Source organism: Vombatus ursinus, unplaced genomic scaffold (genome assembly GCF_900497805.2).
Source record: "Vombatus ursinus unplaced genomic scaffold, bare-nosed wombat genome assembly UNPS02010394.1, whole genome shotgun sequence".
Lineage (NCBI taxonomy): Eukaryota > Metazoa > Chordata > Mammalia > Diprotodontia > Vombatidae > Vombatus > Vombatus ursinus.
Window position 1 is genome coordinate 7,932,892 of NW_020950172.1, and position 58,224 is coordinate 7,991,115.

The 58,224-nt window shown below is 49.5% G+C and overlaps 2 protein-coding genes across 3 annotated transcripts in view; both read right to left on the reverse strand.

The window, feature by feature from the left end:
- PARVB (parvin beta) overlaps positions 1-8,291 on the reverse strand; it is an 86,089-nt gene extending 77,798 nt beyond the window's left edge. Inside the window, exon 1 of one of the 2 annotated variants that reach the window (XM_027854341.1) lies at positions 8,201-8,291. The gene's annotated coding sequence lies outside the window, so the exon portion shown is untranslated. The remainder of the gene's footprint in view (positions 1-8,200) is intronic. The other variant, XM_027854339.1, reaches the window with a different exon arrangement.
- Positions 8,292-35,003: 26,712 nt separating this feature from the next.
- Positions 35,004-57,997, reverse strand: SAMM50 (SAMM50 sorting and assembly machinery component). Its single transcript, XM_027854363.1, has 15 exons — positions 57,896-57,997; positions 52,437-52,547; positions 51,912-52,013; positions 51,372-51,459; positions 49,257-49,363; positions 47,186-47,316; positions 47,002-47,089; positions 45,161-45,289; positions 44,570-44,641; positions 43,981-44,067; positions 43,136-43,206; positions 41,559-41,626; positions 40,077-40,223; positions 39,108-39,249; positions 35,004-35,213 (listed from the first exon to the last, which is right to left on the reverse strand). Exons 1-15 carry the CDS (start codon positions 57,914-57,916, stop codon positions 35,168-35,170), a joined length of 1,410 nt encoding a protein of 469 aa, XP_027710164.1. The 5' UTR covers positions 57,917-57,997; the 3' UTR covers positions 35,004-35,167.
- Between the last annotated feature and the right edge of the window lie 227 nt (positions 57,998-58,224).

Below are 58,224 nucleotides of genomic sequence, written 5' to 3' on the forward strand. Positions count from 1 at the left end.
GAGAGAGAGAGAGAGAGAGAGAGAGAGAGAGAGAGAGAGAGAGAGAGAGAGAAGTAATTTATCCAAGCAAAGCAGTGCCACTGGACATGGACCATGGGCTAGCTGAGAGGAGCAGAGTGTCGTGACAACAACCCTACAAGGCCCGATAGACACTGCATGCTCCCTCTGGGCACTATGGGATGTCATACAAACACTATAGGTGTGTCCACTCCTCTCACTGACCGTGTACGTGCTTGTAGAAGGGTGCAGCTCAGGTCTATGGGATATGTTCTACTACTACTTTTCCTACGGTACTTTCATTGAATAACTTTGCTTTAGGGGAAGGGGGAGGAGAAACACCCTTCTGGCACTTCAGAAATTTCCTTGGTGATCATTATTCTTTGATAATACATTCCCAACAAAAAGGCACGACTTAGCTACCTGTGAAACAGGAAAGAAAAGAAAAACATGCCCCTCTCCCCTCCAAAAAAAATCTTTGATTTTTACTTAAAATGTTTAATCCAATTTCTGAAATATCAAGGTCCTCACCCCACCCCACCCCCACTGGCTGTCCACAGGATCAGCACAGTGCTGATAGGAGGGAAGCTGGACAGACCCCGGAATTCTATCCGAAGAAAGCACTGTCCAACCCTGACTTCAGATAACACACAGAAAAGGGACACGTGAGAGGCCCAGAAGGAGCCACCCTGTCAACTAGGGACCCAACACACTGGCTGATTTTACTTGGTTCTCCATGTTTGTGAGAAAGGAGGATATATATTGGGGGGAGGGGAAAGGCTAGTGAATAGTGACATAGAAAAAAGCATTAATAAAACATTTTTTAATGTACAAAAGAAAAAAGTATAGGAAGTAGAAATAGAGCGATTCCGTTTTACTGAGTCATTTTCAGTCATGTCATGACCCTATTTGGAGTTTTCATGCCAGAAATACTGGAGTGGTTTGCCATGTTCTTCTCCAGCTCATTTTACAGATGGGGAAACTGAGGCAAACAGGGTGAAGTGACTTGCCCAGGGTCACATGGCTAGGAAGTGTCTGGATTTGAACTCAACAAGATGAGTCTTCCTGACTCCAAGCCCATAGTTCTATGCACTATGATGCCACCTAGATGCCCACAACTGTGGGCAGTTCTGTTACTACGTGGTTAAACTGTATATAAATGTCTTTTAAAAAGTGTACATATAAGAGGTTCATAGTTTCTCCCACAATCCTCATTCCAGTTCTGCTTTGTATCCTGAATGTGAGTTTGATGATTACATTTGCAACTTAATAATTGTTTTTTAAAAGCAGTCTGCTCCAGGAGATCTGGCCCCTGAACCTCCAGGCTCCATCATGAACTCATGACCCTCCCTTCCCCTGGGTTCCACTGGGGCCATAGCTCATTTCCTCCACAGAAGTGAGCCATACCACCCCTAACGGTGAACAATAGTGGGGAGGGGGAAGGGAAAAGAGAGTTGTTTGGAGAAGCTTAGTCTACACTCACCAGAGAGCTTTAATCTCCAACTAGATCTTCAACCAGAGATTAAGAGGATTCCAAAGAAGAAAGTCAATACCTGGAGTCCCAGCCCCCTCCTAGGCTGGTGACGGCTTCCTGTCCTCTGGCCCAGCAGCCCTTCTCCCAGCTAGCCCCAAGCTGTGGGAGCTCTTCAGAGGTCCCTGTGGGACCTGATACATCAGGCCCAGAGCACTTGATACTTGGGGTTGTCACACTTCAAAGAATGAAGGAGTAAAAAAGCATTTATTAAGTGCTTACTGTGTGCCAAGCAGTGGCCACAGCTGTGGGAATGAATGAATGAACAGGGATCTATTAAGTGCTCACTTTGTGCCAAGCACGTTGGGGCAAGCTGGAGAATCACATACAAAAATGGGAGAGTCAGATAGTGCCTTCTCTCAGGGCCCTTCCATTCTAAGAGAAGGAGAGACACAGAGAGGCACTGGAGCCAGAGAAGGGGGTTCCGTTTGGGAAGTCACAGAGCCCACCTCTTACAGGGAGCCTTCCTCATCCCCTCTTAACTCGGGGGCCTTCCCTTGGTTAATCATCTCCTATTTACCATGTAGAGAGTTTGCTTTGTACATATTTGTCTGTAGGGGGCCATCTCCAGTGGTCCTGATCTATATCTTGCCAGCAGACCCAGATGGCTCCAGAGGAGAAAGTAAGCCTTGTGACTCTGCACCGCCCTCACTTAAATCCAATTCACTTGCAAATTCACTTGCAAGCCTTGGTATCACCTTCCTGAGGTCATGGTCCTCTTCAAGAACAAGGGCAAACAACAATTTGTTTGTAGTCTACTCGATAGACTGTAAGCCCCTTGAGGGAAGGGACTTTCTTTTGCCTCTTTTTGTATCCCTAGTGCTTAGCACAGTGCCTGGCACACAGTAGGTGCTTAATCAATGTTGACTGATTGGTTGACTAGTGAGAGACAACAATGAGCCCTTTCCAGAAGCAACAGTGGTGGGGATTTGAACACAGATTCTAGAGCAAAAAGCAGAAGGAAGGGTCTTACCTGCACAGGGGTCCAAAATGTTTTTCCCCAGCAGCCAGTCTATTTGAGAGGGGGCTTAGCTTAGTGAAGAGAGCACTCACTCGCTAGCCCTAGAGGTGGAACGCGATATAACTCATGTCTTTGACACTATGTGTGACCCTGGGCAAGTCATTTCATCTCTTGGAGTCTGTATTTTTCCATCTGTAAAATGGGAATAATAATATGTACACTACCCACCTCCTAGTACAGCAAAGAGTTGTCTACACCTGAAAGTGCTACAGGAAGGTGAGTTATAATGAAGGAGGCCAGGGGACAAAGTGGATAGAGCTCTGGACTAGGAGTCAGGAGGATTTGGGATGGACTTCTACCTCCAAGATTGAGTGACTATTGACAAGTCTCTTAACCTCTTTGAGGCTCAGTTTCCCCATCTGTATCTGGTAGTAAGGGCTACTAGGTGGTATAGTAGATAGAGCACACTGAGCCTGGAGTCAGGAAGACCTGAGTTCAAATCCAGCATCAGACACTTACTAGCTGTGTGACCTTGGCCAAGTCACTTAACCCTGTTTGCCTCAGTTTCCTCATCTGTAAAATAAGCTGGAAAAGGAAATGGCAAACTACTCCAGTATCTCTGCCAAGAAAACCCCAAATGGGTTCACAAAGAGCTGCATAGCACTGAAATGACTGAACAACAAAATGGGGTTAATAATATCCCACACAACTGTTGTGAGAATTAAATGAGATAAGCTATGTGAAGCACTTTGCAAACTTTGCGGTGCTATCTCTCTGCACATATGTGTACATATATAATGCATAATAAATATACATACACACATAAATCAATTTAAATCAGATCTGTAATTTCATGGATGTGGACAGTTCCTGGGGAAGAAATTCCTACCAAGGAGAATCAACACAACTCATAATCTTAGGAAGTAGCCTCAGGTACTGGAGGGTTAAATGGTCCCACAGACAGCCCAAACTGGATTGGAACCCAACTCACAAAAGGCAGTGTAGCATAGTGGGAAAATCACTAGCTTTGGAGTCAGAGCACCCAGCTGTGCTAATTCTACCCCATGTGACCTTGGGTTAGTCACACTGCTCTCAGCCTCAGTTTCCCTAGCTGTACATGAAGGGGTTGGACTAGATGGCCCCTGAGGACCCTTCCAACTCTATTCAATAAACCCGTCATCTTGACTCTGAGAGCATCCTCTACGCCCTGTGAAAGTGTCTCCCACTATATAAATAAACGTCAGATACAAACAGACACACGAAAGCCCGTGCGAGTAATTTGATCTGTGGTAAACATTGTCCCTCGGCTTTTAATGCAGAAGAGAACAGGAGGTTCAAAAGGAGACGCAGAAAAGCAGGACAGCTTCGAAACTAACATGTTGAATGTATCATGGTCTTTAAAAAGAAATGCAAGCTATCTATACTGGATACAAGATTTCATGAACCTTCCTCCTGTTCTCATACGTGTGTGTATATATAAATAAAATTTCATGTTTGATATTTATCAAGTACAGAAGAAAAAATAATACGCATATATATGTGTATGTGTATGTGTATGTGTACATATACATACATACACAAATATATATGTATAGATAGATTATAATCATGTACCTGAGTTTGTTTAGGCATTTTCTGGTCAGTTTTATTAGAGATTTTTCACATACACATATATGTATGTTTGTATGTATACGTATGTGTGTATGTGAATATATGTGTGTATATAATATTTCTGAAACAATATGTAATATTATATATTATGTTTATAAAATAAATAATATAAAAATGATACATTTCTAAAATAATATCTAATTTGTTTATAAAATATGTAATATATAAATATATGTTATATATTTATTTGTAAATTTATAAATATATATTTATACACACACACATCTTTATGAAAAGTCTCTGAGGGAGGCAGCTAGGTAGCGCAGAAGACAGAGCACCAGCCCTGGAGTCAGGAGGACCTGAGTTCAAATGCAGCCTTAGACATTTGACCCTTATACGTGCTGTGTGACCCTAGGCAAGTCACTTGACCCCAAATGCCTCAGAAAAAAAAAAGAAAGAAAGAAAGGAAAAGAAAAGAAAGAAATGTCTCTGAGAAACAGAGTCCATATCCGTTGAGTGGAAAATGGTTAAAAAGCTCAGGTACATGATTATAATGAGATCCTACTGGGCTGTAAGAAACGACAAACATGAAGAATTCAGAGAATCATGGAAAGACTTCCACGTACTAACACGATGTCAGGTCGGAGGACAATAACATTCACAATGACAACGTCAATATCAGCTGAAAGGACCACAAAACAATTTAAACCAAATGCTGTGAAATTACAATGACCACCCTTGGCCCCAAAGAAGACGCACACCAGGCACCTCCCCCCTGCTTTGCTGAAATGCAGGACCACGAGTGGGAGGCACTGAAGACATCTGGGTCTTTCAATATTTTGGTTAGCTTTGCTGAAAACCTTTTTTCCTCTTTTTTATTCTTTATTATAAGGGATGGCTCTATTGAGAGAGGTAGGTGGTGTGAAAATTTTAAAAAATACAATTTTATTAAAAGGAAAATATTTCCAGGGCTTCGAAGAGCTATGTTATATGTACTTTGAATATTCCTTTCCATTTTTCCCAATGGTCACATTTTGTCACAGTTCCCTTTTCTAAAATGAGGATGCCACATGATGGAAAAATGTTTCAGTTAGTCATGGTGTGATTCACAATTACACGGCCCTTTCTGTTCACCATTCAGCAACAAAGCCATTATATCTCCTTTCTTGTGACTTCCAAAATTACTGCTCAAGGAAACCAACATCAGTCTTGGCTAAAATCCTTCCTCAACATCCCATTTCAGTGAAAGATTTATTGCTAAGATGTGTGGACCAACGCTGGCTTCTTAATTACTTCTGGATAACTGCAGTCCCCTATTCTGTCTCTCACTTCGGCCACCCTCCGTTCCCATCCCCCACTCCCTCTTCTAAGCATCTTCTCCACATGTGGTGCTCCCAAAGATAACCGCTCTCTCCTAGAGTTCCCACTAACTCCCTAACAAGGAGAATGGAACTGTTGTGAGCAGGGCTGAATGACTTGCACCGATGGAAAATCTTCTCTCGTTAACTCTTCCCCTAGACAAAAAAATCTTCTTGCTTCCAATGACAAAGACATGCTACTTCTAACACACAAGGAGGTCGGGACCGGGGCTTCCTCCGCTGGGTGCTAAGGCAAGAGACCTTGTGAAAGACCGTCACACCCACCTGGGCAGAGCCTGTCAACCGGGAGCATCACTTACTAGGCAGGTGCCCCAGGGAAGTCGAATCTAGAAGGAAAGGAGCCACATGTGGGCAAACACAGAGCAGATTTTTGCTTTGTGGCAAAGGGGATAACCTCAACTGAAACTGGCCAAAAAAACATAATATGTAGGTAACGGAATATTATCACCCCCTAAAAATAATGGAAGGCACAACTTAAGAGAATAATAATAGTGATGACAGACAGACATAGACAGACAGACAGATAGCACTTATGCAATGCTTTGAGATTCGCCGAGTACTTTACGTATATTAATTCATTCGATCCTCGGAGGTCAATACTATTTTTATCCCCATTTTACAGATGAGGATAGTGAGGCATAGAGAGAGAGGTCCAGTATCCTGCCCAGGATCACATTGCTGGAAGGGTCTGAAGCAGAATCAGAATTCAGGTCTTCCTGACCCAGGTGCTGCATTCTATCCCCTGCACCATCGAGATGCCTAGACATCGGAAGACGTATATGAACTGATGCTGAGCCAAGCAAACGGAGCCAGAGGAATAATTTACACAAGGACCACAACAATAGGAAGGAAAACACTCTGAAATGAAGCTTCAGAATGCTGACTGATGTCATGAGAGATCACAATTTCAGACACGAAGCTACACGAAACTTTACTCCTCCGTGATCCAGCCCAGTGGTCCATTTGTGATTCCTCCAACACACCACTCCACATCCATTTCCCACCTCCACGCCTTTGCCCTGGCAGTGTCCCACGCCTCGAATGTTCTCCCTCCTCCCCTCAGCCTCCTGGCTTCCTTCAAGTCTCAGTTCAAATCCCACCTCTGGCTCTCAGCTGCTAATGTCTCTCTTTTCTGATTATCTTCTATTTATTCTGTATATATTTTTTTATGTATCTAATTACTTACATGTTGTCTCCCCCATTAGAATGTATGTATCTTGAGGGCAGGGACTTGTTTTTGTTGGTGTAGTTTTGTGTTTTCTCTCTCTCTCTTTTTTTTTTTTTGCCTTTTTGTATCTTCAGTACTTAGCACAGTACCTGGCACACAGTCAGGAGCTTAATAAATGCTCGTTCCTCTCCTTCTGTGCCTGATTATTTACAGCAGGTAAAGGGGTTTTTTTCATGATTCTTTCGGCCTCTGTATGCTAACAAAGGGTAGCCCGAAGGAATTCCTCTGAGGCATAATCCGGAATGGAAGGATGATTGATGTGTAGACCAAAAGGAGAGCTCCGATCGGCGCTCCTTCCCCCAAAAGAAGTGGGCATGGGTACAGAAGAGCAAGGTCAAGCCCAGCACTTCTGCCCCCTGGGTAACAGTCAGGGTTAGGATTAAGAGGTATGTGGGGGGTCGTTTACTTGTTCAATATAAGGTACTGAATACCCAGGTGCCCATAGTGACTAAGAGCCCTTGGCTTCGAGGAGATTGCTTATCCAAGAGAGACACACAAATAATCAATTGACCAAAAAGCCCGAATTTCGGACTGGACCCCCACTGCTTTCACCTCTCACCACCCCATGCAGGCTCCGAAGGCCACAAGTCATTCGGGGTCTTGGTTGGTATAGACAGCAGCTCAGGAGAGAGGGGAAAGGGACTCGAGGCACCCACCAGGCCAGGAACACCTGGGCTTTCACCCTTGCCTCGGCTCTAGCTCCAGCTCAAGGCCTCACCCAGAAAGACTTGACTGTCCTCATCAGAAAAATGGGGATAGACAGCCGGAATGGGGATGGCCACCGGAAACTGTCACCACTAAATGAGAGGATGGAGGTGAGTAAGTAAGGGTCAGGGATCATAGTGGGTTTTGGTTTGTTTTTTTCTAAGCCCTCCATATCCTCAGGTAAATGAACAGGGTCTTTACACACAGTAGGTGCTTAATAATTGTCTCTTACATCAATATTGAAAGGCAGTGCCTTACCTGAGGGCCTGGATGTGAACTCTCAAGTCTAGGGCAGGATCTGGGCTACCCCAAGGTTCCTCATTATCTAACTCAGTGGGTGTCCAGCAAACAGTGGGGGGGGAACATAAGAACCGTGCCCCAGGCCCCCCCCCACTAGTTTGTGAAATGCTTTTCTCAAGGAGTTGGGGAGTGAGGGGAAGCAGGGTGAGGGAAGGGGAGCTAAGGAGGGGCGAGCAAGTGGAGGGAAAGAGAAAAGGGTATGGAGAGCAAAGAAATAAAGGGGAGATGCGAGAGGTGGGGTTTAGGAAGAGGAAGGGGCAGAGGAAACAGGACGGAAGGAATGAAGGACGGTGGAAGAGAGGAAGAACAGACGGGGGAGGGGGAGGAGGGAGGGGGAGGAAAGGATTGAGGAGGGGGGAAGGGGGGAGGGAAGACAGAGAGGAGGGAAGAGGGAGCAGGGGTCTCGCGCCCCTCCCTGGGTCCCGCGCGGGGAGGGTGTGGGGGTAGCCAAGCTCAAGAGCGGGAGGGACCCTCCTTCGCTCACTCACCCTCCTTGGCTCTCTTCTTCCGGCCCAGCGTGCCTCCGAGCTTGCCCAGGAAGGACTCGTCCTTCTTGGCCCGGGGCGGCCGCAGCGGAGGCCCCGGGGAGCGGAGCGGGGCGGCGGGCAGCGCGGACATGGGGCCGGCGGGGGCGGCGGAGGCACCGGCGGGAGAATGTGCGCGCGGCTGCCGGGGAGCAGGAGCGCGTGTGCGAGCAACCGAAGTGGAGTGGGGGGCGGTGTGAGAGCGTGAGCTCGGTCCGGCCCGCGCCCCGCCCCCATCTCCGGGTCCGCCCCGAGCCCCGCCCCGGCCCCCGGCCCCGCCCCCGGCCTGGCCAGCCCGGAGCCCCAGCTGACCTTGACCTTGGCCACGGGGCGCCGACCCCGCCCCCACCGAGGCCAGCAGCTGGTATGGGCGTGGTCACCAAGCGCACACTGGCGGCTGGACTCTAGAACCCCGCTCTGCACCCACGCTCTCACTTTATAGAGGCCCAGATCAAGCGAGCGAGCATTTATTGCGTGCCTACTGTGTACCATGCCCTGGATCGGGGAGGGGCAAAATGTGCAAGGGGTCCAAAGACAGTCCCCACCCTCCCGGAGTCTAGAGTTGGTCCTCTAGAGAACGTTCTGTGCGCCTAGACATCAGCGCAAACTATTAACAAAAATGGAGGCCAAAGTCCAAGGTCACCAAGATAACTGGGTCCAACGACTACTGATGCCGGAGATGGAATCGTTCAGAAGCGGCCTCCGTGGCTTTCACAGCCAGGCTGATGGGGCCAGACAAGGAACCCACGGAGCTCGAGTCTGGCTGACCCGCGCCGTCCAGGGTGCTTTCGCGGCCCAGAGGGCAGTCGGCACGGACAGGCCCGGACCGGTTCTCCCTGGGTGCCTGCTCCGGATCAGAGGAAGGCGCCAACAGGGGCCCGACTGCCTGCAAACTCTGCCAGCCCGCCCAGCTGCCCCTGTGAAGGCCAGCCTGGAGGTGAGATTCAACCAAGTGGCCAGGGTTCCCTCGACAGTGTATAGAGGTGCCCCTGGACTCCGAGACCCTCACCAACACGCCTGCCTCCACGTTCTGGATGAAAACTAATTATAGCGATCCGGTGGCACCGCAGCCTGAGTCTCCAAGGAGACTCCCAGCCTCCCATCTGTTCCTCGAGGGTTTGACCCAAGCATCCCAGGAGTTCTCCCCAGGGCCAAGTACTGAGCAAGAGAAGTGGGTCATCCCAACTCAGAAATGACCAGCACACACACACACACACACACACACACACACACACACACACACACGTCTGGACCGAAGGAAAAGCCTGCGCAGGCAGGTGGCTGTCAGAACAGAGTTCTGTGATCCAGAAATCAGTCAGGCGAGGTTCTGGCCCATCAGGTGGCCCTGCAGGCTGGAAGGCAGGACTTCCCCAAACACTTGAGGCCTAGGTGAACCACAGGGCAGACCACAAGAGGAAGGTAAAAATCTGAAAGGCAGTGGGGTTAAACCACCAGCAACCCTAACAGCCACCGCCAGAAAGGGTCAATTTAGTCTTTTGTAAAAATGGATTAATTCTTTAATTTTTTTTTATTTCAAAAACTTAATAAACAGCCAAATGCACAAAATTTTTAAAACTGATCACATATAAAATCCCTAAGGAAGGGGGTCCTGTGGTTTTATCTGAGTAGGGAGTTCCCAAAATAAGAAATTCCCTCCACCAGTACACATCATCAGCTGTCGCTAAATTTATGGTCTTAGAACAGGGTGGGGGCTGAGCCTTCGGCCTCGAGGCCACACGTGGCCTTCTAGGTCCTCAAGTTCGGCCTTCTGACTGAATCCAAACTTCACAGAACAAATCCCCTTCATAAAAGGATTTGTTCTGTAAAACTTGGACTCAGTTTGAAGGCTGCACCCAAGGACCTAGAGGGCCAGATGTGGCCTTGAGGAAGTTGCCTGGAGCTCTGAGAGGTTCAGCATCCTGGGCTCGTGGGTCACATTGCTAAAGCACCAAGGGTCATGGGCAGAATTTGAACACAAGTCCTTGAGTCTTAAATTGCCTAGAGTACTACAAAGAGGTGGAGAGACTTTCTAAGCCCACAGAGCCAGGATCTGCCAGGGGTGGTCCTGACCAAGGATACCTATCTTTCCATTGCATTCTTCTGCCTTTGTCTCATGAAGCCATAAACTGAATTCTGTACAATCTGTTTTTTAAAAAGGCATGGATTGCAAAGGCTGTCCCCACATGTAGCCTGGGGGGGGAGAGGGGCGGTACTTGAAGAGGCAAAACAGACATCTCTAGCCTCTGCTCCCCCAACTCTCCTTCAGAAGAGATATTCTTTGTGCCAATGGGGAAGCAGGAGATTGAGGGGCTAGAATTCTGGCCCCTTTGCTCTCCTTAGAGGAAGTCATAGTGAGCTACCATTATACCCATCTGCCAGTGAGGCTGAGGCCTCATCAGATCAGAGACTTAGAGTTCAAAGAGGCCCCTCTTTTAAGAGACAAGCAAACTGCCTCCGCTGAGATTCTGTGGTTTTGTGGAGACAAGCATCTATGAAGCTCTTACTTTGTGCCAGTCACTAGGCTAAGCACTGGGGATACACAGAAAGCCAAAAACACGGTCCCTGCCCTCACTCTGTAATAGGGAGAACAATATACAAACAACTATGTACAAACAAGACCTAAATGATAACTGTGAGGCAAGCTCAGATGGAGGAGCCTCAGCTGCCACATCTGTAAAATGGGGATAATAACAGTACCCACCTCCCAGAGTTGTTGTGAGGATCAAACAAGATCATATTTGTAAAAGTGCCTGGCACATAGTAGGTGCTATATAAAGGCTAGTTATTATTATTATTACTGAAGGCACCGGGGTGGGGGCAGGGGAGGGCAGGAAGGGCACACAAATAACTATAATACAAAATAGGTCTCACAAGAGGGTTATGGACAAATATATTTTTTAATATGATGATAATTTTTATTTATTTTTTTGTTTTCAACATTTACTTCCACAAGATTTTGAGTTCCAAATTTTCACCCCATCTCACCCCTCCCCCACCCCAAGATGGCATGCATTCTGAATACCCCTTCCTCTAGTCTGCCTTCCCTTCTATCTCTCCTACCCCCTTATCCCCTTCCCCTTCAATTTTCCTGTAGGGCAGGATGGATTTCTGTACCCCATTTCCTGTATTTCTTATTTCCCAGTTGCATGTGAAAACATTTTTTTTAAACACGTGTTTTTAAAACTTTGGGTTCCAAATTTTCTCCCTTCCTCCCTCCCCACCCACCTTCATTGATAAGCAAGCAACTCAATATAGGCTATACATGTGCAGTTATGCAAAACACTTCCATAGTAGACAGGCTGTGAAAAACTAACTGTATTTCCCTTAATCCTATCCTGCCCCCCCCATTTATTCTATTCTTTCTTTTGACTGTGACCCTCCTCAGAAGTACTTGCTTCTGATTACCCCCTTTCCCAATCTGCCCTCCTCTCTATCATCCCCCTACTCTCTTTTCCCCTTCCCCCACTATTTTACTGTAGGGTAAGACAGATTTCCATACCCAATTGAGTGTATATGTTATTCCCTCCTTAAGTCAAATTCTATGACAATAAGATTCACTCATTCCCTCTCGCCTTCCCGTTACCCCTCCACTGTAAAAGTCTTTTCTTCTCTGTTTTTTTTTGTGAGATAATTTACCCCATTCTACCTCTCCCTTTCTCCTTCTCATATAATCCTCTCTCACCCCTTAATTTTATTCTCCAGATATGACCCCTTCATCTTCAACTCACCCTGTGCCCTCTATCTATCTATCTATATCTATATATAGGTACATAAAATTTTTTCCCCTCCAACTACCCTAATACTGACAAAGGTCTCATGAGTTACAAATATCATCTTTCCATGCAGGAATGTAAACAGTTCAACTGTAATAAGTCTCTTATGATTTTCTCTTTGCTGTTTACCTCTTCATGTTCCACTTGAGTCTTGTATTTGAAAATCAAATTTTCTATTCAACTCTGGTCTTTTCATCAAGAATGCCTGAAAGTCCTCTATTTCACTGAATGACCATTTTTTCCCCTGCAGGATTATACTCGGTTTAGCTGGGTAGGTGATTCTTGGTTGTAATCCTATCTCTTTTGCCCTCCAGAATATTATATTCCATGCCCTGTGGTCCCTTAATGTAGAAGCAGCTAAATCTTGTGTTATCCTGATTGTGTTTCCACAATACTTGAATTGTTTCTTTCTGGCTGCTTGTAATATTTTCTCCTTGACCTGGGAACTCTGGAATTTGGCTACAATACTCCTAGGAGTTTTCCTTTGGGGATCTATTTCAGGCGGTGATGGGTGGATTCTTTCAATTTCTATTCTGCCCTCTGGTTCTAAAATATCAGGGCAGTTTTTCTGGATAATTTCTTGAAAGATGATGTCTAGGCTCTTTTTTTGATCATGGCTTTCAGATAGTCCAATAATTTTTAAATTCTCTCTCCGGGATCGATTTTCCAGGTCAGTTGTTTTTCCAATGAGATATTGCACATTGTTTTCTAATTTTTCATTCTTTTGAATTTGTTTTACAGGGTCTTGATTTCTCATAAAGTCACTAGCTTCCAATTGCTCTATTCTAATTTTTAAGGAAGTATTTTCTTCAGTAATCTTTTGGACTTCTTTTCCATTTGGCCAATTTTGGTTTTTAGGGCATTCTTCTCCTCATTGGCTTTTTGGATCCCTTTTGCCATTTGGGTTAGGCTATTTTTTAAGGTGTTATTTTCTTCAGTATTTTTTTGGGTCTCCTTTAGCAAGCTGTTGAGTTGTTTTTCATGATTTTCTTGCAAAACTCTCAGTTTTTCCTCTACTTCTCTTATTTGCTTCTCAAAATCCCTTTTGAGCTCTTCCAAGGCCTGGATTGATTCATATTCTTCTTGGAGGCTTTGGATGTTGGACCTTCGGCTTCGCTGTCTTTTTCTGGTTGTATATTTTGATCTTCTTTGTCACCAAAGTAAGATAATCTAGTCTAACTCTTTTTGTGCTGCTTACTCATGATCCTGGTCAATTACTTGAGTTTTAAACTCTTTGTTAAGGTAAGAGTCTGCTTCCAATGTGGAGAATGTACTGTCCCAAGCTTCGGGGGTTTGTACAATATCCCAAGAGATACTTCAAGGGACCTGAAAATTTTCATTTCTTCCAAGGTGCTATGATAAGGGGCAAGGTGTTTTCTCTCCACCACCACAACAAGCTCCACCAGGCCAGTGCTCCAACTCGCCCCAGGACCGCCCCTCAGAACTGTGACCCAGATCCAAGCACTGGTAAAGCAAGAGATTCCTGCCTCAGCACTGGCAAAGAGATCCCTGCAATTCCCTTCTGATCAGCCACTTGATTCCCCCTCAGTCTGTGGGCAGGAAGCTCAGGGAATAGCCATGGCCCCGGGGGTGGCTGAGACCTTGCTCCTCTCAAAGCAGTCACAGACTTTTCCCACTGACCTTCCAAGTTGTCTTTGGTGTTCGCGGGTTGAGAAGTCTGGAAACCGCCACAGCTGCCCGAGATTCAGTCTTCCGAGGCCTGCTCCAGGGTCGCTGCAGCCTGCGTGCCCACGCTGCACTGCGCTCCTCTCCCAGCCCCACATGATATACCTTTCCCGTCAACCATCCAGGCTGTCTTTGGCTGGAAATTTGTTTCACTCTGTCTTTTTGTGGGTTCTGCTGCTTTAGAATTTGTTTAGAGCCATTTTTTACAGGTATTTGGAGGGGTTTGGGGAAGAGCTCCAGCAAGTCACTGTTTTCCCTCCACCATCTTGGCTCCGCCTATGGGCAAATATATCAGGCAATAACCACACTGGGGGAGAAGGGCAGTTTATGGGCTTCCCCCATGAAAGTCTCCCCTTCATGTGAGCAAATCACAGGCTGTTTTAAATAATATGATTTTTAAGTCACTTTACAATTCACAAAACACCTTCCTCACAAACAGCCCTATGCAGGAGGTAGTGCACTGATCATTATGTCCTTTTTACAGATGAGGAAACTGAGGCTCAGAGATGGAGGGATATGCCCCAGGGTCCCAGAGCCAGTCAGCGGCAGAATTGGGCTCCAAGCCTCACACCTAGACCCTGTTTCTAACTGACGTGAGTCAGCAAACGTCCAAACCAGGCACGCTGGATGACACCCATGTGAACAGCCTTCTTCTGGGTTTTGCTTTTGCATGGTGGGGAAATGAAACTATCTATTTATCTCAGGCCTTCTAGGTATTTTGTAGATGGGGATGGCTGTTTTCAGAAGTGGAGGGCCAGCTACTTCATTTGGGAGGAGCAGAGAGGGACAATTTTAGGGGTTGGAAGGGAAGAGCAAACAGGATGGGGGGAGCACGTGGAGAGCCAGGAGGGCTTGGGATCTTAGGTTCTTAGGATCACTCATCTAGAAGGGACTTTAGAGATCACCAAGTCCAATGTCCTGATCTCCTGAGGAAGAAACTGAGGCTCGGGAAGGATGCGTGGCCCGCCTAGCTGTACTGCTAGTGACCACCAGGCCCACATTCTACCCCCCATTCCCTACTTTCCTGGGGCAGCTGGGAGTGAGAAATGGGAGAGCAGTTAGGGAGGAGCGTCACATTCATTCTCCTCTGAGTTCTGAGAGAATCCATGACAATCCCTGCCTCTGGGCTGCCAAGGCCTTTTATCAAATTAGTCGCCACATCCCAATGAGAGGAATCCCAAGGGACCGTGCAAATGGGGCTGGGGAGCATAGGGTCAAAAGGAGAGCCTAGAGGTCAGGGTGGACCCAGCCTGCCACTGAGCTATGGCCTGACTCAGAGCAAGGCACTTCTCTCACTTTCCTCATCTGCCAAATGGGGGATGCGAGGGAAGTAGAGGCAGTGACCCGGGAAAGGATGATCCAAAACCTTTATTAAGCACCTACTCTGTGCCAGGCCCTGTGTCTCAGGAAGGCCGCCAAGCTCAAGAAAATTAGGGCGTAAAGGAGGAACGGGCTGAGCAGGGACTCGGGGACCCTCTTCAGCCCAAGAGACACCCAAATTTCTAAGCCACAGGCTGCCTTGAGAAATGAGAAAACCACAGGCAGCTCCCATCTCGGGCCTCTGGAACCCCAGATAACTGAGCTCTGTGCCTCACCCCGGGCCTACTATCAGAACTTGGGCTGCTGAGGACTCAGAGATCTCCACTATCCATGGGGGAGGCTGGTGGGCCGCCTCAGAGTCAAGAAGCCCTGAATTCAAAACCTCCTTCTGGCAGGTAGCACCTGTAAGACCCTGGGCAAGTCACTTAACCTCTGGGCCTGGCTTCCCTCCTCTGTGGACTCGATGCTCTCGGAGGCCCGCTATCGCTCTAGGCCTAAGATCCTATGGTCCAGTTGAGGGGACAATGGACACCAACCCCTTGATGGTCCTCCAGGCCAGGTGGGCAACTGGCTTTCCCTCCCTTGGGAAAAAAGGCACGGGTCACTCTCTACCCCTTGTAACTACTGGGTAGAATACTTTTGGATCTGCCAGACGACAGACAGAATGCTGGATTTGGAGTCAGGAAGACCTGAGTTCAAATTCTGCCTTAGACACTCAATAGTTGTGTCACCCTGGGCAAGTCACTCCCCCTCTGCCTCAGTTTCCTCATCTGTAAAACAAGGATAATAACAGCACCTAGCTCCCAGGGTTGTTGTGAGGATGAAATGAGATAACATTGGTAAAGTACTTTACAAACCTCAGAGCACTGTATAAATGCTATTATTATTATTAATTAGGTGTTATTAGTAGGTCATCCCCTGGAGTTAGAAATTCTCTACTACTTTAATGTCTTCCAAGTGAAAAGTATTTGTCTGAACTCTGCCTTTTATTCTTGAAGTCTTAACTCACTCTGGAGTCTCCATCCCCATCCAGGAGGCAGACTTGGGGGGGATCCCGCACTATTATTATCAGCCTTGGGTTTTTGTTTTTTTTCCTCCCAAAACTGTGGATGGGAATTAAGGAAAATGAAATCAAATTTCTGATTACTCAGAGAAAATAAAATAGGGACGACAACTCCCTTTTCCAAAATGATTTTAGGCTTGTAGTCAAGAGGGTTCCTGCTCTAATGTGGGTTAGCCCAGTGCTTGGCATACAGCAAGCACTCAAGATGTGCTTTTTCATTCACTCATTCACGTGGATCGGATTTAATGTTTTCTGAGGATGACATCTGAGGCTCTGTGACTCTGGAGGAACGTCTCCCTCACTCCCTTCCCTAAAAGCTGTCCCAGAAATGGTCCTAGTTCAAGAACCTAATTTAGCCTTTTCTCAATGATTCAAGATGAGCATTACAATGATCAATTCTCTGCAGTCTTCCCCCCCCACCGCCCCCCCACTCCCCAAGGAATCTTTCCCTCCTCTGACCTCTTTTATGCCTGTCTCACATTTCATTTGTGTTACTTACATGACCTGTCCCCTCTGGTAGATGGCAATCACCCCAGGTAAAGGACCACATCTTCCTCGTCTCTGTGTCTCCTTCAGAGTATGCACAGTAGGCACTCAAGAAATGCTTGAATGAATCAGTCATTCCAGTAAGAACTCACATCAACAAAACAGCTTGAGGTTTCCATAATTCTGCTCGCAACCACTTCTATAAGCTCTTTAAATACAAATGTTATTATCCAAACAGAGAGTAAGCTCCTGGAGGGCAGGACTGTTAGATCTTTGTCTTTCTATCCAAATAATTTCTCACTGTGTCTGGCACATAGTAAGCACTTAATAAATGCTTATTGATTAATCCCTATTTTATAGGTGATGAAATTGAGGTACAGAGAGGTTAAGAAACTCCCCCCTGGTCACACAGCTACTAAGCATTAGACCTAGGACTCAGTGGAGTTCTGGTCTTCAGGTTCCAAGGTCACTGCCCTTTCTACTCCATCAGTCATAATTTCTAGACTAATTCAAAATACATTTTAATTAGAAAGACAGATGCAGTTGGACAAGCTAATCTGTCAGCGATGCAAGATGGCATCCATTAATCAAATTTTCTTTTGGCGAGGTCTGAAATATGCACATTAGAAGGTGACAAGCTCACTGACTGTACACTCATCATACTACTGCTCTAGAACATAGGAGTATGTTAAGTAAACAATGCTACAGCAACAGTGAGGAATTGAAACATGAAGTCATTCAGTGCTTTGCCTCATCTAAGTAGGCAGATCTTTCTAACCAAGCAAATTTTAAATCTGGAAAGACATAAATAAAATAAAAACAGAATGTTCAAAAAGCTGAACTAGGAAAAAAAATTTAAAGTAGTACAACCCTTGTGTGGAAGGGAGTGCAGAGTATTGCTATCCCCATTTTACAGATAAGGAAACTGAGTCTCAGTGCCATAAAGTGTTGTGCTCAAACTTACAAAAGCAAGAGCTTGTGTCCAGCCTTATGATTCCAATTTCAGCAGATTAATTGTGTTGTTCTATGATATCAAGGCTGTTTTAGGACATAACTTGTCAGCCTCAGCATTGCTCTGGTTTTTTTTTTTTCCTCAAAGATATTTGTAGGTCATAACCCCATCCTTACCCACATCCAGGTAGCAGGAAGGTATTACAGAATCTTTCAAGCCTCCTCAGAAATGAGGTCAGACTTACTGGCATCTTCCCGATACTGCAACAATCTAATTCTTGTCAATTATAGCAGATCATAAACATAGCTAATTTTCCTTCCAGGAAAGGAACAAAACATTTGAAAAAAAATCTTTTAATGTTGGTCTTCCTTTATTGTGTTTGGAAATACTAGCCTCAGAGGAATTCTTTTTAAACTGAAATTTCAGTACATTACTTTTGGTCTTTGCTGTCCAAATTTATCCGATGTTCCAACTATTTCTTTAAGTCAGCAGCTGGTGTCGGCAGCCAGGCACCAGCCCTTGACGTTCCCATTTTTCTCAGTCTTCAGTGTTCTGCCCACTTCTGCTCTATGACAGGATTGGAAGGGCCCTATTAGAACCACCAACTTGAGGCTCTTCATGTCAAAGGTTACTGCTCCCTTACACGTCGGGCATCGGCCAGCCACCTGCAGGGAGCCGACAGCCCTATTGTTGAGGCTTCAGGGGAGCGAGGAGAGCTCTCCTTATACTTCAGAACCTGCCAGTCATTTTGAGCTCTATGGGCATTTCAAATAAAGACTTTTCAACTTTCCTAACAACTTTTCACTTCACTTTTAAATTGCAAGAACCAGCATTATAGAACAATCCAGGAGAGGAAAAAAAGAACTATAACTGTTCACTTGCCCCTCATAGGGTAAACTCAGCATAGTCTGGTGGAAAGAGTCAGAAGACCTGGATTCAAATCCTGACTCTGCTCCTTTCAGCCTGTGTGACTTTAGGAAAGTCATTTAACTTCCCTGTGCCTCAGTTTCCTCATCTGTAAAATGAGGCCCTCTGAGGTTCCTTCCAGCTCCAAATCTGTGGCCCTGTGAATAGCCTCCTCTGACCGTGTGTGTGTGTATGTGTGTATGTGTGTGTGTGTGTTTTAATGGTGCAAAGAAGTGTGAGGTTTCCTATAAGGAAAGCAGGGCAACTGGGTTTAGTTCAATTCAATCAACATTGATTAAACACCTACTATGTGCCAGGCACCATGCTAAGTGCTGGGGATACACAAAGAGGCAAAAGACAGTGAGTGCCCTCAGAGAGCTCACAGTCTGACAGGACAGACAACATGCAAACTCTTACGTACAAACAAAATACAGATAGGATAAATTAGAAAGGATCCACAGAGGGCAGGTGCTAGCAGTAAGGGGACCAGGAAAGGCCTCCCGAGGGAGGGTCAGTATCAGATGTCAGGGACCTGAGCAGTCAGAGATTAGAGAATTCACAGTCACAGAGCAAGGGTTAACAGTGGACTCTGGGACTCACTGGCCAAATTCCACAGGACTCTTGTGGCCAACGGAGAGGCCCAACACCCAGCAGGATCTGTGAGGGGGCTGGTGAATAGGACAGGCGCAGAAATAGCAGACTGCATCTGACAAGCTGGCCCGATCTGTGCCCCTAACCAGTGGGTGTAATGTTGAATCCTAGTGAAAGGAAACGGAGAGGGACAGACATGAATAGGTTAAATGATAACATCAATGAATTGAGAACAAAGACCTCCACTGAAAAAAGACCCTCAAATATTTTTAAAATATAGAAGAGTAGCAGGTAGATTGCTGGGTTTGGATTTGGGAAGATCTGGGTTCGAATCTTGCCTCTAACTTACAGAGTTATGTGACCCCACACCAGTTCCATTTCCTCTGTGCCTCTGGCAACTTCCTAGGAATCATCTATTTATTGTTATAAATGGGTTTGATTCCATTCAATATAACAAGCATTTACTAAGCACCGGGCACTATGCAAGGGGCTAGGGATAGAAAAAAAAAAATGAAAGCATCTCAGCCCTCAGGGAGCTTACATTCGACATTCTATAGGCCTTTCTCCAAGATCCCTGCCTACCTGGCAGTCAGAGCCCCTGGGGAATTAGGGTTAGTTTCTTTTCCTTCTTATTCTGGATGCACTGGTTCTTACTGTACAAGCTTTTGGTTTTTACTTTTTCACTTATAATTTCTTCCAAGTCACAATTTTTTAAGAACTCTCCACAGTTAAGATGACATTTCCTTATTCTCTAGTTTTCACACGGTGTGATTTTTTTTTAATATTTAAATCATTGAAACATTTGGAATTTATTTTGGCCTGAGGAATGAGATGCTTGTCTCTTACCACTTTTTACCAAACTGCTATGTTTTCAACAAGTTCTCCTGATAATGATGATTTTCTCCTGTGTCTTGTGATCCTAGTTTTATCAAGAAATATATCCACTGATATATTTTTTCTGTTTTTTTAATCCAGTGTGAAACAATTTAATAATTACCAACTCATGTCATGAATAGAGATCTAGGAATACATGCTTCCTTTCCTTTTTATTTCTTCCCATAGTTTCCCTAACCTTAATTCTATTCTTGAACTTTTCTTCTTCCTTAATTACGTAGTCTAATTCTATAAAGTATGCTGTTGCTATTTTGATCTGTATAGTTTTCAATGCTCCTTTTTCTGTATTAGCTCAGCCTAGCCATGGACACTATTTTTATTTTATTTCTGTAAATGTTGTTTTATAGTTGAGTTTAAATGCCCTGTGTATGGTAGGCTAATTAACTAATGCATTTCATTGCTATTTTTAATAGTATTTCTCTTATCACTTTTTCTGATTTTGATTAGTGAGCTACGTGATTTTGTGGGCTTATCTTTTATCCTGCCATTTTCCTGAAATTGTTTGTTAGCTCAACATTTTTGTTAATCTCCATTTTCCTAAATAACTCTGATCTCATCTTCAGATAAAGACATTTTAACCTCTTCTTTACCGATCCTTGTTTCTTTCATTTCTTTTTCTTGTCTTACTGCAACAGCTGACATTTCTGGGACCACATGAATAACAATGATAGGTTCTTAGGATCATAGAATTAGAAACAGAAAGAAAGAGTAAGAGATGCGAAAAGTCCATCTGGTCCAATCCCACTTTTATAGGTGAGGACCTGAAGCCCAGAGAGGTTGAGTAACTTGTCCAGAGTCACACAGGTCAAAATGAACAGAACTGAGACTCTAACCAAGGTCCTCTGTTTTTCCACTGTAGAATAGGCTTCTCTTTTCTGAGAGTGAACAGCCCTACTTAACGCCCTGATCAGTGGACAAGTTTCCAAAGTTTTCCCATTATTTGTGCCAGGGACTGCAATGCAGTGTAAATGCTTGGTGACACTTGTCCATGCCCCCTTGGTATTTTCTGCGGGCCTGGACACATCCTCCCCAAACCTCAAAAGATTCAACGATTCCCTATTAATGACCATGTGATTTTTAACATATTCAAAAACAGCCTAAGAAAGTCAAATAAACAATGAAAACAGTGCTTCAAACAGCAGGATACAATAATATTGTGGCCTGAGTTGATCTCTCCTCCCCACCCACCCACCCACCCCTTCTCCCAACATTTGGTACAAAAGACAAAAGGAGACAAAAGGAAAAGAGATTGAATATATGTTTAAAATTAGCAGGAGTTTCCCCAGCAAAGTTCTCTGAGGAAGGAAGGAAAAAAAGATGGGGTGGGGGGTGGGGGTGGAGGCAGGGAGGTGGAATTCCGCTCAATCTCTTTCTTAAAACTATTTCTTAAAGTTTGAACTTAAACACCAAAAAACGAGCATTTCTGTATACGCTGAATACAAAAATAGGATTCTATAAGAAACCGTGAATCTCTATTTCATGTTTCTTTGCTTTTTTTTTTTAAGGGCATACGGACAGTTCTACATGTTACTTTCAAAACTCTCCTGCTTGTCTGTTCTTCCTTCTCAATACCTTCTTCTGTTCGTTGTTAGAAAGGTTTCGCTGGGATTCTGCTTGGTCTCCTTGATGTTGCCATCAGCTTAGCCTTGAGTTATTAGTGCATGTGCTCTGCCCCCTCCTGCTGTCCCCAATCTCAGAGAGTCTGCTCCTCTGCCCCCTTGGTGAACAGTTCAGCTGCAGTCACAGGGGGTTGGGAAAAGAAAATGAAGACCCCAAACTCTGGGAAAGCGCCCCCAGAGGCTCCTCCCCGATGTCAGTCCCTCGGAGGCCTTTCTCTTGTTCTTCCAGGTATATTCCTGTATATTTGTTAGGCTCAATGTTTCCCAGAAGCTCAGTCCTACTGCCACAGCCTTCAAGAACCAGTGGTCCCCTCCTTACCCTAACGAGGAATGGTGCATCAGAATGGCATAAGTGTTGGTACGGCGGCCCCAAAAGAAGAATCATGGGGAAACATCAAAGCAACATCATCTTTGCCTCAGTTAGCAAATGCTGCCTGCCGTGTTAGCCTCAGGTAACATGGCATGGAACCTCCCTCCCAAGTCTTCCTGCTCCTCTCCTCCTTGCGACTCTCTCAAATCCCTGTGAGAGTTTTTCTTCCCTTGAGTAACATTTATAATAAATACTCTTTTTGGTTTTGTTCCCCAATCCCTTAAATCAATTTCTCCCCCCTACCCCACCCCAACCAATTTCAGGCCACTATACCCCTGATTTGCACATGAAATGTTCCCTCCTGGCCCCTCCTCTCCCGTAGTTACCAGAAGACTCGCTTCTTCTGTGGGATGAAAAAACCTTCAGCTGATTTCTTTTCTGTATCTTCCTGTATAAGTGTGTGGAAATGTGGACAATCAAAGATAGGTCTTCCATCTTCAAATATTATTTCTGGGCAGAAGATTCTAGGATGAGGCTTAATATCCTCTCATTTTCTATAAACCGTGTTCCATTTTTTCTCTTTTTTTCCATGATGGGTGAATAATCCCATGTGAGTTGAAGTAGGATCCTTGATAAATCAGTGATATTCTTCCTTTCAGCCACTTGTAAAAACATTCTCTTCATTCAAATCTATGGGGAACTGAAGCTGATGTTTCTCAATAAGGAATCCTGGTGAATTTTGTTGATCCAAATGTCATCCCTTGATCTTAACAGTCTTGGGAAATTTTCCTGAGTGAGTTCCTAAAATGCTCTGCTTAGAAGATTTCCAATTTCCCCTTTTTGGGGGGAATCTGGAGACTTGTACATTGTCTTTCTGAACTCTCCCTGTAAAATGCCAAGCAAAGTTGTCTTTTGATCTGATCTTGTGGCGTTTCCCAACATTTCTATCATTTTGTCTCCATCCAGGGGATCTCTTTTCTTTTTGACTGTGTGCTGTTATGCAAACCTTTCAGAGCCTTCTCCGTGTTACTATTTTCTTGTGCGCCATTAGCGTTGTTCCATTTTACTGATGGACTCTTACAGAGAACAGACATTTCTCTACTTAGGCCAAATCCTCCTTTATTTCCTTTGAAGGGTTTTATGTCACCTCTGTGGGTCTTGTGCGAGAGCCGGATTCATCTCTAGAGCCATTGTCGAAGGAAGCATATTATTTTCTCCTTCTGGTGACTTCTCTTTGGCATCTTTTAATCTATGTTCTTTCATTGAATTGGAGTTTTTCTCTGCTTACTCATTCCTTTGTTCTTTCTTCTTTTTTTAATCCTAGAGTTATCCAGCTAGGTGGTGCAGTGGACAGAGCACCAGACCTGAAGTCAGGAGGACCCGAGTTCAAATCCAGCCTCAGACACTTATTAGTTGTGTTAACCTGGGTAAGTCACTTAACCCTGTTTGTCTCAGTTTCCTCATTTGTAAAATGAGGTAGAGAAGGAAATGGCAACCCATTCCAATACTACAGCCAAGAAAACCCCAAATGGGATTACCAAGAGTCAGACACCATTGAACAACAACAGATGATCTTCCTTTGAGCAACAGTTCTCAGACTCTTTGTTCTCACCACCATACTCTTACTGAGGACCTCAAGAAGCTTTGGTTTATGTGGGTTATATCTATCAATAGCTACTATGTTAGAAATTAGAATGTCTTTGTATTGTTAGGAAAGTAGATTTGACCTTGGGGACTCTGAGAGGTTTTCCAGGACCCTGAAGAATCCTTGTACCCCACTCTGAGGTGTGCCCACCCACTGTCTTTGGGGTCCCTAAACAACCCCCCATTTTTTGCTTTCCTTCCAGCATTTATTTGGATTTAGGAACACTTTTCTCTTTATTAATGTGTCTATTGAGGAGTTGGCCTTGTTTATCACTTCTCACTCCACCATCTTGTCAGAACTCCCACTTCTCTTTGTCTTTTTGTCCCTTTGCATCAAGCATAGCTTTGCATGCCATAGAGATGTGATAAATCTGTTGTCCTGGGACTGAATGTTCCTCGGGTACCCATAATGCAAGCTAGTTTCCTTAAAAACCTTTTTAGTCTCAGGAGTATTTTATCTCTCTTGAGTCCAAGCAAGAGACAACATGAGCTAGACAAGGAGAATTATTGTTCTCATTTCACAATGAGAAAATTGGGCAAAGTAAAAGCAGTTGTAACCTGCCAGGCAGAAGCTGAACTGTCTGATGACTTTTCTCTATGCAGCAATTTTTAAAGCTTCCAACCCATGGCCTGGAAAATTTGGCTGGGATGTTATAAAAAAAAAAAAAAGGCCGAGCTCCAGTCTCCTTTCACATAAAACTTCGATACATTGAGTTAATCGTACTTGGTTATCAACTTTGACTAATAATAAATCAGTATCTTAATACAGTATTTTAGAGTTTGTGGATGACCTAATATGATTTATCTCCCTGTGATCCTGGGCAGGCCACTTCTGTCTGCCCTCAGTTTCCTCATCTGTCAATTAGAGGAATTGGCTGAGTGGCCTCTAAGGTCTCCTTCCACCTATAGATGTATGATCTCAGTTTCAGAGAAACCTGAGAAGACTTGCATGAACTGATGCACAGTGAGCTGAGTAGAATCAGGGGGACAATAATAATAGCTAACGTGTGTCAGGAGTAGGGTGCAGATTCAGGTCTTTATGCTTCAGGATGGACTCGAGTACACAGCTAGGCAAGCGTTAGGGTTATTGTTTTGGATGTGGCCAACACAAGAATTTGTTTTGCTTGATTATACAAATTTGTAATGAGATATTTGTTTTTCTTGCTTTCTCATTTGGCTGGGTTGGGGAAGAAGGAGAAAGAAAAATGGATCTTCATGAAAATAAAATAAAATTTAATTTAAAAAGCCCAAGTCTTCTTGACTCCATGTCCCATAGTCCATCTACTAGGATTCCTCTCTCAAAAGATACTGGAATAATCTGAATGGAAGTCCTTCTCTGAAGCTTTGAAACTAACAGACTGAATTTATTATCTACTTTATTTTTTGCTTTTTGGTGAGGCAATCAGGGTTAAGTGACTTGCCCAGGGTCACACAGCTGGTAAGTACCAAGTGTCTGAGGCCACATTTGAACTCAGATCCTTCTGACTCCAGGGCTGGTGCTCTATCCACTGTGCCACCTAGCTGCCCCTATTAGCTCTATTTTTAAAATGAGGTAACTATAACCAGGGCTTAGAGAGGAACTCTGACTTGCTTAGAGTGATAGCATAAATATTTATACACACACACACACACATATATATATATACATATACTTAGCTATCTATAACTATCTATTATATGTATTACTTGCTTAGAACGACAGAGTGAATATACATATATGCATATGTGTGTATGTTTGTGTTAAAATAGATAGTTATAGTTAGCTGTGATTCAAACTCAGATCTTCAAACTCCAAGTTTGGTGCTCTATCCATTATTCCGTAAAAATGTCTTCAGGGCCATCTCCAGTCATCCTGATCCACATCTGGCCATTGGACCTTGCAGCTCTGGAGGAGAAGGTGAGGCTGGTGACTCTGCACAGCCCTGCCTCACTTAAATCCAATTCACAAGTCACGGCATCGCCTTCCTGATGTCACGGTCCTCTTTGAGAACGAAGGACAAACCGTAACAACTAAAGCGCCTTCACAATAGTCATGGAGGCCGTCGGCTGAGCGTCTCCCACAGTGTTCTCTGTCTAAATGAGCTCTCCTGGCCACTGCAGGGGACACACGTGGTTCAGGGCTAAAAGATTTGTGCTGAGATGATGGAGCAACCCCCTTATTGGCCACTGAGAAGGAGGAGTCGCCATTCCACGCCCTCAGGCTCTCTCCATCCCCATCTGCTTGGCCCCTGCTACCTGTGGACCAGGGACCTTTCCATCTGACTTGCACCTGAGATCTTCCCCAGGTGCTGTCTCCCCATTAGAAGGTGAGATCTTTGTTGGCAGCACTGTCTTGCTTTTCTGTGTGCAGCTCCTGAAGCTTAGTACTGTGTTTTGCATGTGGCATGCTTCATAAATGCTGTATCCATTCATTCCCCTGAATGTGTGATTTGGAACTCTCCTGGTTCTATCCACTTCTCCTCCCCACCCTGGGAGCTGGAGCGGGCGTCTCTTCTGTTCTGTGTTTCTTTTCCTGAGCCTAGGGGAGTGACCAGTAACCTGAAGACAGACATTTCTGTTGCGTTTGAGGGTCCCTCTGTCAGCGCTGACTTCACTGTGGATGGGGTTTTCTGTGGTCACTATGACCTTTCTCGGAAGAGAAGCTGACCACAGGAGGGAGGCTGGATCTGAGCCCTGGGCCAGCTTGTCAGAAGACATGGACTTGGAGGGAGTTATCTGAACAGTATAACAGAGCCAAGCGGAAGGTGAAATACATATTCAACAATCCCACTAAAAGTTCCATTTTTTACTGGTTTTAAATATCAACTTCCCAGGATAGTATAAAAGGGATAATTGCTTCATGCTTTAAGTGTTTATCAACGTGCAATCGGGAGTCTTTTATGTTTTCAGCATTTCTTTTGTAATCAAGTAAATAAATAGATTTCCTATATCTGATTGACCTTGTACATAGACAGTGTACTACTTCTTTTGGGGAGTCCTTAGGCCTGAGTCAAACCTAGGCTTTAAGTGATTTTCCCGGGACCTCCAGGGTTGGGGGTAAAGGGACAAAGAGTCTAATTCTTCTCTTTCCAGCTCAGGCTGTCCCAGGACTGAACCTGGTTTGCACGAGCTCAGAGCTAGGGGCCCCTTAGTGAGATAAAGCGGACGCCCAACCCCAGTGGGCCCAGAAGGGATCTCTTGTTACAAAACAAAGCTCTATGGGGGAGGTCATTACCAACCGGGTGGAATCAGGGAAATCTTCACAGAGGACCTAGTGACGGTCCAAATATCTTGGTCTTCTAGGACCAGCCTTTCTTGTAAGAGGTTGTCTGCTCTAGACACATGCTCTGAGCTGCCTGATACCCTCCGCCCTGTCTCTTTCCTGGAATCTCCCCTCTTACTTCTTTCTCTCCCCCCATAATCTAGCTGGAAATTCCCATGCTCCATGCAAATTTGCTAAAGGTAGTCTCCCAAACTCTGAGCTCAGAGATGGGAAATCAATCAGACTCACCTGAGGAAGTCGCCATCCCTCCCTACACAATACCTGGATTCTGTCCGGGTGAGCATGCCAAAAACATGTGACAGCCAGATGTTCCCACACCAAACAGAGCTCATTATTACTTTGCTTTCCCTTTTTCAGACTTTGCAATTATTTATGTCCAGGTTGAATCCCATCAGTAGAATGGAAGCTCCTTGAGGGCAAAGATTATTTCATGTTTGTTTTGTGCCTAACAGCAGATGCCTAATAAGCATTTGACAATGAATAAACTGAATTGTGTGACAAGAGCCTGAAAAATCCTGGCTGGCTCTCACAGATTTACTGGTCCTCCTCCACCTCTTGCCATGGCCTAAAGATGGTCTCACCCAGGGCCCAGATTCCTTCTCGGGCTGAGTTGTGGATGCATCCTGTCCTGCCCCTCTAGATAGCCCACTCGCCCCACTTCCCAGTCCTTCCCATCCTTGTCCTGGGTGTCTCAAGTGGAGGACCTTCCATCATGCGAGTAAAAATAAGCCCCACAAAAGCCTATTGCTTGTAGCATATTGGCCAGCTTGCTTTCACTGTGGAAATCTCGAATTCCCCAAACAGCAATGGACTGGTACAAACTGGCACCAGAGCTGGGTTTTAAGAGACAGTTAGGAATTCAAATGGTAAACGGAGGAGGGAGGATATTTCTGGCCTGGATAGCAGTGTAAACATAAGCAGAGAAGCAGGAGACTGCCGTGTATACCAGCTAAAGCATAGGCTGCACGGAGAGTCATAGGAGATAAGCCTTCTCTCTTCCTCCCTCCCTCCTCCTCCTCCTCCTCCTCCTTCTCTTTCTTTTTCTTCTTCTTTTTCTTCTTCTTCTTCTTCTTCTTCTTCTTCTTCTTCTTCTTCTTCTTCTTCTTCTTCTTCTTCTTCTTCTTCTTCTTCTTCTCTCCTTCTCTCTCTTTCTCTCCCTCTTCTCTTCTCTCTCCCTCCCTCTCTCTCTCCCCCCTGCTCTCTCTCTTTCTCTCAGTCCCTCTCTCTTCCTCTCAGTCCCTCTCTCTTCTCTCCTCTCTCTCTCCTCTCTCTCTTCCTCTCTCTCTCTCTCTCTCTCTCTCTCTCTCTCTCTCTCTCTCTCTCTCTCTCTCTCTCCCTGTCTATATATACATATATGCCCTATAAAAATATGAGGTAAGTCTGCTGCGTCTTTTACCAGACCAATCGGGCAATCAGGCTGTCTAATTCAACAGCAGAGCAGAATGCCTCCATATACATAGGGCAGACCTTCCCACAGCTCTCTCTAGAGAAAGGACACCTGAGGTGTAGGCGTGACCAAGGAAACTCTCATTCCCAGGGCCACGTCCCAGCTGGGTTCCCTCTGCCCCTCTGACCCAGCTGCTGTTTCTCTCTACAGAGCTGTGGGTGGCAGCAGCAGTCCAGGCAACGTCCATCGGGCACAGGCTGCTGGACCCCGCTTCTGAGCGAGTCATTGCTGTGCCGGGAGGCTGGCTGGTGGCTCTCTGCTGCCATCTTCTGGTCTCAGCTACTTCTCCCATGGTCACTGCCTGTACTCTCCAACCCTCTTCTCCACCCAAACCTCACTGAGACCATCTCTAGGCAAACCTGGATTCCACTCCTGGCTCCCCCTGCTAGGCCAGGTGAGGGCTCTGCCTCCTCTGGCAGGGAGCTGTGCATCCACACCACTGAAGCTTCCGGCATGCTCCCTCCTCCCCCCCTTTCCATCCCTCCTTTGTGTGTAGTCTTTCTCCATTAGAATGTAAGCTCCTTGAAGGCAGGGATTGTCATATTTGCTTTTATTTATATCCCCAGCCCTTTAGTACAGTGCCCAAATTAAATATCTTTTGCCTGCCTGGTCTGGTAACAGATATATCAGTGACATTAAGTCTGTCCTTTGTGATCTGTTGTTTTGTGTGAATGCAGACCAAAGAACACAGTAAGAGCTTAATAAATGCACACTCTCTTCCTCTCTCCATCCATCTCTCCATCTATCTTCTATTTATACTCATCTCTCTCCATTTCCATTCTTCTATCCATATCTCCATCTATTCATGTCTCTCCTACCTCTGTCTATCCAATCATCTCTTTCCATTTCTTTCTATTCATCAGTCTCTACAACTCTACCTACTTATCTATCTACTCATCTCTCTCCCTATCTATCCATTCATATCTCTCTCTCTCTCTCTCTCTCTCTCTCTCTCTCTCCATCTAGCTAACTGTCACCTATCTATACTGCCCCCCAAAGTGGAGGGTTTATCTGTTCTTTTACTCAGAGCCCCATTGGCCACCTCAGCTCTTTCTGATTCAGAGTCAAGTTGAAGAGTAGCCATCCCAGAGAAGCTCTTAGACTTCATTTGTCCTTTTGAACCCTTTACTTGTCTCTCCATGACCACAGTCCACTCTCTGACTTGGGGTTAGAAAATTCATTTCAGACAACTAACACAGTAATTTATAAGTTCTTAGAGCGTTCAGAACGTTCTGTTGAGGTGGGGAAGGGGCTTTCTGTCTTTTCACCCTGTAAGCCTCAGTTGCCTTCATGTGTTAAGTGCCCGTCCCATGTCGGTATTTGTCAATGTGTGGGCATACAGCTGAAAAACCAACAAGGCCTCAGGACAAAAGCTTAGAGGGTACTCAGAGTGTCCGGAGGTGTCCAGAGACTGGCACTCTGGCATGTACCTTATCTCCTGGATTCTATGTGTTACAATTCCCTATAGAATCATAGCCTTTTCATGCTGTATTTAAAAAAAATTCCCTTCAGCCTCTTTCCACTGCCCATTTTACCAGCCACAGTCTATGCAAATGTCACCCTGGGAGCAAAGTGGGAAGGGGCCTGCTGGCGCTGATGACCTGTGGGCTCCTTCCTTGGCAGCAACCAAGTTACTGTTCTCCCTATGTTAACTCTAAGCTGGCACTTGGCCTGGGCTATTTCCCCTTTCTCTGGAATTCTCCTATCCTCACAGTGGGGGAAAGTCACAGAAAACCAATGGCAAAGAGAAAATAGGGTACTTTAATGCACTGTCCACTGAGTGCTGGGGGGAACAGAAGGAGGGGGGAATAAAAAGAGACCTAATCTATAGTCCTCTGCCCTTTGGAGCATCTAATGAAGCCACTGCAGACTCCTGAGCATGGCGGTGATTTAATTAAAATGGCATTGAAGGACACTCTATGGGCCGCTGTGAGAGGCAGCAGGGGATACTGTGGATAAAGCAATGACCTTGCTTTATGCCTCTGATGCATGTGGGCAAGCCGTTTCACTTCACAGTGTCTCAAAGAGCTCGCTAAGACTATGTGTTCCCATTGGAAGGGGTTTTGTCCCTGAGAGCTCCCTGTGTCAATCATCTTTTCTCTTAAACGAGCAACTCTGAATAGTAAGGATTGAGGAGGCGGTTTGAGACTGGAGGGAGGGGGACTGATGAAGGTGCCTGGCGAGAGGCATTAAGAGATGAGGGTCCTGGACTGAACATGGAAAGAAGAGCCAGATCTGAGCCCCTTCTGGCCTGCCACACAGCTGCTCCATCCTGCTCTGGAAGAGCGCTCAGGGAATCCCCCAGAGTAGTGCGTCAGAGGTCTCTGCTCTTACGAGACTCCACATTATTTCAGGGAAAGCCATCACTGTCTGATTTCTAAGTTTCCCTCCCAGATAAAATGGCTCACCAGCTAAAATCCGTACATGCCCTGCACCCATAACAAAACATCGACTCATTATGCTTTCATATTTCCAGTTCCCGTCCTCCCATTGTAGTATTTCAGGGAAATTAAGTCTAAATGAACTGTAATTTCTCAGTATGGTAATGAGACTGAAGCAATTGTATGTAGGTCTCTGTCTCGATATAGGGAGGTCACCTTGGAATGCAGGGATGGATGACTCCTGGCCAGGTATTATCCCAACCATGAGAGATCAGAAGATTTTGATTGATCAGCATATCCATCTAATGGCAAACCTCTATTAGAAGCCGTGGACTGAGAAGAAAGTGCAAGCGAAGCTATCGTTTGAGAAGTGGGCGAGATGGATGGAACGTGCTTTCCGGACAAAACCTACGACTCTTTATTCCTCCGTCGAGAGGAGGCCTTGTCTTCTGACTCCTGGCTCAGGAGACGGCCAACGAAGCCAGTCATTATTCCCTTGTTTGAAGGAAAAGTGCTGTTTGTTCGACCCCAGTTCAGGGGCCGCCCCAAGGCCTCAGTAACTGCTCTGCTAGGATAAATTCGTGGCAAAGGAGTTTTTAGTATCTGCTCGATTCAGCAAAGGCCTGCCTGCACAAGATGCTGGGGGGAAATCCAAAGTTTCATGAGACAGGGTCTGTGCCGAGAGACAGACAGATGGGGGGGGGGGGGGGGCAGGGGGGGGGCCAGAGGGATGGGGGGAGAGAAAGACAGATAAGACAGAGACAGACAGGCAGACAGATTGGGGTGGGGAGAGAAGAGGGAGGAAGCCAGAGAAGGGGGAGAGACAGAAACAGAGACAGCCAGAGACAGAGAAAGAGCAAACATGACATAGTGGAAGGGGACTGCTTCTGATACTAGAGGACCTGCATTCAAATTCCAGTTCTTCCACCTACGTGACCTTGGACAAGTCACTTGCCCTACTCTGCGGATCTCAGTTTCCTCAGTTGACAAATGAAGGGGCTGGGCAAGACGGCCTCTTGGGGCCCTTCCAACACCGGATCTATGATTGGTGGCAGACCTGCGATTTCTTTAAGGTAGGGAGATCCAGCGACCCTTCTGAAATGTGGATAGTCTTCGAGAGCTGCCTCAGGCCCTAAGAGGGAATAGGACTTGTCCAGGGTCACACAGCCTTGTGGCAGGACTTGAACTCAGATCTTCCTCATTCCGAGGCCACCTCTTTATCCACTACACCCCACTTCTGCTCCGCAACATGACACACCTTTGCGTGATGGTACAAAGGGCTGTATGAAATCCGAATAGGGATTAGGGCTGAGTCTACAGACCTGGGAGAAGTCATTTGCCTAGAAATGCTGATTCAACCCCTCAGAGCTGATCTGATCACCAGGAGAGGGTAGAAGGGGAGAGGAGAGAAGGGTCCAGAATGGACGATGTGCCCCAAGCTTCGGGGGCCAAGGAGACTGAGGAGGAGCGCTCAGACGGGTGGGAGGAGAATCAGGAAAGAGAAGACGTCACAGAGGAGGAAGAATTCCGAGGGAAGGGCTGCTCAGGGGAGCCCAATGCCACCAAGTGGTTGCACCAGCTCCTGGCCTTGGCAGGTCAGAGACGGGTCAGCGCACCAAGGAGGTCAGCGGCCCTGGAGCCCAGAGTACAGGGGCAGGAGTGAGGAAGAGGGCTGGGAAGGGAGGAAGGGTCCAGCTTCAAAAGGGCTAATCTTTCAGGAGCTGTAGCTACAAGGAGGTTACATTCCGTCGGGGAAGATGGCATGTACCCGTGTAATCAAGTGCAAAACCAAAACGAGGCACCTGCGGGGGGCGCGGGGCAGAGGCAGGAGTCAGGGAAGCCTAAGTACACTGAGCATCAAGTGGGATCTTGCACTCCTCAAAGTTGGCATTCCCTCCCATGATGCAGACAGCAGGCCCTCCTGAAGGACTCCTGTCCTGGGGCAGGGCATGTCCCGGCTAAGTGCCCCGGGCTCAGAGCAGGTGCCAATCTGCATTGGTGGAGGGCGTCTCCTCACTGGGGCCTCCCGTATTAATGAAACGACGGGCTCGGCCCTGGCTATCCCAGGAGGACAGCAGGAGAGAGGCACGACCACAGTTCTGGAAGAAGTGGCCGTTTTCAAATGGAGGGACAGAGAAGCGGGGGCGTCTGGGTGGAGTCTGGAAGGGTAGGCATGTTTCCAACAGGCAGACGGATTGGGAGGAGAGGGAGGGAATCCACGTGCAGGGAATGTCATTTGTTCATCCGATAGCCACTAGTCTGGTTTGGAGGGGCCTATTTTATGAGATGGGCCGCTAGGTGGCGCCATAGTGCTGGGCCCAGGGTAGGGAAGAACTGAGTTCAAATGTGACCTCAGACTGTGTGACCCTAGGCAAGTCACTTCACCCTGTGTGCCTCAGTTTCCTCTTCTGTAAAATGAGCTGGAGAAGAAATGGCAAACTGCTCCAGTATCTTTGCCAAGAAAACCCCCAGTGGGGTCACCAAGAGTCAGATACAACTGGAACACGGAACAACAACAGCATTTTGAGATAAGGCCAGAAGGAAAGCTTGGAACCAGATTATGGAAACCTCCAGATCTCGGACACTAAGGAGCTCGGCTTCTCTCCAAAATAAAGACCTGGGGGAGCCGTGTGAGGTGATACCGAGTGGGAGGGCAGGACTAGGTCTCTTCATCAGCCAGATTTGTGGACACTGATGCCAACGGACTGCAGGTGGGGGAGGCAGCGAGATAGAAAGCAGTAAGACCGATTAGGACACTATTAGAGCTCTCCAGGCATGGGGAGGAAAAGGATGCTGGAGATCAACTCTATGGGACCTCCTTCCTAAACACCGGGTGCTACCACAGATAAGGCCCCGAACTTGGAGGCAGAGAGACCTAGGTTCCAATTCCTCCTCAGAGGTTTTCTAGCTGTGTGACCCCGGGCAAGTCATTTGACCACTCTGCCTCAGTTTCTTCATCTGTAAATGGGGAAAAGGAAAGCGCCTACCTCACAAGGTTGTTGTGAGGATGAACTGTTTGTTAAAGCCGTGGCATATAGTAGGCACTTCACAAATGCTTATTCCCTTCTCCTTTCCCCCTCAAGATCTCTGAAGATGATGCTATGAGGCTCATAGGGCTTATCCAAGGTAGGTCCACTTTACTGATAAGGAACTGAAGCTCAGTTCTGAACTGAGGTCATACAGCCAGTAAGGGTCTGAGGCAGGATTTGAACTCAGATCTCCCTGCCTCCAAGTCCCAGGCTCTACTCACTGCACTATATTGCCTCTCAAAAGTCTCTGCTAATCCTGTGGCCCTATCTATTTTCCGTTTCAGGGGACTCATCAAAACAACTTTGCCAGAAGCCTGATTTTTTTTTTCTGTTCTGCCTGCCTGAACAACCCTTCATTTTCCCCAACTTCTGACCATTTTCTTCAGTTGTCTGAGGGAGGGAGGCGAAGTGAGCACACACATGAGCCCCTCCTGTGGCCACTGTAGACAGCTGGGCCCAATCTGCTTTCAGGAAAGAACGGGCTCCACCCTGGAGAGACCCCACCCTGCTCCACAAAGCACTGAAGGTTTGCACACTGAATCAATCTCTGGATTCCCTCTTTGGCCCACAAGGACAGACCCTCTGAAATCAGACCTGCAGGGAAAGTCTGTCCTGATCAGATTTAACAGCCAGCCCAGCCCTTAATTCATGGTGTTTGGAAACGGCGCAGCAGTTACTTGGAGGCTTTGTTTTCCAGAGCAGAGGAACCCAGGATTCCAAACTGCACAAGTGGTGAGTTGGGAACATGCTCTATTCATGGTGTGTCTGCCTCATAAACTAGCGAACTCTTCCCCTGGTCCTTCTTCCCTGCAGCTACTGCTTTAACCACAGCCAACACCGAGGCTTTGATCCTTAAAGTGGGCCGATGAGGTCTGACCCAGTAACCTTGGGCTGGCTGGTGCAGATCCAGGCCTGGTGACTCGTCGTGAGGGACTGAATGTTCAGAAAGGCTGGGAATGGCTGCATTCCCAAACGAGACTACGTGGCAAAAAGCATGCAGTTGTAAGACTGGGCTGCAGTCCCCCCTAGGCATCCTTAGGCAAATCTCTTCCCCATCTATACTGAGTACTCACACAGGTACGGGGGCAGGGAGAGACAAGGCTACAGGCGAGGAGCCCCAAGCGCCCTGGACGTCATGAATGGGTTAGAGTTCAGGACACGTTCTGGGCAAAAGGTCAGGGCTGCTTTGCCCAGAGCCCTCTCCTCTCCCGGCTTTCCTTCCTCCCCCCTTGGAGGCAGGAATACGCTCATTCTTGTGTTCCTACGAGGTGCAGAGTTCAGAAAGCCGGCCTCGACACCCAGAAGGCCTGGGTTCAAGTCCCTTCTCTGACACAGCCTGGCTATGCACTGGCCCCTCGAGGTACACAGGCCACTATTTTAAGGAAATTACAGCCACAGTCCAACTGTCGAAGGATTATTTTTAAAATTTATTAATATGGTTTCTTGTAAAGTTTGCACTTAAATAATCACACAAAGATTGAGGCTGTAAGAAAACAGTGGACAGCAGTGAGTGATTTACTCCAAAGCTTTCGTGGATGGCTCCAATGGGATCAGGTTTTTCTTCAAAATTACAGAAATCTTATCCCAGCTCCAAACTGAACACCATCACATATCCTGAAACGAAAAATACACACGTCACACGAGGCATCAGCACAAAAAGGCTGCAACCACGAAACTCTGCTCAGAAAACACGACAACACACAATTCTACAAATCTTGAAGCTGTTTTTAACAGTACCAGGAGGGACTTCCGTCAGAATCTGTGGCTTAAATGTGATTTCCAAACCATCTGCACTTTACAAAGCCCTGCAGTCCAGCCCACAGAGTGGCCCCATTACCTGAGAGCAGAGTGACCATCAGAAGCTATTTTAGGGAAAAGGCAGCACGGGAAGCCAGTGAGGAGATCTGGACTCTGGCCCACTCCTCAGGTAAGCTGGGCCCCAGCTGAACAGCTGTGATCCTAGATCCTCTTACCTGAGATCTTGCCTCATAGTTTACTGGAAAAGCTGAGGCCATTTGCCAAGGGCTCTCTCTTCTCCCCTCCTCCTCATTTCCCATCAGTCAGACGCAACTCACAACTATCTCCTCTTCCGCCCTAAAGAGGTGGCCTTTCCCCTTGCCAAGGTTAAATCCCTCTATCTGCCCGAGCAATCTCATTCCACCCCATCGTCCCCTCTCCCCACTGCTGACAAATGACCATCCCAGTTCTCCCCCATCCCCACCAGCTACCATCCCATCTCTCTTCGCTTTGTGGCTAGAGTCCTGGAGAAGGCCTTCTACAGTAAGGACCTCCACAACCTTTCTGCTCTCTCTTCACTTGCTACAGTCATCGTTCCACTGAAGCCGCTCTCTCCAAAGTAACGAATCCTCTCTTAATGGGCAGATCCAACGGTCTTTCCTCCCTCCTCCTCCTCGACCTCCTGCAGCTGCTGACCCTGTGGATCTCCCGCCTCTCCAGATTTCCGTGACTGCTCTCTCCCAGTTCTCCTCCGCCCCGGCTGACCGCTTCGCTTCTCAGTACTCTTGGCTGGATCTTCACCCAAGTCAGGGAGCATCCCCCAAGGCTCCACTCTCGGCCCTCTCACCCTCTTCCTCTGCACTAGCTTGCTTAGCGGTCTCATCGGCTCCCGTGAATTCAATTATTATCTCTGTGCATGTTTCTCAGATCTATTTGTCCGGCGCTAACCTCCCTGCTGACCTTCCCTCCCGCATCTCCAACTGGATGGCCTGTAGATGTCTTAAACTCAACACGTCCACAAGTGATCTCCTGATCTTTTCTCCAAACCCTGCCCCACTCCTACCTTCCCAATCACTTCTCAGGCCCCCAGCTGACCAACCTAGGCGTCATCCTGGCCTCCTCACTCTCTCTCACCCCCCCCATGTAATATGGTGCTGAGGCCTGTCAATCTCCCCTCTGCAACACCCCTTGAAGACACTCCCCCCTCTCCTCTGACCCTGCCCCCACCCAGGTGCAGGCCCTCATTGCCTCACACCTGGGCTAGACAAGGAGTTGTTGGGGACTCTGCATGCCTCAGGGCTCTCCTCCCCACTCCAGTGCACTCTCCATTCAGCCACCAAAGTGATCTTCCTAACGTGCAGGTCTCGCTATGTCAGCCCCCTTCAATATAATATTTATACAGTGCCCACTATGTGCCAGGCACTCTGCTAAGCACTTTACAAAGATAACTTATTTGATCCTCACAACAAACCTGGAGATAGGTGTTATTATTATCCCCGTTTTACAGTGGAGGAAACCAAGACAGACAGAGGTTAAAGTGACTTGCCCAGGGTCACACAGCTAGTGAGTGTCTGAATCTGTATTTGAACTCAGGTCTTCTTGACTACAGGCCTGGCGCCCTGGACACTGGCAGCCCTAAATCAACTGCCATGGCTCCTAATCACCTCCAGGATCAAACATAAAATCCTCTGTTTGGCACCCCAAGTCCTTCATGACCCGGCCCCAGGCTGCCTTTCCAGTCTTCTGACATGTTACGCAGCCCTCCCCATGTCTTCGGGGACCCAGTGACATTGCCCCCCTCCCCACCCTCGCTCTTCCTCCAACAGGACACAATGTCTTCCAGTTCGGGGCATTTTCAAGTGCTGTCCTCCAAGCCCAGAATTCTCTCCGTCAGCTCCACCCCAGGCTTCCTTCAAGCCTCCTCGGAGGTCCCACCTTCTGCAAAGAGGCCTCCTTCATCCCCCAACGTGCTGGTGCCTTCCCTCTGAGACAAGCCCCAATTTGTACAAAGCTCTAGTTTGACTGTGCACAGCTTGTCTGCCCCTTTAGACTTCGAGCTCCCTAGAGCTCCGGCTGTCTTTCATCTTTCTTCACAGCCCCAGGACTTAGCACAGTACCTGGCACATAGTAGGTGCTTAATAAACGCTGGCAATGACGTCTCTCTAACTCCCAGGACTTGTCGGGACCATCCAAAAATAAGCCACCACTTATGAACGGGGATGGAAGGACCTCACCTGGGTCCCACCCCCTCCTAGAACTCAGATAACTTCTGCACCAGTACCTGAAAATGGTAAATACTCCACAAAAATGGCAGCACAGCCTTCTCCCTACCCTGACTCCCTCTAACCTTACTCGTGAAAGACTTGAGTTTTGCCTCAAGGTTTATAAGCATTTCCATCTTAATAACAGAAGTCTAAACAGTACACTTGGAGGGAGGGCAAAGCTCCTCTGGCCCCCTAATCCTGTCAGATCCTTCACAGCCCTTTAAAGCCGGTCTTCTCCCACGCCCTCCCCATCTCAGGGCAGATGTGCTGGCAGCCAGGGCCTGGCAAGGGGCAGAGGGGCAGGCCCTGAAAAGTCAAAGCAAGAATCTGCTTTCCCTTCAAAGGTAAACCACACTGCAATCAAGACGATCTCTAGGACAGGCCTTTAACTTCACTGGTGATAGAAGGCAGGATGTAAAGCAATTTAAAGAGCAATTCGGCACCAGCACTGTCAGATGAAAAGGAGAGCCACGGAATTCAGAGAAGCCTCTAGAGGCCTCAAGGAAAACTACAGACAGCAGCGACTCCACAAGAAAACAGAGAAAAACATTGTCTTTTAGCCAATCCGTTACAAAAGTGTAGGGACAGAAAGATCAGACCGGATCAAATCGATCCTAATTTCCCAGGCCAGGACACTGAATCATGGCCAAGTGACCTGCCCAAGGGCACACAAGGCCACTCCTCTCTCTCTCTCCCTCTCTCCTCTCCCCTCTCTCCCCTCTCCTATTTTTCTCTCTCTCTCTGTCTCTCCCTCTCCTCTCTTCTTTCTCTGTCTCTCTCTGACAGCTGGATGATATAAAGATTACACTTCCTCAGAACCCAGCATGGGCTCTGCACTACTTCTCAAGGTTTGCTGAAATGTTGGTTGACTGTGAATCTACTTGATTATTTTTCACGGGGGTTAACACACGAGCCCTCATTCCGGGGCCACACCCACCACCTTAGCATGTACCTCACAAATAAAAATGGAAGGTCAAGTGAATGGCCCTCAGCAGCAAGCCCCCGTCACCCGCCCTCCAGGCCCTGGCTCTTTAGCACGAGCCACCACTGCCGACCTCTTCATCTTGACGTGGAAGCTGCCCCAGGAGCGAGCAGGTCTGCCCCCCCAGGCCCCCCCTCCCCCCCGAGTTCTACGGGGCCACGCAAGCGGGGGGAGCTTGGCAGGAAAACCTGAAGGACCAAGCTGCGTCCACTGACACATGCTGGGGAGGGGAGAATGAACGCCGCACCTCAAACTGAAAAGACCCCACGTGCATCTGCTTGGAGTCGTTGGTGTTTAAAATGCAGTTGCACAGATTAGAGAAATGAGTCAATTTTAGTAAAATTATTGTAAGCATTCCTGCACCAGCTGAGGGGCTGGGTCCTGCTGGCCAGGGAGAAGGCAGGAGCAATACTTGTCACCTGCTGGTCCCAGAGTCCGGCTCCCAAAGGCGCCACTGAAACGATTCACGCTGTGTGCCCCACTGCGCAGTCCCTCATGGGGAGCCAGTGCCCCCAGCCAGCCTACCTGTCACCCCTCTGCACTCCCATGGGAATGCAGTAATTCAGCTCCAGTCGAGCGATGTTGCCCAGTCTGAGGACAATTCCAGCACCGTACGACCAGCGGATACACTCAGCCAGTTTACGAAGATGAGCTTTGGGACCTTCCCCTGAAAAAGAGAAAGAATTTGTTACTCAGGGAAGATGGGAGAGCAGGGAGGTGGGCGTACTGCCTGAGGTGCGGCCTTACACGCTTAGAAGCTGTGTGACCCATCTGCCTCAGTTTCCTCATCTGTAAGATGGGGATAACAACAGCATCTACCTCCCAGGGTTGTTGAGGATCAAACGAGCCAATGCTTGGCACACAGTAGGCCCAACATAAATGCTAGTTATTATCACGGCTATTACTTACAGTAATAATACTCTACCAGCGGCCAGCCACATGCCACCATTCCTGCTTCCAGCCCAGCCCCCACAGCCATCACTGAAGGGGCCCACCTTCTCATGACTCACAGCAACAAGTACCACCCAGCTGCCACCCACGGGCAAGCAAACCAGCCTAGCCCTGAGAGATAGCCGGGGCAGCATGGGCCGGGCACATCATGCCATCATCTCCCCTCAGCCCCAGGCGCAGGGCCCAAGAGCCCTGGGGACAGTGACATTCACTAAGTGTGACCATGAGAAGATCCGCTCACTACTGCCCCAAGGCAGAGCAGGGCCTGGTCTGCCCTGCGGCTGCCCGCTCCTCTCTGGGTGTCTGCCCCCTTACAGCGGGAGCCCCGAGGAGCAGGGCCGCCTCGTCTGACTTTTCTGCATCCCCAGCACTTGGCACCGTGCTCTGCACATCGTGAGTGCCTCATAAATGCTCCTTCCCTCCATCTTCCTTCTTCCCTCCTTCCCTCTCTGCAAGAACCTTACAATTTAATAGGGGAGAAAAGGAAAGTAAACAAATGAACCCACAGCATGCAGCACATTCTCCCAGAAAGTCCGACTTTACCATAGTTTAGGTTGCAAAGGTTTCCTGCATTGAGGAAGAAATGGGTCCGAAAGAGATCCCCAAAGCCGCCCTGGCCCGGCCGGAAGGGCAGCGGCGTGTAGAGGTGTAGGCCGCCCGCCCAGTAGGCCTCTCCTCCCAGGTAGTCACCTAGACAGGGGCACACACACAGGACATGTGTTAGGGAATGAGCAGACCTCTGGCTGGGGTCCCACGCTCTCACCCCAGAGAAGTGGAGACTCCTGGGGTCATGGGCCGGAGGTCACCTGCTGCATCCTCCCTTGCAGCCTCGAGCCAGCCGGCCTCTCTCTGACCTCCTCGTCTTCCACTGTTGGAAGGACTGATTTCAAAGGAAGCCGGCCTCTCCCTGACTGTAACCTCCACCCATCACTTCCTACCACATCTCCGGAAACCCTAGGATTCCAAGTCCACAGGGGAGCAGAGGGGCTTCTTATCAAAGAGAAGGACAGCTAGGGGCCCAATCCCAGATGGGAGCCCTGACCGCTGACTGTGGGGGCCTCTGCACCAAGGGCCTGGGCCACCCGAATGATGCCGTGCTGGTGGGCATTAAGAAGGTGAACACTAATGAGAAAACACACATGGCCTGGATTGGGAGGAGGGCCAGAAGGAGAAAGGGCAAGGAGGAGGAGAGGGAGAAAAGGAGGGAGAGGAGGAGAATAAGAATGAAGGAAGGAGACACAGAGGAAGAAAGAGAAAGGGAAGGAAAAAGTGTGTGCATGTGCGTGTGTGTGTTCATGAGCCATTCTGGCCCGGGACGTGTCTGCTGAGGAAATCCCGTCCTGAGGCAGACAGCGGCTATTCGGCCACTTGGAGCCCCGGAGCTGCCTCACTCACTCAGGGTTGTGCAGGCCGCACGTCTCAGGGTGGGACACGGGCTGTGACCAAGGCTCATCACTGACCACTTATGGACTGTACCAACCATCCCGTGGTGCTGGTGGTTCACTGGGTGAGGAGGTGGGTTTGCTCTTTACAGACCACTGCCGTCACTAGTGACCCAAAGAGCACCAGGGAGACATAAGGTCGTGTGTCACCCACAAAGAAGTGCACAGAAGAGGCTGAAAAGAGGCATCGTTTTACCCCAAAGATGACAAACCCACAAAAAGGTGGCCCAAGAGCCGGCTGGGCAGGGCGCTCAGGGGAGCCCCTTGGGAGCGGGCGGGCCCTCAATGAAGGATTCTCCCCAAGGCCTGGAGGAGAACACTCTGCCTGAGAAGCTGAGGGGGGCCAGAATGGCCGGGGCGGGGTGAGGAAGGCAAAGGCTGAAGTCAGGGAAACAGAGGCAAAGACTCAGACCCAGAACCATGGGCACCTTCCTTAACTCTCTGAGCGCTGAAGAAAAACGTGGCCTCTGCCGCAGGGGGCCTCCCAGTCACTTTCCTAAAAGGGCGCCAGTCTGGACTCAACCCTGATGCACCAAACGTGGGACACACAAGGTGAGAGTCTGCAGGAAGGGCCCGGGCTCACCTTCGCTCTGGGGTCCGATGCTGTACATGCTGAAGCCCCGAACGCTTGTGGGCCCCCCGAGATAGAACCTGAAAGGACAACAGCACTGCCGCTCAGGGAAGCCCAGGAGCCCCACGACCCCCAGCCAACCAGAAGACATAAGAGCAGCTGGTTCTGCGAGATCTGAACTCAGAACACAGCCTGACGCAGAGCAGCCCAGAAGCAGGAAGCCCTGGGATCAGATCCTGCCTCCAAGCCCAGCGCCTGCGTGGGCGCAGCAAAGTCACTGGGAGCTGAAGAGCAGGGGCGCCCCGGCCCGGATGCACAGGGCACAGGGAGCCCTGATGACGGCCCAGGCTTGGGCCCCACCCCGAGGGCTTACAGCTGAACGATCCTCCCAGCAGACAGGGCCTGCAAGGGTGGGGAGCACAGACATCGGTCCTGCTGAGCCGAGGCTCCGGGCCTTCCCTGCTCTGCCCCACCTCCTGTCTCTTGGGCCTCTTCCCGAAGCCGAGCCCGGCTCTTCCTACCCTGCGTTCCACGTTTTCCTCACATGCCCTCAAGAGCGCTTGGGGAATGGAGGGGTTTTCTCTGAGCTCACCTTCCAAGAAGGCTAAAAGCTGTTTGGCATAGAGTCCTCCTCCGAGGGCCGAGCCTGGGCCGCCACTCCTCTACTTCACAGAGGGGACAGCAGGGGTGTGACCCCCCCCCCTACAGTCACACAGGTCATGTGGTCAGGCCCCCAGGCTTCTGGGAGCCCCCACGACAGTACAACTGCCTTGGGGTTCTAGACCAATCATGCATTTCTACCTGTGGCCTGGGTCAGCCGCAGCCATTTACATGGAGGTAAATGGTCCTTAGCTACATTTAAAGGGGAAAGGCTTCGTCTGGACGGGGGCGGGAGGGGGCCTGCAGACTGGCACACCATGGCCAGACCGGTGAGGGCTCAGTCACTAGTGGGGCTCTGGAGACGCTCCCTGCCCCCGTTTGCCCCCTCAGGGTAGTTGTGAGGAACATGCCTCAAAAATATCCCCAAGGGCCACAGAAGTATGAACGCTTCCTAAGCGAGAGCAGCGTCTCTCGGCACCAGCCTGGAGTGCCAGAGCCGGCTGTCGGCGGCGTAGGCAAACCCCTGCCCTGCTGTGGGCCTCGGCTCCTCAGCCCTGACAGCAAGGAGCGCAGCTCTGAATCCAGGGGCCTTGCCACACGAGACGCTGCCACGTTCTGACACCCGACGGGCTCAAAGCGAGGCTCCACGTAACACTCACAACACAATTAAAACAAACAAACAAAGTGTAAAGCACCGCCATCTTTAAAGAGTCCCAAATTTTCTACACAAGATCTTATGAAAACAACATCAATCTGTCATTACAATGACCAGGCCTGGCCTGGGAGAGAGAGGAGGATGGCAGGAGCCAAAACAGATGAGGAAACTGAGGCAGAGAGAAGGAATCGACTTGTGCAAGGTCAGCCAGGCAGCAAGGGTCCGAGGTGGGCGAGAGTCCAGCTTCTTGGACCACCGGGCTTCCCCAGCCTTGGGGCTCAGTTTCTCCTGAAAAATGACTATACAAAGACCAAGATGGCGGCAACAGACTCACCTATCGGCAATGCTTGATGGCTTCTCCCCGATCGGCACCAACATCCCGCCCCAGAGAGAGGCCGACAAAACCTAGAGAGAGAGAGGACTGTGTGAGGGCGCCTCCTTCAACCCTCTCTTTGGACACATTGATGCCTCAACACGGGCAGAAGGTGGTCAAGATGATGGGTATTTAATACAAGAGAATCACTGGATCCTGAGGAAAAGCCCGGCAGGAACCGAGTGCTGAGCAACCTGGGATCAAGGCCTTGGATCTGCCAGCTGGGACCCTGGGCAGTCCCTCGCCCTCTGACCCTCAGTCTCTTCCTCCATCAAGGGAGATAAACGATGCGTGTGCTCCAGAGCCCAAGGACAGCATGAGAATTAACTGAGACAAAGTCTGCAGAGATCACACCCACACTTAAAGCCTGCATTTCCCTAAAGGTGGAGTCATCTGCAATGCCTCAGTGAGAGACACGTAAAGCCAGGCTAGGCTCAGACCCAGAGACTGGAAGCCTTGGCAGCACAGAGGCGGCTGAGCTCAGGGTCACCTCCACGTCTGGCGTCTGGCCGAGGCCCCGCAGCAGAGGGTTGGTAAGCGCGGTTTGGGGTATAAAGATGCACACGCAGCTCGGCTGCAGCTCTCACCATCTTTGGGATGAGGGCTAACAACAACAGAAGATGCGTTTAGGGGCTCAGGCACGAGGATGAAAAGGAGCTGGTCTAACCAAGAAAACGGGAGCCCAGAGACATCTCCATCCTCGGCTCAAAAGCTGAAATAATCAAATGCTTGGGTTTTCACAAAAAGATCTGGTCTCAGCCCCAGAGAACGGCAGACGGGTCCTTCTGCTGAGGACCGGCACTCACTGTGTCCATGAGGAATTGCTGGCTCAGCTGGAGCTCAAAGTCTTCCTTCAGGAAGCTCACGTCCCCACCCGTGTAGCCGGCCAGCTCCTGTTTTGCAGAGGAGAGCAGAGAAGAGCCCACACTGGTCAGGCAGGCCGGGCAGCAAGGGGGGTCTGGAAAAGCATCTCTGTGTGGGTTCTGAAGCCCGGTGTCTCAGGCCCCCTGAGTAAGAGAGGCATCTACAGCCTCAGAGAAGCCTTGAACATGGGGATGGAAGGCTGCTCCAGGTGAGTGAGTCACCTTACGGGAGGACCCAAGAATTGTACTTGTGACCATGCAGACTGTCCGCTAAGCCCCTGGGCAGCAGTAACTAAACCTCCACCCCAGCCCGCATCACCGAGCTCAATGCTCCCCCCTCCCTCAATCCCACGCCCCCAGCTCCAGAGCCACATCAAGAACGGGGCCACAGGCCCCAAGACCAGTCTGGCGTGTTGGAAAAAAAAATAAAATGAAACGTGGCATTTTAGAAATGCTTTCATTTGGCTCACTCTCCTGCCAAACCCCTGGGAGACTCCTCCCCGGTCATGAAGCATTCATGAGTGGATACTACCTGGTTCACTTTCAACAGAGCGCCTTTCCTCGGCAAGATGGAGGAGTTCCGAGAATCGATGACCATCGCGTGCTGAAAGGAATGGGAATGAGATCCATGGGGACTGCGCACCTGCCCAGGAGTGCCTCCTTAGCTGGGGCCTCCACGCAGCTTCCTGATGTTAGCAGGAAACACTCCAAGCGGAGTGGGGAGCCAGTGGCCATCCTCGCCGCCCTCCTCAGACCCCACGGAAGAGGAGAGCTCAAGCCATTCCTCAGGTACGGATGAGGAAGGACAAGTGAAAAAGCTTCTCAGCAGGGGTCACCAGGTGATGCAGGGCACCCCTCCTCTTCCCCCAGGCCTTTCAACCTCTTCCTACCCCTCCCTGCACAGCCTCAGTGCCCTGGGGCCCTGGGGATGGCCCCAGGGCCTGGGAAGTCAGTGCCCCCAACCCACTTTTTTCTCCCCTAAAACTGACCTGTGGCTCAGGGTATGTTATACTCCTGTGCTCCTGGAGAAGGTCCAGGCAAAAGGGCAAAGGAAAGGGGCCCTTGAGGGTACGCGGCCGCCGCCAGGAACCTCCCCCCCACCCAAGAAAAGAAGCATCCGTACCGAGAGAGACGATTTGAGAGAATGTCCACTCTCCTTGCGAACGGCAAACGAAGCTGTCCTCGCAAGACAGCCCAGCTCCCGCCACACGGCCTCCCACTTCAGGGTGTGGCTCGTCTTCCATATGGGGAACTACACAGAAGAAAAGGCCGCATGGCACTCAGCCCACGAGTGGAGCCGTGCTGAGCACTCACTCATGGCAGAACACAGGTGGCTCAGCAAGCATCACGCGTGTTCTCCCCCACCCCAAGCACACGGTGCGGGCAGCACAGGTCACACCCAGGCTGGGGCCCATGCAGACAATCATTGTGAGGGACCAGGAAAGACCATCGAGCTCAACTCTTTGCTTTACAGGTGAGGAAACTGAGGCCCAGACGCTCGAGCAAAGTCACACAGGACCGCAGCGTCCGGGTGCCGTCCACCTGCCACACCCTTGTCTGCTCCCTCCACGAGGAGCGCCTGCCTCTCTCATACACGCATGCACATTCACCACACTCACACCTACATGTACACTTACACACACTCTCACATACACACATATAATTATACCTTAACCATACTCACACATATACATGCACTCATAGACTCATATACATACACTCACACAATCACATACACTCATGCACACACATGCTCAAACACACGTATATATACCCACACATACATGTACACTTATACACACTCTCACATACACATACACACAATTACCTAACCATGCTCGTGCACATATACACACGCTCGTACATACTGGTGTACATACACTCACACAATCACATGTATACATACGCACATACCCATGCACACATGCATGCCCACACATATATTCACAAACATATACACCCATTCACCATACTCACATGTACACTTACACACACTCTCACATACATACACATACAATTACATCTTAACCATAAGCACACACAAAACGCATATACATACACTCACACAATTCCTCACCTCACGCAAACATATACACAAACACTTACACTCACATACACACACATACAGTTACATCTTAACCATACTCACATTCATACACACTCATACACATACACTCACGCAACCACATACATATATACTCATCACACACATGCTCACACAAACACACATGTACTCATACACACATGTACACTTACACACACCCACATATACATACATACAATTACACCTTAACCATACTCATGCACACATATGCACTCACATATACTCCTACACATACACTCACACGTATACATGCATACATATACTCTCACCACAGACACTCACCCACACACACAGTCACACACACTCACACACGCGGGAAATAATGGAGGTTAAGCCCGCCGTGGGACTCTGGAAGGCTTTGCACTTCCTATGAGCCTCAACTTTCCCACCAGCAGCTCAGTGGACAGAACACTGGGCCCAGAGTGAGGAAGACTTATCTTCCTGAGCTCCAATCCAGCCTCCCCGCCGCACTGCCCTCTCTGGGGCTAGGGAAGGTTTTTCAAGGACACAGCTGATTGAACTCTGCCTGTAGGCCAGAGGAAAGGGGAGCAGGCAGACGGGGGAATCAAGGTAAAGCTAAAGAGAGGGGAAGTGGAGGGGCCCTGGGGACAGCCGCATCCTCCCCGCCCCCCAGTGCTCCTGAGCCAAATCCATGAGACCCTGAGGCCGTGAGGGCCTAATGCACAGAGCAGGACCAAGAGGTGGAGAGAGCCCAGGCTGTGGATCCACAGACAGTCCTGATCAGCGTGGCCCCCCAGGGGCCCAGCCACGGGCACAGGGCATCAGCCGGGCGCCATGCTCTTCCCTCCCAGCCCACCTGGCACCCCTCTTCACATAACTGTCCGCGAGGCGCTACTCACGCTGTACTCGGCTGACACGCCTCTGTCTGTCTCACGAAGGGAACTCCACGGGAACTGGCCGGTGACTTTATACAGGTTCAAAGAGAAGCTGCGAGAAAAGGAGGGGGCAGCGGGCAGAGCCAGTGAGCCTTGCAATCAACCCCCACCCCCACCTCGGGCCCCTGGGAGCCACTTCCCCACTTACTTCCTGTCGAAGTTTCCAGGCTGAGGCTTGAAGAAGGAGAGGCCGTAAGAAGTTTCCTTTGTTCCATAGGAGAACTGAAAAGTCACCTTCTCTGCACGGCCAAAAATATTGGGGAGCTTGAGGCCGAGGACCTGTGGCAGGGAGAGAAGCATGTGGCTCAGTCCAGCCCGAGGGACCCTGGGAGCTGCTCGGGAGGCAAACACAGGAAGCAGACCCTGGACCCCGCGACACTCTGGGTGACCCCCAGCGCCCAAATGCTGTCCTGTCTTCACTCAGGCCAAGATAGCAAAAGGGGATTCACTGTGAACTGGCCAGAACTGGCATGAACACCCACCAGAGATGCTGGAAACCCTGGCAGAGGCCGAGACGGTCCACGGGACCCCTGCTCAGCAGAGCTTCCATCGGCCCGAGCCACGACCACTGACAGAACAATTCATCAACTCACTGCCCGGGAGGGGAGGCCTGCATGACCCTGCTAACTTAGGCCTGACCCCAAGCCTCTGCCTCTCCGGTGAAGCAAGAGGAGGACCACAGTAGACACCTCTAAGGGGTCTTTCCATGTCCACGTTATGGCTTTATTATTTGTCTTCAAAGATTAAGAAGTCACAAACCAGTGAAAAATCACATTCTAGGCCAAAAGTTCTAGAGTCACTTTTTGGCTGAGGGCCTTTGAGGATCATCTGTCCCCTCCAACAAAGCAGAAAACCCAGAGTACAGTGGATCAGTCTTTTGAGATGTTAGCCCACACCCCAAAGAGTCATCTATCAGAACCATAGAGCAGACGATACTCTTCTGTCCTTAAAACCCAAATGCGTACATGCTCTTCCACATGAATCCATTCAAAAGTCCTAAAAACAGAGGCATGGAGCGAGATGCACGTCCTTAGACTCAGCCGCCACGTGGATGTGGTTGGTTGGACTGCGTGTGCTTGTGACAAGGGAGGGCTTCTGATAGAGGGTAAGAGAGGGGAGCTACTGACGGTGACATCCAAAGAACATCCATAAAACCACTAAAACACGCACACACCTGGAAGGAAAAAGTCCCAAGGCAGACGCGGACACGCAGAACAGCAAGCGAGCTGACGGGACAAGGGACAAAGAGAGATGTGCTCTTAGTACTAGAGAGCAACAGTCTCACGGAGGATCCTTTTTCTCCTGCTCTTTGTGTTTTCTGATGTCTGTCAAGGTCAGAATACCAAAGATGAAAATCCCTAAAAAAATAACCCACTTCAGGTGAGCTCCAGGGCAGGCCCAGAGGACGAAGGAGGAAGCATGTTCTCGCTCCTGCTTCTCACAGGGAGGAGGGCCCCCAGGAGCCGGAAGCGGCATTCTCTATCGTCAAACAGTGACGCTGGGACCATCATTTGGGACAGTTTGTCTTATCGGGGAAGGCTGCACTCCGGAAAGGGCACCGATGTGATATGTAGAAGGCTTCCTAAAGCTTTCTTTGTAAAGCTCAGGCAAATCCAACTCCAGTGGCAGAAAGTTCTACTTAAATGGGGAGCCCAGTGCTAGGAGGCCTTTGACAGGAGCACAATACCTGGGGCGGGGGCAGGCAAAAAAGAATTCTTGAATTATTTTGTTGTTTTGCTAACACAGGTGACTCTGGGCGGGGCAGAGCATCTACAGAAGAGAAGGAGGGGGTCCTAGGATCCCAGGTCTTGAAGCTGACAGACCTTGGTCGGAGCCCCATTCCCTAATTTCCCAAAGGGGGAACCTGAGCTGCAGACAGGGCAGCAGCTGCCTTGCCCGGCGACCCCGGTGCCAAGGAGCCACGTTCTGAGCCCGGACAGCTGGGTGGCAGCGACGCTGCCCCAGGAGTCCTGGCCTCCGGTGAGCTCTGCAGCTGCCCTTGCTGACTGGGAGCCACAACCACCCTCCAGCCCTCCCTCACCTGGACCTGGAGGGGACGGCCAAGGACCCTTCTCTGAGGCCTCTCTCTGCCCTAACATTCTATGATTTAATTCTGTTCCACTGGACAAGAGGAAACTCTGAGAAATGAGGAAAACAGAATTCCTTCCACCATGTTTTTGGCCCCACCCCAGGGTTGGAAAGAAGAGAAACAAGCGTACCATACTGCCTTCATTGTTGCCCACCATGGTGTTGTAGCTGCCCGTCAGCCGCCTCAGTTCAGTGACCTCGAAGGTGACGTCCAGCCCGTTCGGGAGGGCGTCGTCGCCTACACGAGGAACAAACGAGCAAGTGAAGACCAGGAAGGACGACCAGCGTCGCTTCTCTGGTCACACGACAAAAAGCAAGAAGGAAATGTCCCCTCACGGACGCGGAAAACACAGTCCACGGATGGGCACTCCCGCTCAGAGCCTGCCCCTCCACGCGCAGGGAAACGTCTTATTTTCTGAGCATCGCTACCTAAGACTGTTCTAAGCCTGCAAACACTGGGCAGCTGGCGGCACGGTGGGCAGGGTCGGGAGTCAGGAAGACCCCAGAGAAAAGGTGAACAACAACAGCTGTACTGTAAAGGAGAACAGCCTTGGAAACTTCAGGCACCCTGACCAACGCGGTGACCGACCGCCACTACGGCCAAGCAAAGAGGGGCCCGGCCTGCCTGACACAAGCCTTCTCCTCTGGGGTCTGTGCTGACTGGTCACTGGGAGGGAGGGCGGCCCCGCCGGCCGACAGGGGTATTTGTGAAAAAAACAAAGGAAAGCAAGGACAGTCAATGAAACGTGTAAGCGGGCAGAAGGAAGCACGGGAGGGGACCCAGCAGCAGCAGGGCAGCGCGGGCACTGCCGCCTGACACTTGATATGTGTCTATCCAAAGTCACGGCTCTTGGTCCAATCCCCTCTTCCCCACTCTTTGTATATGAACACATTCGCGTCTGTCAGAGCTTGCTACAACCACGATAAAAAACAGCTCTTCCCGTCAGCACGTGAGGAAATCTAGGAATCGTGGCCCAGGTAAAAGCCCGCTTGGGTCTGTCCTAGAGAAGAGGGCTCAGGCTGACCGCATGAGCCTCCTAAGGGCAGCCCTCATGGGAAGCAGGTGGGGCTGAAATCACAAAGCATCAGCCGCCCTCAAACCCACCCGGCTGCCTCGGGAGCTGCTGGGCCTGCGGCGTTTGGACGGCCGCGCCATCTGTCAAGGATGCTGGGGGGGGGGCTCCTACGTGGAGAGGGACAGCAGCCCCTAAGCTGGCACCTACTGACTGACCCTCTTACCTGGAAAGAGTGAGCCCGAGAAGAGAAGAACAGGGAGGAAGGGACAGAAATAAGGAGAGATACCAAGAAGGAGGGAAAAGAACAACAGCTAGCATTGATGTAGCGTTTTATGGTTGGCAAAGCATATATATACGTGTATGTGTGTATGTACATATATACACACACCCCTGTATATGTACATATCTATGCATGTGTGTACATATGTGTGTATGCATAGGTGCATGTGTATGTACAAATAAAATTTCATTTGGACCTCACAACATCCCTGGGGGTCAATGCTATTATTATTCTCATTTTACAGATAAGGAACCTGAGGCAGGGTCACACAGCTAATGAGGTCTAAGGCACCATGGTGCCCACCGTGCCTGATTGTCTCAAATGACAGCTCTGCCCTTCTCAGCGGATCCCACACCTGCAGCCACAGGAGGCCTCTAAGGCCCGGCTGGACCCGGGTACCCCTCTCCCTGTGCAGAACTGAGCCAACGCACCCCTAGTGTTTGCCAGTCGAGACAAAGAGAAGAAATACCATGACTGTTTGAGCCCCGGACCATAGCGACCCCACAGAGGGTGTATGACGACCCCCCCACATCATCTTGTTTTACTGTTTAAGCATCACCCCCCTTGGACAGACAAGAAAACGGAAGCCCAGAATGGCTGAGAGACTTGCCCAGGGTCCCCGAAGGAGCCAAGAGCAGAGCTGGATGAGGACCCGGGTCTCCCGACCCTGGGCCAGGGCTCTCTGCATCACCCCCCAGCCTCTCATGGACGGAGGTTCCCCTCAAATTTGCCAGATCCGGGGAGGAAGGTGGGGGCAGAGCATGGGAGAAGGGCACTGCTTGGTGAGCTCAGAGCCAAGCTCCCCCAATAACCTGGAGTCTCAAGAGCCAGGCATCTTCTCCTTCACCTCACTGGGTGTGGCATGCTCAAGAACACCAGCGTCTGCAGAGACCCGACTGGCTGAGAGACCCCCAGCCACCCACACCTGAGGCTGGCCCAGGCTCACATACCTTGGCATGTGTCAATCAGAACGTCCACCTGCCTAAAGATGCCGAGGCGGAGCAGCTTCTCCCGGGCTTCGTGGGCCTTCCTCATCACCTGCAAAGGAGCCAAGGGAACCTTATAATGTACTGAGGAGGGGACAATGACTAGAAATGCAATAGCTCATTATTTTTAAAGCAAAAACAGAGATAACGCCTATTTCCATACCAAGACCATGCTACACACAAACATTTACGACACACAGATGGTTTTAAATATAATATTTTAGAAGGAAAAATGTCACAAGCACCCACATGGTCTGTGGAACACCAGGATGCAACAGGACACTGCCCACAGGAAGCTTACGCCAGCAGCCCCAAGCCCTGCTCCCAGCCCTGACTGGCAGGGGGCTTTGGCCAACCCTCGTAACATCACTGGGGCTCTTTTCTCCTCCATAAAATGGAGGCAGACTTACCTGCTGGCCTCAGGATGGTCACAAGATCTGAGTTACCTAACAGACTGGAAGTGTTTTTGCAAACCATAACACTGATGATTAAGACAATACTCACGTCAATGAGATTTTTAGCCCTAAAGACATCTCCGATTTCATACATGATGACGTCATCTTTGGTCCTTCCCAGGCCATCAAAATGGACATGCTGGACCACCACCTGAGCAGAGTGAGGAGAGTGGTCAGTCGGTCAGCCAACAAACATTCAGTGAACGCCTTCTGTGCCCCAGGCTCACGTCTCACGGATCTGGTGTGATGCCCAAAGTTCACTACAGTTTGGTTCTCCTTCCCTGGTCTCTAACTTCACATGTATTCCTTTCAACTCTGGCTTCCCAGTGCCAAATTTCCATTGGAGACACTCTTCAAAACCAACCAACCAACCCTTAGCTCAGCACGATCTGTGAAAATTCCAAAATGGCAGCTTGAAGCCCAAAGGCCGCCAGCTTGTTCCCTTCTCTGCCTGCCCTTCCCCCTTCTGGACCTCAGTTTCCCTACTGTGGCCTTTGGGCAGGGCAACACTGAACACAAGGGGATAGGATGCTCCCAAGTCTGCTCTTGGGTGGGCCTCCAGGGAGACACTCACGTCTTTGTTTTCCAGGACCTCCTGCTTGATTTCGGGTTCGACTTCCACAAATTCAGCCTCATCTCCCAAACCTCCAAAGTCAGGCCCGCTGACCGGAAGAGGCTCCAAGCTCTAAAAGAGAAAAATCATGGCTTAGGGGCAGATACAGCCAAAAGCAGCCAACAATGACACACCTCCACTGACCACTGTCACCACGGGCTGCACAATGCCCCAGTGTTGGGCCCAACACCAGCAGTCAGGGCAGGTCTATTACATGAGAACAACGGGCTGGGGGCCCAGCTGGTGGGACAGGGGAAGGATCACAGACGCCCCTCCCCCCCAACCTGAGCTGGCCCCTCAGCCATGACACAGGGCTGGTGAATTTGACAACACAAGCAGTGATTCTTTTCTTTTTTTTATTTCAAAACCAAATTAGTTTTATTAGCCCTAATTACCAAAAATCAGAATATATTAATAAAGATAAAGACACATGTACAGAACTCTCTAAAATCAAGAAATCATTTGAATTACATAAAGGCTAGACTGGTTATCTAAATACTTATAACCCAAATAATTGTACAATTACATTTGGACTGGATGCCATTTTGGCTCTCCACGTCTCCCGGATGCAGCTCAGTAATGGCTGATCAAGCCAAATTGCATGTCCAGGCATAAATATAAATGGAGGAGATTTCTTATTATTTTTAAAACCCTCCAAATTTTCATTTCTTTGCATTTAGAAAGATCGAGGGGGTAAGACGGGCATTCATAGATGGCAGGGACTCTCCCTCTCTGTATTCACCTGGTTTCTGAATAAGGACGGGCAGTGACTCTCAGGCACGAGCAGAGAAGAAGGAAGAGGGTGAGAAAAGGAGGAGTGGGCAGGCACGAGGCCCTGGCGCTCGGTGGGGGGCCTCGGGTCCAGACTGGCCAATGCTGCCCATTCTCCTGCTTCATCTGCACCCTTCTCCCACCTCCTCATCCTCCACATCAGGTCCAAACTCTGCCAGCTCCAGTAAAACCTTCTTCTTGTTTTTTTTTTCTTTTTGGTGAGGCAATCAGGATTAAGTGACTTGCCCAGGGTCACACAGCTAGTAAGTGTCAAGTGTCTGAGGGCCCATTTGAACTCAGGTCCTCCTGACTCCAAGGCCAGAGCTCTATCCACTAGGCCACCTAATAAAACCTTCTTCTTGCTCTTCACAAGATGGCCCAATCACCACCTTGGTCAGGCAGGCAGCAGGCCCTGACCAGGTACCTGCCACGGGCCAGGTGCTGTGCTAAGCCCTGGAGGCACACAGAAAGGCCAACATAAACCCAAAGCTGGCCCTGCTCCCTGGGAGCTCACAGTCTATTGGAGGAGACACACGCCAACAGCAACATACAAACCAGACAGACCCGGGATAACCCAGGCCAGTCACAGGGGAAGAGATGAGCTTATTCAGCAAGATTAGGAAAGGCTTCCTGTACAGGGTGGGATTTCAGCCAGTAGACAGAGATGGAGGGCATGGGAGGGCAGCCAGTGAAAAGGTCTGGAGCCAGTGTGGTGAGCGAGGCACAGCCAGGAGTCCTGGCTCAGTGGCCCGCAGAACATTCAGGGCAAGCATGGTGTGAGGAGAGTGGAAGGGCAGGAAGGGGTGAGCCGATTATGGTCTCCCTCTACCCCCTGCTGTGTCTGTGACCATCCCTATCCTCCTGGTTCTGGGGGGCGGATATAGCGGCTGCCTCTGACTAGCCTTGGGACAAGCGTGTCAGTCTTCCTGGGCCTCAGTTTCCCTTTCTGGGGGGGGGGCAAACCAGACAGCCTCTGGGCCCCTCCCAGACTTAGACCCAGGAACGCATATATGACTGCCCCTGCCTCTACTACTTACTTCAAGCTTCAGTCTCCTCATTTATCAAATGGGGAGGGAACCTGCAGTATCTGCTCCGGAGGGTTAGTCACGAGAATCAAATGAATGAATGAAAAAGCACGAGGTGCTGGCACAGAGACTCAGGAGTAAGGCTCAGGGAGACATGAAAGGATCATCAGGGTTAGAAACTCCCTACGTGGAAATTTCTTCCATGGATGCAGATCGCCAAATCTTGCACAATTTATAAAACATAATCTTCAATCCCTCCTTAATTACTGACTGCTTCCCTGATGGCTAGAAACATACCCCTGGAAACAGAGGAAAAAAGTTTTACGTCTAGTTTCTCTGAGAAAGACTTAATTTCTCAATTACATAAGGAACTTGGCCGAGTTTATGAAAGGGACATTCCTCAATAAACGGTCAAAGGTTATCAACAAGCAGGTTTCAAATGAAGAAATCAAAACAATCAATGGTAACATGAAAAAATGCTCTAAATCACTCTTGATAGAGAAATGTAAATTAAACCAACTCTGAGGTACCACCTCACACCCAAAAGATTGGCTAATACGACAGAAAAGGAAAATGACAAATGTTTGAGGGGATGTGGAAAAGTAGGGACACTGATGCACTGTTGGTGGAATTGTAAACTGATCCGACCATTCTAGAGAATGAATTTGAAACTATGCCCAAAGGGCTATAAAACTGCATACCCTCTGACCCTGCAAAGCACCGCTTGGTCTGTACCCCAAAGAGATGATTCTGTGATCTATAAAGCTACAATCTCACATTTCAACCCCATTCCCAAGATGTTTTCCCACCAGCCCCCCAGATGCCAGGCCCAGAAACCATGCCCTGGATAAACCCTTTATGCCAGCCCCAGCTCCAGCTAGGCTTCTCACTGGCCACTGAGGAGTCAAGCACATCAACTCTGTCACTGCGCCTGGACAAGGCATATCAACCTACTTTTATGAAAAGAGAAACCCTTCCATGAGCCACTGCTTGGCTACTATGTGGTGTGCCCCCACCCCCACCCCCCCATTAGAAGTAAGCTCCTTAAGGCAGAACTGTAGCTGTGTATCTCTGGGCAAGTCACTTAACCCTGATCTCCTCACCAAAAAGAAAAAAAAAAAAGGCAGAACTGCCTTCAACCTTCTGTTTGGCACACACGGGGTAAGCAGTTAATAAACGCTTTTCCAGTCATTCGTTTCCATCTCCCCCAGATGGAACCTTCCCTTGTGACAAACACAGGATTAAGCAGAACCACTTGCTATCATCACAGTCAAGGGATAGGAAAACCTGTGCAATATCCTGCCCTAGAAACCTCCTCAGACTCCACTGTGGGCACCTCTGCTGCTTCTCCTAAGGGTGGGCAGTCTGGGCTCATAAGTCACCCCCCCCCAGACCTCCTGATGTCTATGTCCCTGGGGGAAGCCTGGGGGGGGGGGGCGCATTCCATTCCAGGAAGAACTGCAGGGTTCTCCAACTACAGAAACAGGGAGAATGCTAGAATGACCTCTTGGGGACCAATCTAAAACCCCATGCAGACTGCAGAGGGCTGAATTACCATCAGCTCTCATCCTGTATTCTGAAGTCCACAGGCTGAGGGGACTCACTGCCTTCTCCAGTGAGCGGCTGAGCATGGATACGGGATTCAGTGGGAGAAGAGGCTTCAGAGATCATCTGGGCCAACAGCCCCATTGTACAGATGAGGTAACCGAAGCCCGAGGAGCCACTGGTGACCCGCCCACTATCACCCAGGTGGTTAGCAACTCAGCCAAAATCGGACCCCTGGCTCTCTGCCTCCCAGCCCAGCCTCCTTGCCGAGATAGCGTGTTCACCTGCACAGGGGAGCGCACAACGTACTTTACATGCACCATCTCAAAACTTCAGTTGGGGGGAAGGGGAAAGCACTACGATTACCCCATTTTACTGAGGCTCGGAAGGTCACAGAGCAGCTACCTAATAAGCTGGCTTACTGGGCTTGCCTGGGGGTCGGGCTTAGTCAATGATCCGCTGTGTCACCCCCCCTCTCTAGGCTCCAGCTTCCTCCTCCACGAATCACCAGGATGAGGTCAAATGACCTGACAAGTCCCTACTGGCTGTTACCTAAGAGCCTGTGGAATGCGTGCAGGGGCCTCTGGACCTCTGCCCTCCCGGCCAGGCTGGGAGCATAGCTGGACACACAGCCAGCCGCACACAGTGACCCAGGCTGACCCTCCCTGGTCATGGCTGCGTCTCCCAGTGCACTGCACCCAGCAGGAAGGAATGTGTGACCTTCTCTCCTCTCCCCCTGCCCCGGGGTGGCCCCGATGGCTAGAAAGCTCACCCTCCAGGCAAACACCAGGCAACCTTGCTCCCGTCAGCGCCGGGACAGTCCCTTCACCTGGGAGCCTGGACCGGGTGACCTTCAAGGTCCTTTCCAGGCCTCAAACCTCATCCTCCTAACACCGGCTGATCCCCAGGCCCGGCCAGCCCTTTCCAGAAGGACGTCCCAAGGTGACCCTCGATGCTTTCATCCGTGAGAGGCTGACCGGGCATGCTGGGGGCATGCCGGACGTCACGCTGACAATCAGGAAGAACAGGGCTGCAGTATCACCTCAGACGCTTGGGCAAGTCACTGCCCTTTTCCGCGACTCAGTTTCCTCATTTGTAAAATGAGGAGCTAGCATTTATGGAGCGCTCTGAAGTTAGAAAGGCAGCCTGGTGGACCCAACTTCTCCACTTACTAGCTGTGTGACCGTGGACAAGTCACTTTACCCTGTTTGCCTTAATCCACTGGAGAAGGGGCAAACTACTCCCACTCCAGTGTCTTTGCCAAGAAAAGCCACTGACAGGACGGTCTGTGGGGTCACAGAGAGTCAGTACCGACCCTCACAACAATTCTGAGAGGTGTTGTTATTTATCGCCATTGTACAAATGAGGAAACTGAGGCAGGGGGAAGGGACTTGTCCAGGGTCACCCGGCTAGTGAGCGTCTGAGGCTGGACTTGAACCCAGGAGGAGGAGCACTCTGCCCACCCTGTCACTTGGCTGCCCATCTCTCTCTGTTCAGGGTATCTCCATCCCTGGACACATGGAAGAGCAGGCACGTGACCATCTATGCGTGCACACCTCTTCCCCTCCTCATTGATCGATCGATCGATCATCCTTATCGATCGATCGATCGTCCTCATCGATCGGCTCTCTGCCAGCTCTCTTGGCTCCCTGCGTCACCCGCTGACAGCAGAGGGAGGGCGCGGGCCTCAGTTTCCCCAACAATACCACAAGGTCCCCTCCCCCTCCAGTTCACGTAAAGGTGAACGCACGTCGCGCCCGCGTTGTGTGTGTAAACACATCCGTGACCCTGACACGAACCGGCTTCCACGTCCAGCTGTCACTGCAGGGGGGGTGCCCTGGCAAACCTCAGTTTCCCCGCCTGTAAAACCAGGTCCCGCCCCGACTTCGATCGGGATCGTGAGAATGACGGGGACGCTAACAAGAACGAGTCGCCCCGACGTCAACGCACGTTCGGGGCTCTCCGCCTCTCAGGGCCTCGGTTTCCCCTCCTGTAAATCGGGACCCTGAGGGCCCCGCCTTCCCTCTCCCCCCTCCCCCTCCCCCTCCCCCTCCCCTTCTCCACGCGGCCCCACGTTACCCGCGCGTGCACGGTGCCCATGGCGCCTCCCGAGGAAGGGGCGCAGGCGGCCCCGCGGCGCACGGACGAGGCCCCGGGGGCTGCGGGGGGCGGCGGGGAACACGCGGCGGCTCCTCGGCTGCGGCCTCTGCTCAGAGCGGCGCGCGCAGCCCAGGACTAGGCCCGCTGGCGGCGGCCATGACACTAACCCTGACCCCGCCCCCGACGCCGGCGCCGCCAGCGCCCATTGGCCCGCGGCGCCGTGCCCGGAAGTCCTCGCGGAAGCCTGAGCTATACGCATGCGCAAGCTCCCGGAAGACGAGGAGGGGCTGGCGCGGTGGCCGACGGGA

Coding starts and splice junctions, on each gene's coding strand:
- SAMM50 (XM_027854363.1), bottom strand. CDS start 57,916: ATGGGCACCGTGCACGCGCGG. Junction 51,460..51,911: donor GGGCTAAAAATCTCATTGAC/GTGAGTATTGTC, acceptor GCTCCTTTGCAG/GTGATGAGGAAGGCCCACGA. Junction 39,250..40,076: donor CCTTTGCAACCTAAACTATG/GTAAAGTCGGAC, acceptor TCTCTTTTTCAG/GGGAAGGTCCCAAAGCTCAT.